Here is a 60,948-nt window from a genome sequence, read left to right as displayed (position 1 = left end):
CCCATCACTCAACTGTGGGGCCCTATGTGGGAAAAGCCACTAAGGAAGCCTTGTTCCCACAGTTCACCAACCCCGTCAACTTGGCCACATTCACCTCTGGGCAGGAACTATCAAACCTCATGTCATACAAAAGGCTGCTACAAATACAAAGTAGGCTGTGGCACTGGGGGAAGGCAGCGCAATTGTGGCAGCGTCCAGACCCGACACAGAGCTTTCTGTATCCAGGTCCCGGCACTCCTGCCCTCAATCGCTCGCTCACTCACTCACTCTGGCGTGGCTGCACAGAGCACAACACTAAGGGCTAGCATACAGCTGACCAAAGTAGAGTCTGCCTCAGGGCCCAAATCTACATGGAGCGGATGGAGGCTTGGAGAAGGATGGGGCCAGAGGGAAGACGAGTGTCCCTCTACCTGGGACATGAACGTGCCCATGCTTCCTCCTGGGGAGCTAAATCGCGCTCTGCATCCTGCCCTGTCTGACTGGAGTCCCGGACCTGGCCCACGCCAATCATACTGCATCTGTAACTGACACCCCACATCTCCGGCCTGCCCACTAACCTTGGCAAGGGCACACGGTCCCTGAGTGTGGGGACTTCAGCTCCTACGTTGTCGCCAAGACCAGTACTAACACATGGTTGTGACACAACCGCCACTGCTTCCCTTTAAAAGCTGTCCCAAGCTCTGTGAGCCCAGGAGAGGGAGCTGCTGGCCTGCTCCACTGCCCCGGGCAAAGTGCTAAGTAGGCATCAGAGGGCAGCAGCAAGAGCACGGGCTTGGAGTGCGGCCCAGCTCTGAACCCTGTGACCCCACTCACTGGCCTGTGATACTGGGGGACTTATGGCCACTTCAGAGTGCGCGAAGGGAACGCACAAGACGCACTCAGTAAAGGGCACCCCAACACCAGGTCTGCACGGTCCTTGCAGTCCAAGCTCCCGGGGCTGAGAAGGAAACAGGACATGATAGGGATTTCACTCAAGAATGTGTCTTTATTGAAGAATCTGTAAGAAAAAAGGATGGACCCTCTGTAAAAAGAGGAGATGTTGCCTCCAAAAAGCAGGGAGGAATGAGATCTGGGTGGCTTCCCAGAAGTCAGCGTTTCTGGCATGACCGGCTCTCGTTTCCTGGCGAGCGCTGCATCGTGTCACATACAGCTAGAAATTCCCACCCAGCCCCTCCCGGCACGTCAGCCCCAGGTTCCCAACAGCCATCTGCCAATGGCCTTCAGAAGGCCCAGGAATAGATGTGTCGGCCTGGCCTCTTTACGGGGTCAAAGAGGACTTGGCTTTGCTTGGGACACTTTCCACGGGAATGTTACATGGCTTGAGCTCTTTCCAGTCCAGCCAAGGATGACTACATCTGGCCCCTCTGAAGGAACGGGAGCAAAGGGTTTCCCTCCTGAACACGCACATCTGTGGGGTAAACGGACTCTACCGCCATCTGCTCTCTCGGCACGGAGAATGGAAACAAGGTGAGAAGACACAACATCCACGTGAAAGAGTCCCTAGCTCTGGAGGGCAGAGGGAGCGCGGAGGCGTTCTGACTCCAGCAAGTGCTCCTGCTGGCCACCCTCGAGTTCTGCGACGGTCACTCCTCGCCAGCTGGGAGATTGTCCTCAATCCGCCTGATGAACCTCATCCGGATTTCTGTCACACTGTCTCCTTTCAGGGTATCCTGGACAAACTTGGCCTCCACAGCCATCTGGACCTGCGGAAGAGTAGAAAAATGAAGGGGCAGCTGCCTAGCCACAGCCTGGGGATGGAGCGGAGACTTGCAGACCAAGAGCAGCCACAAAGGTGTCTGCCTTCCACAGGGCCCGGACTGCCAGTTGTGATACTCCCCTGCAGAAGACAGAGCCCTCGACCCATGGGGGAACTTCAGAATGAAGCTGTCACCCATGGGGGCCAGAATGAAGACCTGGAAATGGGTGTTCTAGGCTGCGGAGGCTGGCGGCGCCCTGCCCAGCCATCCACGTGGGGGTGAGGGGTCGTCACCCGGCATCAGCATCCAGTCTAACCTTGGATCCCATCTCAGGCGGCAAAGCACTGGGGGAGCCAAAGGTCTTTCTTTTTCAACAAAGACTGGTCTCCCACGAGGGTGGCATGGACCCGAGTACTGGAGCTCTCTTCTGCTGCCTTCTCAGATGATCAGCAGGAAGCTGGATCAGAAGCTGAGTAGCAGGTGTTCTGAGTGGTGCCTCAAACCACTGCACCACAATACCGGCCCCTCCCCCGAGGCCGTTCTTTTCTCTCATTCGTCCAAATGTTTATCAAGCCCCAACTACTACATTCCAGGTATCCCCGAGGATAGAGTTTCACTCACCATCTCTAAGGCTCCTCGCAACACCCCACACAAAAGGTTAGAATAAATAAGGGATGAGTGGTTATCAGGAAGTTCCACAAAGTCCACCAAGGGGTTATTTTCCAAAATGAGGGAGAATTCGTCACCAGCTGGGCTCCAATTAGTGATGCTTGGAGTGATGCCCAAGTACATCTTGAACGCCACCTGTCAGGGGACACAGAGCAGCACCATGGGGAAGAACAGCAGGGGCTGCTCCATGGGGCAGGGCACAGGACTGGCAGAGCAAATAAGTGGCTTAGGAACACAACCATACTCTCTGCAAGACAATGAAGCTTCAAGTATTCAGAGCAAAAAGGAGAAGCATTAGGCCGGCGCCGCGGCTCACTAGGCTAACCCTCCGCCTAGCGGCGCCGGCACTCCGGGTTCTAGTCCCGGTCGGGGCGCCGGATTCTGTCCCGGTTGCCCCTCTTCCAGGCCAGCCCTCTGCTGTGGCCCAGGAGTGCAGTGGAGGATGGCCCAGGTGCTTGGGTCCTGCACCCCATGGGAGACCAGGAAAAGCACCTGGCTCCTGGCTCCTGCCATCGGATCAGCGCGGTGCGCCGGCCGCAGCGCGCCGGCCGCGGCGGCCATTGGAGGGTGAACCAACGGCAAAGGAAGACCTTTCTCTCTGTCTCTCTCTCTCACTGTCCACTCTGCCTGTCAAAAAAAAAAAAAAAAAAAAAAAAAGGAGAAGCATTAGCGCCTAACTCCACATTCCTCTCCTTCAATGCATCCTATAAGCACCAGCTCCCATGTGCCGATGCTTCTCAGTGGAAAGGGGCGCTCACCTCTTGACAGCAGCTAAGTTAAAGTCCCTGCACTCAGCAGCCAGAACTTGTCAGTACTGGAGCCAGAATTTGAAGTCAAGTTTGGCTGAGGCCAGAGTCTTTATTTTTTTTTTTTTCTTTTCTTTTTATTTGACAGGTAGAGTTATAGACAGTGAGAGAAAAAGACAGAGACAAAGGTCCTCCCTACGTTGGTTTGCTCCCCAAATGGCCGTTATGACTGGCGCTGTGCCGATTCGAAGCCAGGAGCCAGGTGCTTCCTCCTGGTCTCCCATGCAGATGCAGGGGCCCAAACACCTGGGCCACCCTCCACTGCCCTCCCGGGCACAGAGAGCTGGACTGGAAGAGGAGCAATCGGGACTAGAACCCGGCGCCCATATGGGATGCCCACACCGCAGGTAGAGGATTAACCAAGTGAGCCACAGCACCAGCCCAAGAGACTGTATTCTTAACCCCAGGATCCTCTGCTACACCTTCAGGGAAGATCTGCCTTCGATTTCACTGGTACCTGAATCTACAGCCATTATCCCGACCCTCCTTTCCTTTTTCATTATCTGTGCTATTCCCAAACCACTTGGAAGGTTTCTTGTGGCCCAAACAACTGTCTAACCAGTCTTCTGGGAGATTATGGGCCTCTCGAAGGGAGCTGGGAAGTGGTAAGCAGTGCTTCCCAGTGAGAGTCCTTTAGCATGACCATGACCAGGTGGCCTAGGATAATGACCTTGGCAATGACATCCGCAGTTTCCCGAAAGTCATGGCACCTCCCGACATTTGACCGTGCCAAGAAATCTTCTATCAGTCGGACGCCAATGTTATAGCCCCTGGAAAACAGAGAACAGACTATCATGAGATCTGAAGGTCGAATGTCTGAACATAGGCTGTTCGGGTGGCTAAGGGAAAATGAGGATAATCTGACAACACCCCAGTGAGGGAACTCAGAGGAAACTGCACTGCAACACTGGCTTTGGGAGGCAGGACCCTGTTCCCGGCTCTAAAGGAAACGTAGACCAGTGTCATGCGGGGCCCCTTCCTGTCTCTGGTCAAGAAGCGCACTCACATTTTGTCCAGCTGTTTATTCACATCTTCATCGTTTTCATAGTCCTTGCACAGCTGGGTGACCAGAGCTCCATAGGTCAGGGTGAAGAGCTCCGAGCTCTAAAGGAGATACAACAGATGGTCAAGACAAGCCATGCAAAGGTGATGCAGCCTGGACCAGCTGTGATGCAACTTGCCAGGCTTCAAAGGAAGGGTACCTGGGTCTGCAGGGACCATCACCCACTGGAGCGGCCAGGGAATATGGCCCCAAGGGCCACGTGGCAGGGCGGTAGCCAGACCCACTACAAAAACACTGAACACAGAACCTCAAGCACCGAGCAGCCATTCTTCCAACACATCAGGGTGGGCTTCCGCCATCCCGAGTCTCCACCACAGCTGACAAGACCAAGCTTGAATCAGCAGGGTCTGGCAGGGAAGCCCAGTCGTTCACCAGCTTCTGTGGAAGACAGACCTGAGGCAGACATTAACAAACTAGCCTCGGGGCCGGTGCTGTAGTGCAGGGGATAAGCTCTCTCTGCAGTGCCAGCATCCCATATGGGCACCAGTTTGACTCTTCGGCTGCTCCACTCCAATCTAGCTCCCTGCTAATGTGCCTGGGAAAGCAGTGAAGATGGCCCAAGTGCTTGGGAGACCCAGAGGAAGCTCCTGACTCCTAGCTTCAGATCGGCCCACCTGCAGCTGTTACGGCCATTTGGGGAGTAAACCAGTGGATGGAAGATCTCTGTCTCTACTTCAGAGGTAAGGAAACTGAGACCCGGAATGGTTCAATAATTTGTCCAAGGACAAACAGCTAATTATTTTTTTTTTTAAGATTTATTTATTTATTCGAAAGGCAGAGTTTGAGAGACTGGGGGAGACACACACAGAGAAAGAGAACAGATCTTCCATCTACTAGTTCATTCCCCAAATGGCTGCAATGGCCAAGGTGGGGGCAGGCTGAAGCCAGGACCCAGGAGCTTCATCCAGGTCTCCCACATGGGTTTAGGGGCCTAAGCACTTGGGCCATCCTCTGCTGCTTTCCCAGTCACATTAGCAGGGATCTGGATTGGAAGTAGAGCAGCTGAGACTCAAACTGGTGCCTATATGGGATGCCAGTATTTCAGGTGGCAGTTTTACCCACTGCCACAATGCTGACCCCAAAGAAGCTAATTATTATCAACAGTGATTTGGGAGTAAAAAAAAAATTAAAGGTTTCTAAGCCACTGTTCATTTTATCCAGTGTTCCCCACAATTGCAATATTAATAAGCCCCCTCAATAAAAACAAAAACAGAAAAAAGCCAAAATCCTAAAAATTAAAAAAAAAAAGAGATAGAAAAAGAAAGAAAAACACACACCTTGCTTGCCCTAGAGTCTAAGAACATCTACTTTGGGATCGGGAAGCTCCATGCACTCAACTAAAATAGTCGGATCAGGGTGTCACCAAGAGACCATTTACCAAACCTGACCATTAAAGAGAAGCTATTAAGAAGAGGAATGATTTTTCAGTAGTCAAGGGCTTGGCACTAGAACGGCTTGGGCATGAATGGATGGAGACAATCCAGCAGTTACCAGGCCAGAGAGTTGACACCACTGCATTAACAGGAGTGCTTCCCTTCCATTATTAATGAGTCCTTGGCTGGAGACTCCAAGGGCCCCAGCCCACCATGATACCAAGTAACTTGCAAACCACGATGCCATCAAGCACCAAGCACGCTATGCATGAAGCTGCCCCCAGGCTACTCATAAGAAAAGTCCTGGGCCAATCTGTCAGGTCACAGAATCAGTGTGCCTGAGAATTGGCAATGAAATCCCTGCCCCAGGCTTTTCACACTCTCTCTTAATTTGTAAGTCTCTCCACCTTCAATTATGAATCAAGGGGCTGGCATTGTGGCATAGTAGGCTAAGCCTCCACCTGTAGCACCAGCATTCCATATGGGTGCTAGTTCGTGTCCCAGCTGCTCCTCTTCCAATCCAGCTTTCTGCTTATGGCCTGGGAAAGCAGTGAAAATGGCCCAAGTGCTTGGGCCCCTGTGCCCACGTGGGAGACCCAGATAAAGCTCCTGGCTCCTGGCTTCAGATTGGCCCAGCTCTGGTTATTGCAGCCATTTAGGAAATGAACCAGTGGATGGAAGATCTTTCTCTCTGTCTCTTCCTCTCTGTCTGTAACTCTACCTCTCAAATAAAAATACATTGTTTTTAAAAAGAATTTAAAAAGTTATGAACCAAGCCTATTTGGAACAATGAGTGTTATAAATATATAAATTAAAGGACTTCACACTCTGAAAATAGGAGTGGGGCTACAGTGCAGAAAAAAAAATCATTTATTCAACATTTACTATGTACCAGAATAATAGGAGGTAGACAATACAGTCAAGTAAGTAAAATAGCTCATTTGCTAGACGGTGGTTAAGTGCTATGGATAAAAAGCAAACATTGTAGAAAATTAAGGAGTATTTATGTGTGTGTGTATTAGGGGAGAGAGTTAACTTTAAATGGGGCAGGTCTCTTTAAGGTAATATTTGAGCTAAGAGTAAGCCATGAAGTATCTGGGCGAAAAAACTGTAGGCAGGGCCCGGCGCTGAGGCATAGTGGGTAAAGCCCCAACCTGTGGTTTCAGCACCCCATATGGGCACCAGTTCAAGTCCCGGCTGCTCCACATCTGATCCAGTTCCCCGCTATGAAGCCTGGGAAAGCAGTGGAGGATGGTCCAAGTCCTTGGGCCCCTGCATCCATGTGGAAGACCCAGAGGAAGCTCCTGGCTCCTAGCTTCAGCCTGGACCAGCCCCGGCCATTGCAGCCATCTGGGACACTCCCTCCACCCCCGCCTCTGCTTCTCTGTAACTCTGCCTTTCAAATAACAAATAACTTTTTTTAAGATTTATTTATTTATTTGAAAGTCAGAGTTACACAGAGAGAGGAGAGGCAGAGAGAGAAAGAAGTCTTCCATCCAATGGATCACTCCCCAATTGGCCACAACGGCCAGAGCTGCGCCAATCCGAAGCCGGGAGCCAGGAGCTTCTTCTGGGTCTCTCGTGTGGGTGCAGGGGCTCAAGGGCTTGGGCCATCTTCTTCTGCTTTCCCAGGCCATAGCAGAGAGCTGGATCAGAAGTGGAGCAGCCAGGTTTTGAACCAATGCCCATATGGGATGTCAGTGCTTCAGGCCAGGGCGTTAACCCATTGCACTGGCCCCACAAATAAATCTTTTAAAAAAAATTCCAGGCAGGTGATTGTAAAGATCTTGAGGTGGGCAAACCCCCAGCATGTCTGAGAAACAGCTGGGAGACCAGGATCCTTAGAGATGAACAGCAGAGAATCGGAAGAGGAAGTCAGAAGTAGGTGGAAGTTCCCCAAGACTGAAGATCTGGGGTTTGGGCCCTTCTCATCCTTATAACAAAAATTCCCTTGGGCCCACAAAGGTCAGCTACTTTCACAAGTCCAATTTCTTCCCTGAACATAAACACAACAATCCCTCTACCCACAGCGACACAAATGTCTTCCGCGACAGTTCTATTTTCAGACTGCTCTAATTAGATTTAATATTAACAATGGTCGCTAGTAGTTATGAAACTTTCAGAATGCCTGCACAAACCCTCACAACCACCATGAGAGGCTAGCAGAACAAACATCATCTACCCGCATTTTACGGATGACAGGCTAAGGAACTGAGACACAACAGGCTTCTTAAGGCTGGACGCTGCCCTATAAAAAAGCTTTGTCATCCTGAACACTGCTTAATCTCCCTGAATGTCAGTTTTTCCAACTGCAAAATGTTGACAATATTTTCTACTCTCCAGAGTTACTATGCAATGCCAATGAGGTGATGTTACATCACAGAACACCTGCTGCACCGTAAGAACTCAAGAAGAATTATGGCTATTGTTTGTTTGTTTGTTTGTTAAGATTTATTTATTTGGAAGGCAGAGTGACAGAGGCGGAGATCTTCATCTACTGTTTCACTCCTCAAATGCTGTCAAAAGCCAGAGCTGTGCCAGACCAAAACCAGGAGCCTAGAATCCACTCTCGGTCTGCCATACGGGTGGCAGGGACCCAAGGCCATCACCTGCTGCCTCCCAGGCCTAGAAGCAAGAAGCTGGATCAGAAGTGTGGAACAGCTGGGACACCAGGCACTCGATATGGGATGAGGGCATCTTGAGGGGCAGCTTAACTTGCTGCACAAAGGCACGCTGAACTAGGATTGAAGAGGGCGAGCAACAAGGAGGGAAATTTGGAATCTATATTAAGAGTTTTGTAACAATTAACAAGGCATTCAGAAAGAAAACTGGGTTTATGGTAAGACCTGATTCTGAGTCTCATTATGCCACTCCACAGCTGTGAGAACCCAGGCAAATCATTTCACTTTGCTAATCCTCAATCTCACACCAAACAGTAACAGGAGAATCTGTCCTGGAGCTCACAGGCTTGCTGGGAGGAGCTACTGAGATAACAGACTTGAAGATGCTATACAGATAAGAAACCACCAAAACTCAGGCAGTTTTGGCAACATGATCTTCCACTAGTACTTCAGACACAACCTGAGCAGAGCAGCTCAAGCCAAGCCCACTCTCAGGTGAGCCACCCCTTGATGGTTTCCAGGCCTTCCGGTTAGTGCACCAGACAAAACGGCGACAGCCCCTTTGAGGGTGACCTCAGAGCCCAAGCTCTCAAGTGGGAATCCAGCACTGGACAGGAGGCTCAGTGACAAGACTGGACCTAGCGCTCCCACCTCACCTCTCCTGCACAGACACTACACAGCTGCTGCTGCAGTAGTGGCTCTAGACACTGGGACTGGGTCGCCAGTAACAGACCACACAGGAATGGCAAGTCTCCTCATCCATGGATTCCAGAACCAACCATCACACAGAGGACGGTAACAAGTATGCTAGCTGGCACTGCCAGCCGTGCTCCCGGTGCAGTCATGCTGCTAGCTTTCCAGGCATTCTCTACAGGAATCCTCAGAACAGCCCTATGATATGGTACTATTATTATCCATTTTATTAATTAAAGAACCACAATGCTGATTGATGCTTAGAACAATGCACAAACTTGTGTCCAAGGCCACGCAGTGAATAAGCAGTGACACCAGCACTCAGTCCCAGAAAATATTCATACCACTACAATGTATACATGTTTTAAAAAAGATTTATTTATTTATTTATTTGAAAGGCAGAGTTACAAAGAGGCAGAGTCAGAGAAAGAGAGGTCTTCCATCTGCTGGTTCACTCCCCAAATGGCCGAAACGGCCGGAGCTGAGCCGATCCAAAGCCAGGAACCAGGAGCTTCTTCCTGGTCTCCCACACGGACTCCCAAGGACTTGAGCCATCTGACACTGCTTTCCCAGGCCATAGCGGAGAACTCGTTTGCAAGTAGAGCAGCCAGGACTTGGGACTCGAACTGGTGCCCATATGGGATGCCAGCAATGCAGGCGGTGGCCTTACCCACTAAGCCACAGTGCAGGTCTCCTATGTATACATTTTTCAAAATATGTATTTACTTGAAAGCAGAGTGACAGAGATACACACATATGGTGTGGGGGAAGGGGAGGCGGAGCATGGGAGGAATAGAAAGAGATCTTCCATCTACTGGTTTACTTCCCAAATGGCCTCAACAGCCAGGTCTGGGCTGGGGCCAAACCAGGAGCCAGAAACTTCATCCCCAGCCCACCAAAGGGGGAAAAAAAACCCAAAAAACTCCATCCCCATGTCCCACATGGGTAGTAGGGGCCCAAGTACTTGAGTCATCCTCCGCTGCCTTCCTAGGCTCATTAGCAGGAAGCTGGATTGGAAGCAGAGAGGTGGGACTCCAACTGACATAGGATGCCTGTGTCACAAACCGCGGCTTAACCACTGTGCTACACCACAGGCCCCTGGGATGTGCACATTTCTGCTCCCTCAGTATGTGCTGCTCAAGGTCAGGGACTAGGACTTCATCTCTGCATCTCCCACAGTACCTCTCAGAGCTCTGCACAGATCTGGGGCTCAGGGAAAGTTTGCTAGACAAATAGACTATTTCTGTTTGCACAGACTAAGAGCAGAGATCTAGTTGGCATGGAATATTAACGATTTAGGCATATTAACCACTTAGGTATGGGAAAGCTTAAGCCGATTGGGCTTATTGGGAAGAGGACTGTTAGAGGGGTAGACTTTGCAAAGAGATGATGAACATGTCAAAAAAACAAGTGGTGGCCAGCGCTGCAGCTCAATAGGCTAATCCTCCACCTGCAGTGCCGACACACTGGGTTCTAGTCCTGGTTGCCCCTCTTCCTGTCCAGCTCTCTGCTGTGGTCCGGGAGTGCAGTGGAGGATGGCCCAAGTCCTTGGGCCCTGCACCTGCATGGGAGACTGGGAGAAGCACCTGGCTCCTGGCTTTGGATCAGCGTGGTGTGCCGGCCACAGTGGCCACTGGGGGATGAACCAATGGAAAAGGAAGACCTTTCTCTCTTTCTCTCTGTCTCTCTCACTGTCCACTCTGCCTGTCAAAAAAAAAAAAAAAAAAAAAACCAAACAGGTGGCCTCAAAGAGGATCCTGTCACAAGCCCTGTGTAGCACCAGTAGGAACTGAATGAGGGATACACCTAAACCTTCATCTCACTCACTCAACAAATACAAGAGTTCTTCACAGTAAATAATCAATTCACAAAGAAATATTTGAAATGAAATGGTACAGGGGCTGGTGCCATGGGTTAAGTTGCTGCAAGCACTCCATATTGGAGTGCTGGTTTGAGTCCTGGCTGATCTGCTTCTAATCCAGCTCCCTGCTAATGTGCCTGGGAAAGCAGCAGTAGATGGTCCAAGTACTAGGACCACTGTCATCCACATGGGAGATCAGGATAGAGTTCCAGGCTCCTGGTTTTGACCTGGTTCAGCCCTGGCTGCTGTGGCCATTGCACTGGTTCATGTCCCATTCATTGCTAATGGCCTGGGAAAAGCAGTGGAAGATGGCTTAAGTGTTTGGGCCCCTGCAACCCACATGGGAGACTGGGAAGAAGCTCCTGGCTCCTGGCTTTAGCCAGGCTATGCCCTGACCATTGAAGCCACTTGGGAAATGAACCAGCAGATGGAAGATCACTCTCTCAGTTTCTTCCTCTCTCTGTAACTCTGACTTTTAAATAAACAAATTAAAAAATTTTTTTCAATATTGATTTCAGGTTTAAAAAGGTACAGGGGCCAGTGCTGTGGCACAGCGGGTAAAGCCGCCACCTGCAGTGCCGGAATCCTATATATGGGCACCGGTTCAAGTCCCAGCTGCTCCACTTCATCCAGCTCTCTGCTATGGCCTGGGTAAGCAGTAGAGGATGGCCCAAGGTCTTGGGCCCCTGCACCTGCGTGGGAGATTGGGAAGAAGCTCATGGCTCCTGGCTTTGGATCGGCGCAGCTCCGGCCGTTGCGGCCAATTGGGGAGTGAACCAGTGGATGGAAGACCCCTCTCTCTGCCTCTCCTTCTCCCTCTGTGTAACTCTTTCAAATAAATAAATAAATCTTTAAAAAAATTAAAATAAAAAGGTACAAAATGAGAGTAAGATAGGAAAACTAAACAGGAAGTTCTCTCTGTTTATTTGTAGGCAAATGAGGAGGAAACAATGTGCCAAGCCCTTCACACTTTACACTATCTCCCTTACTCCAAGGCAGGGACACTGTGCTCGTCCACAGATACAGAAATCAGTGACGAATGGAATAAGCCCCAACTCCAACCAATGTCCTCGCATCTTCCCTCACATGACACTGCTTTCTAGCCAAATACTCCACTTTCAAATCCTTAGTACTTCCTCCCAAAAGGAATTCTCAACCTGCGATCCTACAGTATCTTCAGGGAGCCCACAACTCCCCCCAGATAGGAGCGAATGTTTGTAGGAGTCTACTTAATATCTCCAGGGAAAAGATTCACAGCTGCCACCGGCTTCTCCAGAGGGCTCCCCACCCTAGGCCCCTCTGGAGTAGCGGGTGTCCCGCCGCCCCCTTCTGACCCTCGTCCCGGCCAGGGGCAGAGTCCTCCAGGGACCTGCCCAGCCTGCGACTGCGGCTACTCGGACTTCAAATCCGAAAACAAAGAGATGGCATGGGCAAGGTGGCATAGGCCAAAGACAAAGGAGCACCCAGAAGCAGGGCCCCTGAGCTCGGGAGCAAACGTCATCTCGTTCACTCTCCCTCCCGCACGGGTGCCCGCGACAGGAAGAGAGCGCTGTCGCCCCTCCCCCCCACCCCGTAGGGGGGTACTCTGCACCCCTCACCCTGGTCCACCTCTCAGTGCTCTGAACACAAAGTTCCGTGCAAGGCAAGGGCTCTATCTGAGCATTTCTCACAATGCCAGTGTGAGAGCCAGGGCGGCTTAGGAGTCTGAAGCCTCGGCTCTGAAGTCGGACAGACATGGGTTCACATGATTAACTCTCCCTAAGGAGGAAATCCGGCCAAGTTACAGAAGTCACCGAGCCCTAAAATGGTGGTAACGGTCTCCACCTCGGAGGGCTGCTTGGTGGATTAAAGGAGCTAAAATCCAGAGGGTTGCTTGGTGGATTAAAGGAGCTAAAATCTACGTGCAGCGCATGGCCCCGCGTCTCAGCCACGGCAGCAGAGCAGGAAGCGTGTGCCGCTGCTAACTTTTCGGGGTCGTAGTTGTCGGTCCGGCACAGAGCGGCACTCGGGGCGGGGGTCTCAGCGACCGAGCTCCCCGGGAGAGCCCCTCCAGCAGTCCTCCGGGCGGCCCAGCAGGCGGCCCCCGCTCCCGAAGCTCCCTTTCCAGCCGCTCCTCCCGCGACGCCCCAATCCAGCCCCACCCGCCGGGGTCACGCGCCCCAAGTTACCATTTTCTTGCTCTCGGTGCCACGGTTCGCCTGCCTCGACATGGTGCCGGCCGCCCCGCCTCACCACGCCAAGCAACACCACAAGCGACCTGACCAAACACAGCCGGACCCAGCCGCGGGCCCTAAACCTTCGGGATTAACCGGCACTGACCCACTGCGCCTGCGCAGCCTGCCGCGGGGCACCTCGGGATTCGTGGTCCGGCCCTCAAAAGTAGCTCCCGCCCAACAAGCGTCGGACTACAACTCCCAGCAGCCTCGTACGGCCTATTAGCGCCGTCCAACTACAATTCCCGGAGCGCTTCGCGCGCGACTGATTCCAAGAGCTCGAGCCGCGCTGGATTGAATTCTAGCCGCTAGGTGGCGTCCGCAGCTTGCGGTAGCCCCCTACGGTTCACACACTGCCCACACCCACTCCTTTGCCCTCGCACCCCAGGCTCTGAGATGCTCCGCAAATTCCGGTCTCGCCCGTTGTTGGCCTCGGAAAGTCCCTTTCTAGCTAGCTTCTTCCTCTACTGCTGCAACTCGGCGCCAGAAGCTCCCAGGATGTCCCAGCAAACTAGCAAAATCTCACACACTGATCCATCTTCCTTTTATTTAAAAGTATTTAATGCCCACCTACTATGTGCCAAGCGCTTCGCTAGTGACTTTCTCTTCAAAGTTCCACCTGTTCCCAAACACCAAACGCAGCCAGCGCCTGCATCCTACCAGCTGTGTGCGGCCTCGTGACGGAATACCCGGTTTTTGGGATAAAGCTCAAGTCACTTTCTCCCCCTCCCTCTGCTAGAACAGGGACAGTGGCTGGTTCCCAGAAAAGACAGCTCAGCAGGCAGCGCCTTAGTCAGTGCTGAGTTCTAATCCCAGCATCGCCTTCTTAGGCAAGCTAGAGCTCTGCCAGTTGTGAGGATTGATGAGAGATGCAGAGCCCTGGGTGCATAAAAGGCACAAAGCCAACGTGTGTTCCTTTCCTTCCAGCCACCCTCTAAAAACAGCCCAGCCAACAGGCCCCAGAAATGCCTGGGGAACATGCTGGCTGAAGAGGAAGTCCCAGAGTCCCTGACCACAGCCCTCTGGTGTCAGTGCCAGCCATCTATCCTTAGCCAGTCAACTCTGAGGGGGCTGGGCGGGGTCAGGGGGTGGTCTCCCTAGCACCCTCTCCTCACTTCCAGGTAGCCTGACTCTGTCACACGCTGCCTGCATGACAACAGGCCGGTCCCCACACAAGCCCATCAGGCTGAGGCAGGCTGGGGTTGGAGGACAGTGCCTCCTTGGAGTGCAGGACCAGTCATCCGCATGCCCTGTCCCCCTGGCACAGACATTCCCAGGCATCCTTGGAGGCGGTGACCCCATGCTCTCTCCTGCCATAACACCCTGGAGGAGGGGCTGAGGGCCGAGGGCCTGGCCCGGGAAGGCAGTGGGGGGCTGTGGGAGCCAGAGGAGAGCAGGGGTCAGCTTGCCCCCCGGAGGCCAGCACAGCGTGACCGGCGCCTCCTCCCTTCCCAGGAGAGAGGACAGCTGAGGTGAACACCGCGGCCGGCCGGCCTGTCTGTCGGTCTGGCCTCCTCCCTGCAGGCTGCCCTTGGCTGCCCACAGAAACCTGAGTCACAGTCACGGCCAGCCGCCCGACCCCACCCAGCTGCTGTCGGGCAGGGCGGCTCTGGAGAGGCGGGAGGTGGAGCCTCTCCCTGCCCGTCTCTCGGCCTGAGATTTCCTCAGCCTGGGTGTCCTCCTCTGGGCGTCGCTTTCTCTCCGGACTTGCAGCGTCATCGGTCCCGAATTAAGTAAGGGTGGGGTGGGGTCGGGCTGCCCTGCGGGGTCTCCTCCTCGCTCAGAGGGGAACTTCAAAGCTCCCCAGGCAGCCGCTCCATGGGGTCTTAGTACGGTTTCCCATCATCCCCAAATCCAAATCCCGTCCCCCCCCCCCCACCTTGGGGACCAGCGGGCATCTCCTCCCTGCGCTCGTTCGTCACCTTCTCCCTAGAAAAGAACGTAGGGACAACTTCCCATCCGGCGGGGCTCGAGACAGAAATCCCCGCCCCCAGTCTCGCAGGAACCCAGAGGGTTGACCCTATTTAGTCCTGAAGCTGAGTTCCTCCTGGGTCCTCCAACCCCTCTCTGCTCCTCCTACTCCCGAGAGCTGGAGGCAGGGAAGCAATTGATGACCCCATAGCCCCTGAGCACATTCCCTTGAGGGGGTGGGCCCTGGAGGCGGAGGCTCCATGGGAGAGCCAGTCCGGCTTAGAGACCTCCTTTTGCCTTGCAGGTGGGGTGGAAGTGAGAGCCTGGTGTCCCTTCCCCTGCCCCCACCGTGGGGCCCTTCCCACTTCCGACTACGTGGGTGTGGAGGCGGCATGCAGGGCCTCTGCTGTGCTGAGATTCCTATCTCTGAGCCAAATGTCCCGTGATGTCCCTCCCCTCCATCAGGCCAGTCCCGGACCCAAACCTGGGAGGGTGCAAGCGCTCCTGCTCCTGCCCGGCAGGAGCCATGCTTCTGATCCCCATCTGTGACCAACCTCCCCCCAGCCCAGCCTTGTGGTGAGACCAACAGCTCACTCATGCCTGTTTCTGTGGGGGAGGAGGGGCATGCGGGGGGAGGGGATTGCCCTGGGCCACAGCTGAGGCCACAGAGTTCCGTGCTCCTCACTGACAAGTGCAGGAGAAACTGTTGGGGCCTCAGCCCGATTTTGCAAGTGCTCCACTTGTTCCTTCTTATGGGGCCACGTGGTGCCCCAGACACTGTCACCCAGCTCCAGGCTCAGAGAGACACCCACCCACCGTCAACCCTCTCAGTTGCCAGGGCCAGGGGTCATCCAGGGATGCCAGTCGGCTGGGGGGGGGGGAGTGGAGAAAGAGGAGCCCACTCCATCTGTCTCCCTGACTGTATCCAGCACAGGACACTTGCTGTCTCCCAGGATCCTTTGCAGCCGCCTTCCCAGAACTGGCTGCGGATCCAACAGCTGTGTGGGAAGCCAGGAAAATTGCCCTACCAGTCACACAACTCCCAGGTGCCCTGCTGGTCCCCCTCATCCAGCACCCAGCAGGAAGTGGAATGAGAAGGAGACGGGGCTGACATTTCGGTGCAGTTAGTTGTCCGGGCCGCCACTTGCCAGTTCGAGTCCTGGTCACTCCACTTCTGAGCCAGCTTCCTGCTAATGCACCTGGGGAAGCAGCTGAGGGTGCCCCAAGTCCTTGGGCCTTGGCACCCATGTAGGAGACCCAGAAGAAGCTCCTGGCCCCTGGCTTTAGCCTGGCCCAGCCTCCGTCGATTCAGCCATTTCGGGAGTGAACCAGCAGATGGAAGATCTGTCTCTGCCTCTGTCCCTGGAATTCTGCCTTTCAAATAAACAAATTGAAGAAGGAAGAGGAGGAGAAGGAAGAGGAAGAGGAGGAAGGAGGAGGAGGGGGGAGAAGGAGGGGAGGGGTTAGAGGAGGAGAAAGGAAGAAGGAAGAAGAGGAGGAGAAGGAGGTGGGACACAAACCAGGCACTCTGAGATGGGTGGTGGAGTCTGTCCCAGGTGGCACTGCTGTGCCATCCTCTCTCCTCCTTGGCTATTCCTGAGCTCTCGCCAATGTGGGTGCCTCACAATTGCCACCTATGTGTCCCCGCAGGAACCTAAAGGCCAGGGGTGGCATGGGAAAAGCAGCACCCTGGAGGACCCTCCCCTGCCGGGTTCTGCTCCTAACTCTGGAGTGCAGCTGTTGCTGGTTCTCGGCCGGCCTGTCCAGCTCTGAAGCTGCAGGCCCTGAGGCCTCTGACCTCACAAAGGACAGTCATGAGTCCAGCACCCTCATGGCGCCCTCCCCCGGCAGATGGGTGGCTAACAGCAAAGGCAGAGACCTGCTCTTCAGCCTGATTCCTTGTGTGTGTGTTTTTTTTCCCCTAAACCTTTGAAGGTCCTTCATCAACAAAGCCATCATCACCATCACCATCATCATCACCATCATCATGCTTATTTATTGCTGTTTGCCGAGCTCTGTGCTAAGCACTTCATCCACATGGCCTTATTCCATCTCTAACCTCATGGCACTGTTATTTTCCTGAATTTATAGATGACCAAGCCGGGTCACTAGCTTCAGCCTCCCAGCTGCAGTCACAGTCAACCCCCTTTTCTAGGGGTTTGGGGCAGAAGGGGCACCGTTCCCTCCCCAAACTCTCTCAAGAGGCTCCAGCCCCCAGCTGCGCACGTCCCCTCACCCTCCAAAGCAAGAACTGCTCCTGGCTTGCCCCCGACTCCCACCCTCTGGTTCCCCACTCTCCCCCTTCTGAGCTCGCTCTCCGGAGCTGCTCAAAGAAAGGGGGCTCTGGAGGGAAGGGGAGGGGGCAGAGGGGCAGCATCTCAGCGAGCCTGGACAATGGAGACCCAGAGAACTGACCTCTGGGGGGTCAGGACAAAGGGCAGGGCCGGGGTGAGCTGGGCCCAGCTGTCTCCTCCCTCCTCCCTGGGTCAGTCTCTGCGGCTGCAGCAGCCTCATCGATCCACCTTCCCAGAAAGCTGCCTCTTCGGCCCCACGCTGGGCCGGACTTGGCTCGAGGCCCTCACTTCAGCGGGCACCAAGGGGGCTGGGGTCCACCCCAGAGGCCTGAGGAGCAGGGCTGTGTCTGGGAGTGGAGCCGTGTCCCTCCCCCCCCTTCCCGAAAGGTTCCAGAGGAGAAATCCCTTCTGGGGAGATTGCAGGGGTCGTTCTGTGGAGGTAGGGGAGGTTCAGGGCCAGGACCACCCAGTTTGGAGTCGGGAGGGACCCAGCAGATTAGAGACCTGGGTAAGGCAGCCGTGCAGAGCTGTAATTACCGCCTCTAGAGCAGGGAAGGCAGCAGCCCCGGGATGCTGGAGGAAGGGCGGCGGCGGCGAGGCTCCCAGACCGCTCTGCCCATCCCAGCCACCGCCAGGACAGAGCAAGCGCAGCCCCGGAAGGGGTCTCCCCGGGACCCTCCCGCGTGCCTCTCGAGCTCCCCCCGCCCCCCTAAGTCGAGTCTTGGGAGAAAATTTAGGCTTGAGGCTGCCGCTCAGCCCCGGAGCCTAAGCCCCGGCCAGGCCCCAGGGTGGGCCTGGGGGCTACCAGCCGCTCCCCCACCGGCCGGTCCGCGCGGCGGGTGAGTCACCCGAGCGCTCCCTACATAGCCTGCTCGCGCGGTGGCGCGAACCAACGCGGCCGCAGGGGGAGGCAGCCGCCCGCGCCCGCCCGCAGCCCCGCGCCCCCTCCGCTGTGGCCGCACCGCAGGCGTCGCGGGGTTCTGCGCGCCGCGCCCGGGGGCGGGGCGGGGCGGGGCGAGGCGCGCGGGGCCGGGACTGGGGCCGCTGCGGGGCGGCCCTCCCCGCGTCGCACTTGGTACGCGCCAGCCGAGAGGCCAGGCCCAGCCCGGGCGGTACAATAGGGTTGGGCTGCGGCCGGGACTGGGCCGGCGCCGGGCAGGCAGCAGGATCGCGGCCGGAGCCCACGAACACTGGGCGGCCGGCGACTCCGAGCCTTGCCGGCCGGCAGCCCTACTCTTCTCCAGAGCGCCGCCGCCTCCGAGTCGTTGCCCGCCGGGTCGGGCCGGGCGTGATGCGCCGCGGGAGCCCTGTCCTGGCCGCCGGCCGCCGCCGCCGCCGCCGCTGAGACCCCCGAAAGCCCCGGTGACGCCGCAGCCATGGAGAGCGGCCCACACGCGGAGCCGGGCCCCGGCGCCCCCTCAGGTATGGCGGGAGCCACGCAGAGGCCCGAGGCGGGAGGTCGAGGACGGCGCGGAGGCCGCCGCCGAGCGGGGACCCCTCCCCCGCCGCCCTCCGGCCGCTAGGAAGTTTAAAAATAAAGGCGGCGGCGACGGCCCGGGGCCACCGACGCATCTTCTGACAGCTGCCCCCTCCCCCACCGCGGGCGCCCGGCGGCGGGCTCCGCGGGGACCCTTTCGGGAGTCGTTGGGACGACCCTTCCGCCCCAGCCCGATGCCGTCTCCGGTTTCTCGGCCCACTCCGGGCCCCGAAGAGCCTCGAGTACTGATGAGCTGGGGGCTGCGTCCGCTTCCCCATCCCTGTGGGCACGTGTGACCCTAGCCCGGGTGTGCGTGTGCGTGTTGGGGTGCAGATTCTCAGGCCTGGCGCCCTGCATTCCGGAGCTTGGGCCCGAATGCCCCCACGCCCAAGGCCCTGGCCCAGACCTCGCCCCCACCCCATCCGTCCAGCTGCCGCGCAAAGGGCCTGTTGCCGCTGCGGGCTGGCGGGGAGGGGAGGGGAGGAGGAGGTCCCTCGCGGCGGCTGCCAAGTAACCGGCCGGATAAAGGCGAGGGGGAGGGGGAGGCGGCATTGTTTGGGGCGAGGGCGGGAGCTGGGGAGTGGGCCGCCTCCCCTGCAGCCAGGCCCGCTGCGGAGCCCACCCAGCCCGATTTGGGGAGAAGGGGGCCAGAAGCGAATCTGCCTCCGCCACCCGCCCTCCTTTCCAGCCTCTCTGGGCCTGAGTCTCTCACTGCAGCAAGAGGTGACGACTCAAGGCCAGCACCCTGGGGACCTGCCACATCAGCCCCTGACCCTCACACACACTCTGCCAGCCTGCCTCTCTCTCTCTCTCTCTCTCTCTGCAGGCCCCAGACCACCGAAGCTCCCCCTCCCTACCCCTCACCACATCAACCCCCATTGCCCGGGACTTCTGCAAATCCCATTCGGATGTGGGAGCAGCTGATGGGGGGTTGGGGGTGGGGACAGCTTTCTGGTTGGGCCTGGTGGCAGAGGGAGGCTCTTTCTCTTTCTTCCGGGAAGGGCAGGAAGAGCATGATTACGGAGGACCTGAGTTCTAGTCCCACTGGCTCAAGGCGGGGAAGGGGCCCCCTTCCCACACCCCCACGGAGTCCAGGAGCCTAATGCTGTCACCTCCCTACCTGCTGGGGTGTGGGCCCAGGTTGGAGCAGTGTCTGTGCGTGCGGGGAGCCCACGACGAGGTGGGGCCGCTTGTCCGTGGGTGTTGGAGGGAAATGGTGTGGGTGTGGGAGCTGGGAGGACACCAAGTAGGGGCTGCCATCAGACTGCTGGGTGTCAGGGGCACAGGAAACAAGGTACCTGGGCCCGCCTGGGCTCTGCTGAGCTTGAGGGGACATCCAGGGAGGCCCCACCCGCCCCCTGCACCTGAGGGTCCCCAGCATTGGTGTGCACATGGCAGCCTGCATGGGGTGGTGACCTGGCAGTAGAGGGTCTGACCCAGTGGGTAGTTTATAATGAGGGCACTGGGCAGGGTGCGTGGACTGAACATAAAGACTCTGGTGGGCTGCTTGGTTCTCCTGGGAGGCCTGAGTGGGGGTGAGGGCATACAGGGTCTTGGATGGGGGAGGGTCTTCTGTGCACTGTGCACAGGGGTCTAGATGGAATTGTATGGGACCCATGGAATTCCCTACACAGTTGAAGGTGACGGGAATCCCCTGTGCGGCAAGGGCTTCCCAGGAATAAATGTCACACTTCCAGCACGAGTCCTGGGAGCTGCCGAGGCATCAGTCCGAGACTGAGTGCCTGTGACATGGCTTCTGCCCCCTTTGAGTTCCCCTTGTGCAGGTGCACAATGAGCGTTAACGGGAGGCTGTGCAGCACAGGGGACAAGCGTGGTGCCTGCCGTGGGGTCTGGAGACCAATTAGTCATCTACTGGCCACAGGACTGGGGCCAGTGACTTACCTCCTGGAGCCATCACTTCTGTCCCCTCTCCCTCAGAAAATGGGGGTAGTGTCATCAAGCTGGTGGGGTTAACGTGAGGGTTAGATGTGAGGTGTGTAAGGGAACCTGACACAGACACCAGACACCCACAATGAAGTGTTATTACCGTTAGTGTGGTTATCTCCTGGAGCCGTGCCAGCGTGGAGGTGTGGAGGATGGAGGGAGGGCTCCAGGGTCGGGTCGGGTTGTTGGAGGGGGTGGGCTCCAAATTCAAACAGTGTAAGTCCCCACTTTCCGCTTCCTGCCTTGGGGCCTCAGGCAAGTCTCTTGACCCAAGTGTGCAGTATTCCCCTCTCTGAGATGAGAGTAATGCTAGACGTGAGCTGTAGAGACCTTGGACTCCTTGAGTGAGGCAGACTCATAAAACACCAGCTCGTCCGCAGGAGCTAGCTCTTTGTGCTGTCATTGCTCACTTCTTCGGGGCCTGAGGAGAGATGTGATGAATCAGAACTTCAGGAGGTAAATACAGGACAGAGGGCGAGCGGGAGGGGAGGCACGAGCCGGGGTGGATCTGGGGACGAGAGGGGCTCAGTTCCTGAAGGGGGGTGGTGAGGAGGAGGAGAGAAGACCCAAGACATGGGTGCCACCAGCCACCTGGCACAGCTACACTGGTGCCCTTCCGCGGGCCAGCACGGCAGCAAAGTGCCTCAGACCCAGTCCTTGCCCAGGGGAGCGCCCAGTGTGCCCTACGGGGCCCAGGCACGAAGGTGCTGCAGTGGGCAGTGGCTGTGCTCCTGGAAGACTTCACAGAGGAGGAGGCGTTTGAGGTGGACCTGAAGCATGAGTAGAAGCTGGTGAGGCTGGCACAATGGGCTGCGACTCCATGCAGCAGCCAGCCTGGCTGGCACCTCCCACTTGCCCCTCTTCCTTGGGCTGGTGGGCCCGGTAATGAGGCCTCTAATGAGCCCCTAATGGGCTTTGCCCATGCAAATGAGGAGGATGCCAACCCAGCCTCCCCCACCCCTCCCCCAGGATAGGCACCTGCTGCTGGAGAGGGAGGGATGAGGGAAGGGGGAAGGGGCTGAAATCGCGGCTCAGGGTGGTGGCACTTGAGGGCAGTGAGGGCAGGTCTCAGGGCCCAGCAAGGCAGCAAGTAAGACAGCAGGCATGTCCTTGGGTCCCCGCTGGGCTTTGGGGCCAGGGAGGAAGCCAAGGGGCCAGGCCCAGATAATGCAGCTTTGTTGGCTGGTGGTGGCTCTGCCTGGCACCCTGAGGCACTGCCTTCAGTGTTGCCTGCATTACCTCTCAGCTGCAGCTCTGCCCTGAGGGGAGCAGGGAGCAGGGCAGGGGGTAGAGAACGAGGTACTGCCACCCTCCCTCACTATCCTCACCTGTCAGAGGGGGCGCTGTGGGCCGGGCACAGCCTCCCTGGTGAACCAAACTGGCGCCCATTTGTTACCTCCCAGTCTTGTTTACCCTGTGTCTGGCACAGGGGTGGGCACATCGAGTGCTCTGACTCCTTGGCTCCCCACTTGTCCCCCAGGATGCTCTCAGGAGGAGGGACCAGGATTATCCCCATCTTAACAGAGAAGCCCAGGGAAGTGAAGTCATTTGCTTGAAGACACACAGCAAGGCACTGGCAAAGGTGGGGTTTGACTTCAGAACTCTGTCAGGCCTGTGCTGGCGATGGGTTTGTGGCCCACCCACACCCTGTTTTTGGAGTGCTTGGGTTCATTGACTGTGCTCCTGATCCCATCCCTGAGAGGCAGCAGGTGACCATGCGTCCATCCAATAGTTGTGTCCCTGCTACCCTCGTGGGAGACCTCGATTGAGGTCTGACCCTTGGCTTCAGTTTAGCCCAGCCCGAAGGCATTTAGGGAGTGAACTAGCAGAAGGAAGATCTCTATCTGCCTCTCAAATAAATAATGTCTAACGCCAGATAATACTAAAGAAGTCTGCTGAATTGTCACAACCAAGCCAGCCAGTGACAAGGTCTGACCTTTCCATGAGTGGTCTTCCTTGGGCATCTTGGTTTTGGGGACCCCAGGATCTTTTCTCTGACCCAGCACAACCCTGGGTCCCCTGTCAACTCTGCCGGGTTGGACCAGAAGGAGGTCCTGGGCAGGCAGTGGTGACCTGTCTAGCCAGTGGGCCATCCCCAGGCCCTAGCCTGAGGCCAGGCCTCTGCCCCCAGCATCTAAACCCCAGCCTAGGCAGCCCTGTTGGGCCCAGGGAGGGACTGGTGGGGCCTGGGCTGTGGGATAGGGTCATTTCCTGCCGCCTAAAATAACAGGAAGTGGGTGCTCCTGATTGGAGGCTGGGAACAATGGACGCCAGCAGGCCAGGGAGCTCCTTCAGATCTGCAGTCTTAGTCGGGTTCCCGGCTTTCTCTAGTCCACTGATGCGTGTGGCCTGGCCCCAGGGCCCTGTGGTGCACCCATTGCAGCAGGCTACCCCTGTCCGGGTGTACTCTTGGGGCCACAGAATCCTTCCTGGCCAGGGGCAGAGTGCGGACACCTCCATCCAAGCCTCACAATCAGGTGTCCCCAGCAACTGTTCTTCCCACCTTCCACCCGTTCTCTACCCCGGGAGGCTGCCCCCAGGGAGCTTTTGAGGCCAGAGACTGTCCAAGCCCACCTGCACTCCTCACCAGCTGTGTGGCTTCAGCAAGTGTTGTGACCTCTCTGAATCCATTCCCTCATCTGTAGGAGGGGGTAAGAATACCCACCTCATAGGACTGTGGCCGAGAGTAAGGGAACCAGTGACTTCAGAGTGTTCAGCGGGGCCCACATGCAGCAAAGCCTTCGCTCTCATTAGTTGGACTTTCCCTGGGCTGGAGTTAAGAAGGACCTGGAAAGGGTAGGGCAGAAGTGATCGGGATGCGGCTGTATAGATATGCCAGGGACATTGTGTCTGTGTGCTCACGTGCGTCTCCAAGGCTCGTCCGGGCCTCAGAGGAGGTGCCTGGCTCAGTGGGGTGTATGCCTGGGCACACGTGCCCATGTACAGTTCTGTTTTCTGTGTGTGTGAGAGAGAGAGGGAGACAGAAAATAATGTATCACATCTCTCGCCATTGTGCAGCTCCGTCTGCGTGGTCTGGTGTCTCCCACTGCTACGTGTCCTTCTGTCTCCCTGCCTGCCTGGCTGACTGCTGGCTGCCTGGTCTGGTGCTGCCACCTCATGCTCCTGTGAGAGCCAGCGGGGCTCTTGCTAGGGGTGTAGGCTCGGTGCCGGCTGCCTCCGCATCGTGCCTCTGCCTCCCCTTGCCCCTACTTGGGGTGCCATCTGTGCGCCCGTCTCCTGCCCAGCTCTCACCTGGTCATTCCCTAGCACTGCCCCCAGCCCCTGCCCGGGCACCTAGCTTCCTGCCGCCTGGTGGCCAGCCTGGGCAGGAGCCTGCCTTCCCTGCATTCCTGTGCTCTGAGCTCAGTGCCTGCCTGCCCCACCTGTACCCTTTGCATTAGTGGGGGAAGCCTCCCTGGGGAGGCACCGGATCACTTCCTGCTTTAGGGAGCAGGCAGGAGCCTCAGGGAGGGGTGGTGTGACTGCCTGCCAGAAATGGCATGACAGGAGGGTTTTGTCATCAGACAACCCTGGGTTCAAATCCTACCTCTGACACTAACGTGAACAAGCCACTTGCCTGAGTAAGAGTGTTTTCACCTGTGAAACGGGGCCATCCTACCCTCTCCCTCTGCGTGTCCTAAGAATTAGCTAAGACAGAGCGCCTGGGACGTGGCAGGGCTTCAGCAAAATAGCTCGCTTCACTTGCCCGGCTTAGAAGCTGACGGGACACACAGGGCTGGGACGGGACCCCTGTATTTGGAGTTCACAGACGAGGCTTTGGAGAAGTTGGGGCTCTGTGTGCTGGCTTGGTAGCTTTCCTCAGTACCCCCGGCCATCCAGCCAGCCATCTGTCCATCCAGACGGCAGGTCCTGTATAAGGCCACAGGGCTGCAGAAATCACAAAGGTGCCTCCTCTTCTCGATGACCCCTCACACTCAGAGGGGCAGGCTGGGTTTCTCCGTGCTGTTGGGAATATTGGGCCTGGCAGGAGCTGCTGGGGCTGGAGGAGGGAGGGGCGAGAGGAAAGGACAGTGCCAGCTCCCAGAGGGTGGGCATGGGAAGTCAGCACCCTGAGCCCTGTGACTGGCCACCCCCTAGGGAGGAGGCCCCGATCTGCCTGCGGACCCTGGGGTAGCCTCTCTTGGGGACCCGGGACCCTGACCATGCTGTGTAACCAGCTCCTGCACCTTTGCTCTGCTAGTGCTCTGTGTGCCAAGAAAGAAATACAAACTGTCTGCCTCTTATCCAGTTCTCAGCAAACACTTCTGGTCGATAGCAGCATAGCAATACAAAGCTGGCAACAGCAAAAACCTCGCAATCTGCCGCCAACCAAAATAAGATTAGATGAAGTAGCTAAAGGATCACATTTGGCGATTGAAAGTGGGGATAATCAGAAAGAGGTTAGCCATACTGTTCAGATAATTAACTACGGAATGAATTGGATTTAATGTAGTTTGTTCCCAATAACGCTGTCCTGGTGCCATTGCATCAGGGCTGGCATAATTCTGAGAAAATATTTGTACTCAGGGCCAACAGCCTGCCAGGTCACAAGAGGAGCTGCAGGCACCCTGTTTGCCTCCTGAGAAGTTTCTCTTGTTGAGCTGCTGGGGTCAGCACTCATAACTGTTTTTATTAACGTCTACCTGAGTGGCTTAGTCCAGGCAGCTGCCCAGACTGTGTTGAGAGGGAGCTGTTTTGCTCCCTTCAAGTGTTTGTGCCTTCACAGCCATTCACCACGTGGGTCCTCCTTTATCAGGGTGCATACACCCTCCCAGTGCCCGCCGGCCTGCCCAGTGCTTGGTTCTCATTCCACTGCATTCTGTGGTTGCCTCCGTGTCCTCGGGCTGGGGCTGCGGTAGCCACTGGTGATGCAGGGGTGAACAGAGCAGACGTGGGCCAGCCTCACAGTCTAGGAAGGAGGCTGACAATCACGGAGGAGTCACACAAGGAAGTCGAAATCGCAACAGTGACCATGCTAAGGCACCCGAAGCCACAACTGCGTAGATGAAGGAATTTATCCCGATCCCAGAGGCCAGGGAAGGCCTCCCTGAGGGAATGGTGGCCAAGGACCCGAAGGGTGAAACAGGAGTTCATTAAGTGAGGAGGAGAAAGAGCATGTGCAAAGGCCCTGTGGCAGGAGGGAGCATGGGTGGTTATTGGAACTAAAAAAGGTCAGTGTGAGCGGAGTTGGGCAAGAAGTGCGGAGCAGGGGAGGGGAGGAGACTCAAGAAGTATGTTGGGGGAGGCCAGGGACTTCAGACTACGCCGGACTGGTGTGTTGGGCTCAAGCATTTTCTTCATCTTCGGAGGAACGGGAAGAGGGTTCGAGTGGGGAAGAGTGCCACGGGCAGACTTGCATTTAGAAAGGATGGGAGAGCAGAGAGGGAATAGCGCAGTCACCCAGGGGAGAGACATGCTGCTGCTGTCCACGAGGGCGCAGCCAGCTCCAGGATGCCTGTGTGCCGGGCTGTTCCGGCCCCGGAGCTGGAGCCGATCTAACAAAGTAGAGAGCGGCACGGCCGTCATGGAGATTGCATTCTAGCCGTGGGAGACGTGTTAAGATAGTGTTGATGCCTGCGGAGAAACATAGAGTTGGAAAGGAGAGGGGGACTTTCGGTGCAGTTTGCAGTCTTCAGCAGAGGCCAGGGAAGGCTTCACTGAGAGGTGACATTTGAGTAAAGACCTGAAGGAGGGGCCGGCGCTGTGGCGTACTGGGTAAAGCTGCTGCCTGCAGTGCTGGCATCCCCTATGGACGCTGGTTCAAATCCCGGCTGCTCCACTTCCGATTCGGCTCTCTGCTATGGCCTGGAAAAGCAGTAGAAGATGGCCCAAGTCCTTGGGCCCCTGCACTCGCATGGGAGACCCGGAGGAAGCTCCTGGCTTCAGATCGGCATAGCTCTGGCCGTTGCGGCCATCTGGGGAGTGAACCAGTGGATGGAAGACCTCTCTCTACCTCTGCCTCTCTGTAAATCTGACTTTCAAGTAAACAAATAAAATCTTAAAAAAAAAAAAAAAAAAAAAAAAAAAAGACCTGAAGGAGGTGAGGGAGTGAGGCCTACAGAACCTGGGGACAGGATTCCTGGTAGAGGGGCCAGCAGGTGCTAAACCCTGAGGCAGGAGCCTGCCTAGCCAGGCTGAGGGACAGCGGCTGGAAGAGAAAGAGCAGGGGCAGAGAGAGGGACCTGGAGGCAGCGGGCTGCAGAGGGAGGAAGGGCCCTGTTGAGCCTCATGGATACTGTGATGACATTGGTTTGTCCTCCCCGTGAGAGGGGCAGTCCTTGGAGGATGTCATCAGACAAATGACACAATTTGACTTGTTTCGATGTATTTATTTGAGAGACAGACAGAGTGCTCCCATCTGCTGGTTCACTCCCAAATGCCTGCAACAGCCTGAACAGGGCCAGGCCAAAACTGGCCTCAAGCTGGGTCTCCCGCCTGGGAGGGACCTGGTTACCTGCGCCATCACTGCTGTCACCAGGGCCAGCATGAGCAGGAAGCTGCAGTCGGGAGGTGGCGCAGGGCATCAGGGTCATGCATTCCGACGTGGGACACAGGGCTCTTAACCGCCAGACCGCACGCCTAACCCAGATCCGACGTGTTTTAACAATCACTCTGGCCGTCTTTGAGAAAAGACCAAGGGAGAACAAAGAATGGATGGGAGCAAGGAGTCTTTTATAATGGGTGAAAGTGGCGCGGCCCAGGGGGCTAGAAGAGATGGTGGGACGTGACTAGGCCGGGGATATACTTGAATTTTGAAGATGAAGCCAAAAGGATCTGCTGAGAGCTCAGACATGGGGTGCAAGGGGAGAAGAGGGTCTCGAGTGACCCCCAGGCCTAAGACGCTGGAAGGATGGGAGAGCAGCAGGCTTGGGGGAGGAGCTCAGGAGCTCAGTTTGGGACGTGGTGTCAGGTAGGGAGTTGCATGAGCGAAACTGGCCCTCCAGGGAGAGGTCTGGGCTGGGGAAACAGATTTGGTTGTCGTCAGCAGAGTGGTGGTGTTTAAAGGCGCGAGTCTGGGTGAGGTCACCCAGGGCGTGCAGACAGAAAAGACGGGAGCAGGAGCGCCTCCTGAGCCCTGGGGCCCTGCCGTGCGTCTCATTAGGTTGGGAAGTTAAGGAGGGGTCAGTGGAGAAGGCAGAAGTAACAGCCAACAAGGCAGGAGGAAAACCAAGCCAAGTGCAGAAATGGGCTTCAGGGATGGCACAGGGACTGGCTGAGTTGGACGCTGTAGCTGGCCGCCGGGTTTAGCAGCAGGGGGTCGGGGGCCTGGAAAGGCCTGGCAGAGTGGGCTTTTAGGAGAGAGGGCAGAAGTGGTTCTTTCGGGTGGGTGCTGCTCACCGAGTGCCTTCCGGGAGCTCAGAGCTGATGGACCTGCTGCACCAGCTACTTGTAGGGAAACTGAGGCTCAGTCAGGTTCAGGGTTTGCTCAGGTCCCCACTCGCGCCTGCTCACCTCTGCTGTTTCTGATGCCCATTCCGTCCCCCATGCCCTGCTCCCAGCCTCCCTTCACGTGGCCAGTCAGGACCTCGTTGGGGATTCATTGTCTCGCCTGTGGGTGTGATTTGCCTAGGCGAGGCCAAACACCTGCCTACTGGTTTTCCTTGCAACACTCGCAGCACGCACAGGTGCTTGGAGAGTGGCAGTAATCAGGCCTCGCCCTCAGCCTGCAAGCTTGGTACTTACACACCCAGGCTGGGCCCCACACAGTTCTGGGTGCAAATCCTGACTGCCATGGACTAGTGCGGTGACTTGCACCAGCTTTATCACTCACTGGAGTTGGCACAGGGGCTTCCAGCTGACTGGGAAATAGGATGGCAAGGGACTGGCCCACTGTGTCCAGCTGGTAGACAGAGAGCTAGACAGGTCGCTGGGAGGCAGACCCCCAGCCAGGCCTTTGGAGGGAAGGGACAAAGGGGGACTGTGTGAGCCTCAGATGATGTAATCTCCCAGCGCCTCTTACAGGTAAGGGCGTGGGCTCTGGGTACTGTCACTGGGGTCAAGTCCAGGCCTCTTCGCTTAGCAGCTGAATGACTTCAAATTACTTACCCTCTTTATGCTTTATTTTCCTCACCTGTTTGAAAGAGATGCTTCCAGCACCTCCTTCATCACTGTTATCAGTGAGGGCTTAAATATGTGGGGGCAGGCATTGTGGCCACCGCATGTGACACCTGCATCCCATGTTGGAGTGCTGGTTTGAGTCCCGGCTGCTCTGCTTTGGTCCAGCTCCCTGCTAATGTGCCCGGGAAGGCAGCAGATGATGGCCCAAGTGCTTGAGCCCCTGCCACCCATGTGGGAGACCAGGATGGAGTTCCTGGCTCCTGTCTTTGGCCTGGCCTCACCCTGGCTGTTGTAAGCATTTGGGGAGTGAACCAGTGGGTGTAAGATCTGTCTCTTCCTCTCTCATTGTTACACTGTTTTTCAAACAAATCTAAAAAAAAAAAAAACTAAAATGTAAAATGCTTTACATAGCTAAGCTCTCAATAATATCTATTTTTTTTTTTTTTTTAATTTGAGAGGCTGAGACACACACACACACAAAGAGAGCTCCCATCCTCTGGCTCACTCCCCAGATGCCTGCAACGGCCAGGGCTGGGCCAGGCTGAAGTCAGGAGCCAGGAATTCAATCCTGGTCTCCCATGTGGGTGGCAAGAGCCCAAGAACTTGAGCCATCTCAGCTGCCTTACAGTGTCTGCATTGGCAGGAAGCTGGAGACAGGTGCAGGAGCTGGGAGTCAAACCCAGGGACACTGATGTGGGATGTGGGCGTCAACTCCTAGGCCACACGCCCACTCTTCAATATATCAATGTTAGTGATAACTGTTATAGCTAACAACCATTGCAGTACTATGAGGTGGGTAATATCTGCCCTGTATATAAGAGGAACTATGGCACAGAGAGGGTCTGTCATTGGCCCAAGGACACACAGCGTGAAAGCCAGAATTCATCACGTTCAGATAGCCTGGCTTCACAGCCCAAACCAACCAGTAGACTCCCAACTCCCTGAAGAAGGCACCAGAAGTCCCATAGGCAACTCCTGGGGGCACTCCTCCCTACACACACACTGTCACCCACAGGGAGGGGCAGTGTGCCAGCGCCTGAGAGCCAGAGTTCCCAGAGCAAAAGAGTGGTTGGGTGGAGCCTCCAGTAAGAGGGAATGTTTCCCCCATGTGTGCCACCCCATGGACCTTGGCCTTGCTCCCCAAGCCCAGGTTGGTTGGTGTGTCCCTGTGGCTTTCACGGTGCCTAGAAGGTAACAGCAGATGGCACCAGCAGAAGCCTGGCACCAGTGTGCAGAGGCTTCTCTTGGGAAGACCTGGAGGCGTCCTAAGACCCGCAGGAATGGAGTGTTTGCTGGCACATGAACTATGCCAGGTGCTTTACTGCCACCCCTACTAGCTTGTGCCCATTACCTCCATTTTACAGGTACGCAAACTGAGACTTACAGAGGTTGAATGGCTTGCCTAAGGTTACTTGTCTGGAAAGCAAGCCTTCCCTTCCTGTCTTGGGGCAGTGAACTCGGAAATCCTCATTGTGGCATAGCAGGTTAAGCCGCTGGTGGCATCCCATATGGCCGGTTTGAGTCCTGGCTGCTCCATTTCCCAACCAGCTCCCTGCTAATGGCCTGGGAAAAGCAGAGGAAGATTGTCCCAAGTGTCTGGGCCCTTGCCACCCGCGTGGGAGTCCGGGATGAAGCTCCTGGCTCCTGGCTTTGGTCTGGTCCAGCCCTGACACCTGAGGCTGAGGAGGAAACCAGCAGATGGAAGATCTCTGTCTTTCTTTTTTTTTTTTTTTTTTTTTTTTTTTTTTTTTTTTGACAGTCAGAGTGGACAGTGAGAGAGAGAGACAGAGAGAAAGGTCTTCCTTTGCCGTTGGTTCACCCTCCAATGGCCGCCGCGGCCGGCGCGCTGCGGCCGGCGTACCGCGCTGATCCGATGGCAGGAGCCAGGAGCCAGGTGCTTTTCCTGGTCTCCCATGAGGTGCAGGGCCCAAGCACCTGGGCCTTCCTCCACTGCACTCCCTGGCCACAGCAGAGGGCTGGCCTGGAAGAGGGGCAACCGGGACAGAATCCGGCGCCCCGACCGGGACTAGAACCCGGTGTGCCGGCGCCGCTAGGCGGAGGATTAGCCTAGTGAGCCGCGGCGCCGGCCTCTGTCTTTCTTTCTGTGTCTCTTGCTCTCTCCTTGTAACTCTGACTTTCAAATAAATAATTAAATCTTTAAAAAAAAAAAAAAAAGAAAAGAAAAGAAATCCTCACCTGCCTGATGCTGAAGCCCATCTTTCAGCTGGCCTATGACGTGCGCATGCATGACTCTGTGCTCATTTGCCAGACCTCGTGGCTTCTTTACTTGGCACCTGGTTAGCTTTCATAGGGTTCCTGGAATAGTCATGTCTTAGAAGAAACCCGAGAGTGGCTAGGGAAGAAAACCAAGACATTACAAAGTAGAGGTCGTTGGTTGCCCCCCACCCCTACCCCGTGCGGGATTTTAGCAGCACGGGTGTCCCACCTGTGCCACATTCAGTGCTTCCTGTTGTTAGTCCCCTGTGCCCAGCTCTGAGTTGGGCACTGGGACCCAGGGCTGGAGTAGAAAGGTGAGGGAGGCAGATGTGGGACCTCAGCATCACCATTTGGTGCAAGAGTAAGGGACACAAAGTTTTCTCCACGTTTTTCCAGTGCGCCCTGTACCTTCCCACTCCTCTGCACATGACCGCTCCTGGCCAGCCCCTTCCCTCTTGCTTTGCCCAGTGTAGCTCGTCCTGCAACTCTCAGCTTGGTCGTTGCTTCCCCAGAGAGCCCCCAGCTGTAGGTCAGCCATCCCTGCCACGCTGCCCCCAGACGTAGTCCTTGCTCCACAGCGACTGCCGGGCACTCAGGGCGCGCGCTACACAGGCAGGGATCGGGGCTGCTTTCTCACCCTTGTGTCGTTAGTATCGGGACGGGGCCTGTCCCATACCAAGAACGCACACGCCTGGACGGATGCGTCACTTGGGCACGAGAGATAGCCCTGTGGGTGTACAGGCTGACTCTCCTCTCCTGTGTTGGTCTTTCAGCTGTGGGAGCCAGGATCCCCCCAGAGCCAAGGCCTTCTCCAGAGGGTGACCCTTCCCCACCACCGCCACCACCACCGATGTCAGCCCTGGTCCCTGACACTCCTCCAGACACCCCTCCTGCCATGAAGAACGCCCCTAGCCCTAAGCGGCTCTCACTGGAAGCAGAGAGCCCCCCAGGGCAGGGTGAGCCTCAGCCAGCTCCCCCACAGGAAGAGTCCCCTTCTTTGGAAGCAAAGAGCAGGGGACCCACCCCACCAGCCACAGGCCCGCGTGATGCCAGACCTCGAAGGAGCAGTCAGCCATCCCCAGCGGCTGTGCCAGCTTCTGACAGCCCTCCCGCCAAGCCAGGTGTGTGTGATGTCCCCAGTGTGGGGCTCAAACCCTTGGGCTCAGGGTCCTAGCCCTGGATGCCACTCGGGGGTTCTCTTTGGCCCCAGTGGAGAGGGGAAAGGGATGGGTTGAGGCTAGAGGGAGGACCCGCTCCTCTGGGGAAGATGTTTGACGGGTTTGTGCTCGTTCTCTCTGCTAAGATGTAAAGAAGGCAGGAGAGAGACACAAGCTGGCAAAGGAGCGGCGAGAAGAGCGGGCCAAGTACCTGGGTGAGTGTTGCGGTAGCGTCGTGATCGCCGTCGGCGTCCTATTAATAACACTGATGCTTCTGGAACGTTTCATTACATGCGCCACACTAAGAGCAGCACACACAGCATCTCATTCAGTCCTCCCAGCCCATTAGAGGAGGAAGCGGAGGCCCAGAGAGATGAAATCCTTTGTCTAAGTGGCAGGGCTAGCAAAGTGGCTGAGGTTCACACCCAGAAGCCCCGTCTCACCCCACATCGCCACTTCCCACCATGTTCTGTGGGCAGCTCTCCAGTCGCACCCCAAGTCAGATGGACATCTTGCCCTGAAGAACTCATTTCTCCTCCAGCCCTAAGACTAAGGGGCCAACAGGGAAGAAGCAGGCCTCCTGCAAGGCCTGTGTGTTCAGGATGCTTTCCGCGGGAGCTGGTGTCTGAGCATGGGGGGGCTCCACCCAGGGCTGGGACGGCCACTTGGAGGAGATGCGCTTGGCTGTGAGCAGCCTGCAGAAGCCCTCACACAGCCCTGGGCTCCTTATCCCACAGCGGCCAAGAAGGCGGTGTGGCTGGAGAAGGAGGAGAAGGCCAAGGCGCTGCGGGAGAAGCAGCTGCAGGAGCGCCGGCGGCGGCTGGAGGAGCAGCGGCTCAGAGCCGAGCAGCGCCGAGCCGCCCTGGAGGAGCGGCAGCGGCAGAAGCTCGAGAAGAACAAGGTGTGTGTCTTTGCCACGTCTCCTGGCTGGGTCCGTGTGGACCTCGGTGTACTGTGCCCACACCTGTGTACCGGTTTCGTGTGTTGCACGTCATGCATCCATGACATCTGTGTCTACGTGGTCCTCTCCAGGCGCACACCCACAACGGTGTCCCTGTGTCACAATGACTGGGCATCCTTACAACTATGAACACGTTTGTGCCCATGTAAGCTGCCATAGGCCCCCATAGCTGTGCACTGTCACTACCCAAGTTTGTGAGTAGGCCACGTGTCTGTTTGTAGTGTGGTTGTCCCTTAGTACCTATAGGGAATTGGCTCCAGGATCTCCCCATACCAAGATGTGGATGCTCAAGTCCCTTATATAAAACAGTGTAATATTTGCACATAACCAATGCACATCCATTCCCATATATTTCAATTTTTATTTATTTTCACTTTATTTGAAAGGCAGAGATACAGATAGATAGAGATCTTCCATCTGTTGGTTCACTCCCCAAATGCCCACAATAGCCAGGGCTGGGCCAGGTCACAGCCAGGTGCCCAAAACTCAGTTTGGGTCCTCCACGTGGCAGGCAGGGATCCAAGCACTTGAGCCATCGTTTGCTGCCTCCTAGGAAGCTTGAGCTGAAGTGGAGTAGCTGGGACTTGACCCAGACACTCCAGTATGAGATGTAGGCACCCCCAAGCAGTGACTTATCCCCGGTGCCAAACACCTGCTCCTCGTACACTTTAAATATCTCTAAATCACTTGGATACCTAATTAATGCCATGTAAACAATCATTATACTGTATTGTTTAGGAAGTAATGACAAGGGAAGAACGTCTGTGTGTGTGCAGTGTAGAGGCAGTTCCTTCTTTTCCCAATACTTGCTGCCTGCAGTTGGTTGACTGCAGGCACGAAGGGTCCGCTGTGTACAGACAAGTGTCTGCATGTGCCTAGCTCTGTCACACAAGTAGAGGAAATGATGGGAAGGGGGCCTGGCCCTGCCCAGGGGCCACAGGCTAAAGGGAAAACACAGTCCCAGGATCAGGACCCCTCAGTGCCAAGGGAGGTGAGCTTGCCCAGCAGCCCCAGGCAGGGGAGGAACCCAGGTCCTCAAAAGAGCAACTCAGACACCCAGGAAATGACTCAAGAACAATGAAAACACCTCAAGAACAACTCAAAAGGGATCTAGTGCACGTGGTCCTTAATCATAGCAAGGATTCGGTAACCTTGGTTACCTGTGATGAGTCAGGAAAAGCTTCCTGGGGAAGCTGGGAGGCGTTGTCTTGGGAAGAAGGAAGGCGTCTCTCCCTTCTATGACGAGTGATTCCGAACCCAGAGCCCTGTCCTCTGCCCATGCCCCTCCAGGAACGCTACGAAGCAGCCATCCAGCGGTCAGTGAAGAAGACATGGGCCGAAATCCGACAGCAGCGCTGGTCCTGGGCGGGGGCCCTGCACCATGGCTCTCCCGGACATAAGACCAGTGAGTGGGCTGGAGGGGCTGCTGAGCGGGTGGGGGAGGCTGGGGCCTGGCTGGCGCGGGAAGGGATCAACCCTCGTATGAGGAGCTGGCGGCTCCCTGCGGCAGGTGCCTCTTGCACCACGTGACTGTGTCCTCTGATATGGTCTGTAAGCAAATGATCCGGCAGAGCAGAGGCGGGCCCTCTCCATTTGGTCTGCTCTTCAAACCTGTCATCTTAGGAGTAGCCTTCCTCACTCTTGTCGGTTGTTATTGGTCAGTAATACATAAAAGGGACATTAGTGCCCTGCAGACCCTGGACATTTAAAGAAAACTGTCCCCCTCTGACCTGGAAGGTAGATGTTTGTGTCTCAGTCTTCATGGAGAGCCATGATGGATTTTGGTCTGATTCCTTGCTGGCCTGGATGGTCACTGTGTTTGGCTCTGTGTTTCTAGCTGCATACCTCTTGGGGTCTGTTGCTCATGGATCTGCATTGTATGGCTTAATGTCTGCCTCGGTGTGTTTGTGACCTTGTAGACCTCAGTGAGGGCTTCTGAGTCACGGACTTGGGGTCCAGCTCTGGCACTTGCGGTGTGACCATTAACTTCTCGATATCTCATTTTCTTCATCTGTAAAATGGGGATATGATACTGCGTGCCTCCAAGCTTGTAGGTAGATGTTTGGAGGATCGAGTGAGGTAACGTGTGTGGTGCCCAGCACAGTGCCTGGCCCATGGTAAGCATCCACCACTGTCGGCTCCGAGAGACGTCACCACCGGGCTGCCTCCATGTGCTTGTGCCTTGTGTGCATCTGGGTCTGACACATCGTCCCTTGGTGTTTGTGTCTGTCTCTGTGCATGTCTGTGCATGCGTGCGCAGCCTCCTCTCTCTCTGCCTGTCTGCATGTCCTTGTCTTTGTGTGTCCAGATGACTCTGTGGATTTGTGCAAGTGACTGTGACCGTGTGGGTTGTTCTGTTTAGGGACTTCTTTGCATTTGTCCCAGTACGTGGGTGTTGTATCCATAGCGCCTTGGCTGGGCAGTGTCAGCAAGCACCAACGCCGGCTGGTTATGGGGAGGGGTTGCAGCACCCAGCCCTAGGGAATGGCTTCCTTTGGTCTGGCCAGGAAGGTTGTAGTTTCTCTGGTTTTATACCATCTCCTCCCTCTATTCCTTCTCCATCGGCTCCCCCAACCCAGGTTGACTCTGGTCACCTCCGCGTCCCTCCCTTTCCCAGGCCAAGTCTGCCTCCTCTCCCCTCTCCCACCCTGCCCTCGGAGCATCCTGCATGGAAGGCCTCAGTGCCCCCCTGGCTCCCGTCTGGCCCGGCCCTAATGCCGTGTCTTTTCCCCTCCAGGTGGGAGCAGGTGCTCCGTGTCGGCAGTAAACCTGCCCAAACACGTGGACTCTATAATCAACAAGCGGCTCTCAAAGTCCTCTGCCACTCTCTGGAACTCCCCCAGTAGAAGTAAGAGAAGGCCCAGCTTCCCCCTCTAGAGCCCCCTGTAGCCCCCACCAAGCGTCCTCCAGAGCTCTGCAAGAACACCAGGCCCCTGGAGCCTTCACATACTCCAGGTCCCCATCCCCAGTCTACATACCCCCCCCTTCAGGAGAGCCGCCATTGCCCTGCAGGAAAGGCGAACAGAGACAAAAGAATGCCCTAGAGGGCAGAGAGCCTGGCTGAGGCCTCCAGAGCAAGTTCCGAGTAGTGGCTGGGGGTGGGGATGGGCAGGCAGCCTTATCTCCAGCCAGGCCAGTGAGCCTGCACTGGGCCAACCGTGGGCAGGTGGCCTGGCAGGTGGCCTTGCTCCCCACGGGTCCGACTGGCCGGGTTCCTGAGGGTGGAGGCAGAGTGTCCGTATTCTGACTTCATCCTGGAGGGTCCGTGCAACCCTGCCCCCTCTGCCTTCAGAGCCATAGCCACTATGGCCCTGGCTGGTTCCAGAGTTGTGGCCAACCAGGGTGGCGCAGCCCTGCCTTCCCACCATGCCCTGGTGCTCACTGTGAAGGAGCCATGGTAGGAGTTATTTATAAGTTTCTCTAGCTTTTATTTGGTTGCTCTGTTGCCTAGCAACCGAATCAGCTGCTGTACCAACCCCACCTGACTGAGGCTTAAAAATAACCCAGCAGCTGAGGGGAGAGAGCAGGATGGCCTAGGGCAACCAGGCAGGCTCCAGCCTCTCCTTGGCACAGGATTCCTACACACCGGGCCAGGGGAGCACAAGGACCCTCACTGTCCCAAATGCAGGGGATCGGACATCTGAGTCTTCCCCCAGCCCTGGCTGGCTCCTGCCTATACTCACAGTTCAGAGCCCTTTCCCCTGGAGAGAGCCATAGCGGGGACCCTCGGGTGATGGAGGATGCAGTGCCTTGTGGAGGCCAGATCTTGGGGAACTCAAGTGTGGCCCCAGCGTGATGGGGTGGGTGGATCTTCCCGAGTGAGAGTCCTTGGGCGAGGCATGGGGATGGCCCCGGTCCCCGCTGTGCCTCTGCCGGCGGTGACCGGTATCCCCTGGCATTCTCCCTAGATCGCAGCCTGCAGCTGAGTGCCTGGGAGAGCAGCATCGTGGATCGTCTCATGACGCCCACCCTCTCCTTCCTGGCTCGAAGTCGCAGCGCCGTCACACTGCCCCGCAACGGCCGGGACCAGGGTAGGGGCAGCGGCCCTGGGAGACCTCTCACGAGGGGCCGGGCAGGGGCCAGCCTTGCGCCCCGGCCGCGCCCCGACCGCACTCATCCCTCTGCAGCCGTGCCCCTGTGCCCGCGCTCGGCCTCCGCCAGCCCCCTTACGCCGTGCAGCGCCCCCCGAAGCGCGCACCGCTGCGCCCCTGCCGGGGAGCGCGGCGACAGGCGCAAGCCCAGCGCCGGGGGCAGCCCCGCCGCGGTTCGCCGCCGGCCCGAGGCCTCGCCGGTGAGTGGCTGCGCAGGCGGGGACAAGCGGCCCGGTCTCGGGCAGCGCGGAGGCCGCTCACCGGCGTTCCCACTGCCCCCCTTCCCCCACCCCCTCGCCAGGTGCAGAAAAAGGAGAAGAAGGACAAGGAACGGGAAAACGAGAAGGAGAAAAGCGCCCTGGCCCGGGAGCGCAGCCTCAAGAAGCGCCAGTCGCTCCCGGCCTCCCCGCGCCCGCGCCTCTCTGCCGGCGCCGCCGCGGAGCTCAGGTAGCTGGGGCGCGATCGCTCCGTGCGTTCTCGTTCTCTCGGTTCACCTGCGCCTGCTGGGCGCCCCGCCCCAGCGCTGTCAGTTCTTTCGTTTCTCTCTCTCCCTCTGTCTCTCTCTCCCCCCCACTCCCCCCTGCCTACTTTCCTCACCCCTCTTTTTTTTCTTTTCTTAAAAAAGATCTATTTGCTTATTTGAAAGCAGTGGGACTGGCTCTGTGGTGCAGTGGGCTAAGCCTCCACTTGGGCCCCGGCATCCCATATGGACACCGGTTCGAGTCCCGGCTGCTCCACTTCCCATCCAGCTCTTTGCCGGGAAAGCAGTGAAGATGGCCCAAGTGCTTGGGTCTCTGCACCCACGTGGGAGGCCTACAAAAAGCTCCTGGCTTTGAATTGGCTCAGCTCTGGCTATAGTGGCCATTTGGGGAGTGAACCAGCAGATGGAAGATCTCTCTGTCTCTCCCTTTCTCTTTCTGTAACTCAACAACAACAACAACAACAAAAATGCAGAGTGACAGAGAGGGGAGAAATCTTTATCCACTGGTTCACTCTGTAAATGGCTGCACCCCAGGGGAAGCCAGGAGCCTGGAACTCCATTCAGGTCTCCCACGTAGATGCAGAGGCCCAAGTACTTGGGTCCTTCTCCACTGCGTTCCCAGGTGCATTAGCAGGGAGCTGGATCAGAAATGGAGCAGCAGGAACTGAGACTGGCACCCATATGAGATACCACTGGCTGTTGCTGGATTACCCCATCTATAGCTAATGAATGAATGAATGAATGACCTGTTGGGTAGTGTTGGGGTAACAAGGCAATCTCTGCCCTCATTAAGCTTACAGGCTAAGAGGGAGACAGGCATCAGGGGTCTTACAAACAACTACACAGGAGAGAAAAAGACTGGGTTCAGGGCCGGGTAGAAGGTAGGGATGCTAACCTCCTTGAGGGACTCCTGCTGCGTTGAGGATGTGCTCAGAGGGTGTGCCACTCACTGCCCTCCATGCCTTTTCTTTCAGCCCCAAATGCAGGGCCCGGCCAGCCTCTCCTTCCACGTCCTGGCACAGGCCTGCCTCCCCCTGCCCCAGCCCAGGGCCAGGTCACGCGCTGCCTCCAAAACCACCGTCTCCCAGGGGCACCACAGCCTCACCCAAGGGGCGGGTGCGGAGGAAGGAGGAGGGGAAGGAGAGTGCCATTGCAGCGGGGCCTGAGGACAAGAACCAGAGCAAGGGCAGGGCCAGCGATGAGAAGGAGCCAGCAGCCCCAGCCTCCCCTGTGCCCTCGCCCTCACCCTCGCCCACCCCAGCCCTGCCCCCCAAGGAGCAGCCAGCTGCTGAGACCCCTGCAGGTGAGTGAAGAGAAGTACGGAGGGGCAGGGCCGCCAGCTCTGCCGGTGTGGGGGAGGTGGGTGGGGCGGGGCGGGAGCCTGGGTGCTCGCTGTTGTTGGACTGGAAGAGCAGAGGCGGCCCCTGCCTGCGGTGGGTCCAGACCAGGCGTGCAGGCCACTCTGAGCGGCTGGGTCCCACTGCGGTCCTGGGGGCCTGCGGGTATCTGCGGGTGTGTGATGACTCCTGGTCCTGGATCCCCTCCAGACTCTGCCGCCCAGACCTCAACTCCAGCCCCCGCGCCCCCGGGGACGCCGGGGACCCCGAGCAAACCCATGGCCGGCACCACAGACCGAGAAGAGGCCACTCGGCTCCTGGCCGAGAAGCGGCGCCAGGCCCGGGAGCAGCGTGAGCGTGAGGAGCAGGCGCGGCGGCTGCAGGCCGAAAGGGACAAGTGAGTGCGCCCCCGGGCAGGGGCTGGGGGTGGCGGGGGAAGAGGTGCAGACCCAGCGAGTTTCCCTGGCTCCTAGGCGAATGCGAGAGGAGCAGCTGGCGCGGGAGGCTGAGGCCCGGGCCGAGCGGGAAGCGGAGGCCCGCCGGCGGGAAGAGCAGGAGGCCCGCGAGAAGGCGCAGGCCGAGCAGGAGGAGCAGGAGCGGCTGCAGAAGCAGGTGCCGGCGGGCGGGGCCTCGGCCTGAGGGGGGGCTGAGGCCGGCGCCCCGGGCTCACGGGCGTCTTTGGCAGAAAGAGGAGGCCGAAGCTCGGTTGCGGGAAGAAGCGGAGCGGCAGCGTCTAGAGCGGGAAAAGCACTTCCAGCGGGAGGAGCAGGAGCGGCAGGAGCGCAAGAAGGTGCGTGGGGCGGAGGGGGTGGGGCCTGCGGGCGGGGCCTGCGGGCGGGGGCGGGGCCTGCGGGCGGGGCACGGTGGGGGTGTAGGGGGCAGTGCTGGATTTGGAAGGACTCCAGCGGCCTATCCACGGCCCTGGCCTTGGTCTTGCAGAGGGTAGGACAAGGAGGAGCTACCCTACTTCCAGGGCAAGTTCTGGTTCTTGGCTTAGAAAGGGTTGCTTTGAGCTGGGAAGGCCCAAGAGCCCCAAGACCCGGGCTGGCTGCGGGGAGATTCAGGACTCAGGCGGGGCTTGGACCTTACTACGGGCTCTCCACACAGCGCCTGGAAGAGATAATGAAGAGGACCCGGAAGTCAGACGTTGCTGAAACCAAGGTCAGGGGTCCCCCAGAGGGGGCAGTGTTGGGAGCAGGGGCCCGGGTGCAGGAAGGAGGCTGCGCAGAGCACCTGGAGTGGCAGAAGGCGGCGCCAGGGAGGCCGCCCCTCGCCCAGGTCACGGGAGAGGAGCGCTGCACGCAGGCAGCCAGGTGAGTCCACTCAGGCCTTGAGCCTGACTGCTCCTCCTCTTCACAGCAGAAGCAGGACGGGAAGGAGGAGAAGGTCCACAATTCCGGCCCAGGTAAGGTCCCTGTGCCCTCTTCCCCATCCCCCTCGCCACCTCCACCTCCCTGCGTGGCCAGCCCCTGACCGGCGGCCACTCCTCCCCCGCACAGAGCCCATGAAAGCCGTGGAGTCGCGGCCATCGGGGCTGCAGAAGGAGACCCGGCAGACAGAGGAGCCGCCCCCCCAGGAGCCTCCGTGGAGGTACCAGCCCGCACTGCTAGGGACCCTGAGCGGGGTGGCCTGGGCTTTCCTGGGAGGCAAGGTGCTGAGCGTTGGCCCCTGCACCCACAGCCTTCCAAGCAAGGAGCTGCCAGGGTCTCTGGTGAACGGCCTCCAGTCTCTGCCAGCACACCAGGAGAACGGCTTCTCCCCCAAGGGACCCTCTGGGGACAAGGGTCTGGGACGGACCCCAGAGGCGCTGCTGCCCTTCGCGGAGGCAGAGGCCTTCCTCAAGAAAGCCGTGGTGCAGCCGCCGCAGGTCACAGGTGGGGGCGCCCGCGCCCTGCTCCCTCCCAGCGGCCTCCCCTGGGCTCCCCTGGCCCGGCCTCTCTTCCCTGACCCTGTGCTCCACCCTACAGCCCCGCAGCCCTCTGGGCCTGGGGGCCAGGTCTCCTCTGAGTGCATCCCCTCTCCTTTTCCCTCAGAAGTCCTCTAAGGCACAGCTAAGACGCCCCTCTACACCACGTGCCAAGACGTCTGGAGGAGAAAGAGACAGAACAAAGATGGCAGCGGCCTGGGCCTCGGGGTGGTCCTCTCTTGTTTGTAACCTGCACCTTATAGACGGATGTCTCTTTGGCTGGAGCAGGCCCTGCCCCTAGTGCATTCGTGTGCTCCCACGCGCGACACTCCCCTCGCCCGTACACACACACACTCACAGCCTCTCTGGCCGCGTCCCCTGGGGAAGGGCCGCCTGTAGTATTTGCCTGGGTTCGGTGGGGTACAGTGGATGTGAATACTGTAAATACTCGTGCTCAAACTCCTCTGCATGGAGGGGGCGGGCGCAGGAGGCACACCCTCCCCCCAAGGCTCCCTGGGGAGGTCTTCCTCTCTCTATTTAACTGTAACTGAGGGGGAACCCAGGCTGGGGTTGGGGGGGCACCTCGGGCCACAGGATACTGGTTGCTTCAGGGGTACCCATGCCCTCTGCCCTCGCGGAATCAGTGTTACTGCATCTGATCAAACGTCTCCTGAAATAAAGTGAGAATAAGTCTGCCAATCCCATCTGTCCTTGGAGCTGGCCATGAGAGGGAGCAGGGAGCCCCCTGAGCTCCAAGAGGAGCTGAAGGGGACTAAAGCCTAGGGCTGTCTGCCCCTACTGGTGCTACCAGTTCTGGACACCCCTGCCTCGTCTCAACTCCCTCATTGTTTGTTTGATAAGCACTGTTGCGTCTGCCTGGTGCCAAGTAGTGAGCTGTGCACTGGGGGTACAGTCGGAGGAAAAGGAGTTGCCTGTGTCCTGTGGAGTTCATGGAGGAGCAGGTGAGGGCTGTAAGCACAGTGGGCTGCCTGCCCACAGCTGTGCCCACCACCCCTTCCTCATTCCAGGTGGAACCGCAGTTTGTTCCAGTAGCCGTTTGTCTCCTGGGAGCCACCCTGTGCTTCCGTGGAGGTGGATCCTAGCCCTGGACGTGCATCCTGATTTTAATGGCCTAGAAGTGATGGCCCCAAGCCCCTCATGAGTGAGTGGCTTAGGTGTAGATATGTGACACAGTTCTGGGGACAGAGGTGAAGCCCCCCTTCTGGGAGCTCCTAGGGAGGAAACACGATGTGCCAGCCAGACTGTAAGGGGACCTCGCAGCGTTCACACCTTCCCACAGCCTGTCAGGGTGGGCTGAGGGACCAGTAGAACATGGCAGGTGTTTGGGTGTGTGATAATGCATCATGTCTAAGGCTAGGATACAGAAGACCCCTAGTGCCTGTCTTGGTCGCTTTCTTGCTCGCGGGTCACTCCCTACAGGAAGATGGCTGCTGTGTCATGAGACAGAGCCGTACAGAGAGGCCCAGGGATCGGCACGCGGAAGTTCCGTGCCAACGGCCACATCAACATGCTTGAAAGTGCAAACCTCCAGCCCCGAGCCAGCCTTCACACGACTTCAGTCCTGGTCAACAGCTTGACCACTCCTGGATTCCTTATATTTTTTCTTATTAAGATTTATTTATTTGAAAGGCAGAGAGAAGGAGAGAGAGCGAAGGCCAGATTTTCCATCCACTGGTTCACGCCCCAAGTGGCTGCAATGGCCTGGATCGGAAGTGGAGCAGCTAGGACCCAAACCAGTGCCACAAGGGATGCTGACACTGCTGGCTGAGGCTTAACCCTCTACACCACAGCGCCAGCCCCCAGTCCTGGGTTTCTAATGCTTGGAAACAGAATGGATGCTTTAAACCAGGTGTTGTGATCACCTGTCATTCATCACTGGTTAGCTAATTCACATAACAAGAAGAAAACCCGCCTGTTCCACTGTGATGCCTAGAAATTGCTGCATTTATTCTGCTAACCAACCTGAGGACAAAGCCAATGCCATGGTTGGCCGAGCAGCGAATTGGGAGTCCTTGAGAACATCACTGAGTCCACCAGCTCTAAACGCAGCCCCATCTCCAAGCACGTAGCTTGAGTTGGATTTTCTGTGATGCGTGGCCGAAAGCTTGTAACTTGTGTAGGAACACAGACTGAAAAAAAAAAAAAAAAAGGAAATGCATTTCTACTGTGAGGTACAACCAAGGAGGTAAACGGGAGAAAGTCGGGCACCCAGGGAGAGATGCAGTCAGGAAAGGTGTCCTCCAGAGGCACCTTGAAGTGTGACCTGGAGGATGAGGCAGAGCTGGCCAAGTGAAGAGAGACAAGGCGGGGTTCCGGTGCAGGTGCAGGAGCAGGGTCGCTGAGCCTGAACAAGGGGGAGAAGCCCCATGGGGCTGGAGAGGCGTGGAGGGCCCTGTCCCTCCCCTTGCTGGGATCTTTGCACAGCCCCAGCCCCGACTTCCCCAGCTCACCCACTAGCTCACACTCACACTGAGGCTGAGGCGCCAACATTTCCCTGCAGGGCACTGCCCTCTGAACACTCCTGGGAGACATTCATTTATCCAATCAGTAAATTGCCACGGAGCACCAGTAAAGCACCAGACACGGTTCGGTGGTTAAATGAAAACCAGACCCAGAAGTTCCTGGAGCTTCCTGTGGGGAGGACAGATATTAATATTAATCACACAGCCAAGCACACAGATGTAAGAACAGAACACGTGGACCTCCGAAGGCAGAGTCTGGGGAGCAATAAGAGCTGCAGGATCGGGAGAGTTCACGGTGAGGCAGTGTTGCGTGTGCAGAAGGAAGAGGGAGAAGTTCCGCCCAGACCAGGGGAAAGCAGTGTGCTGATCTCTGCGTGGGGAGGGGCTGTTTGAGCGTCTGGAGGACGCCAAGCGGTTTTGCTCACCTCTGAAGCCACTGTGCCAGGCACTCAATATTTGTGGAATCAAGAGAAGTCTGCTGAGTGGCTGGCGCTGCCACTTGCGACGTCAGCATTCCATGTCAGATTGCCAGCACGAGTCCTGTCTGCTCTGATGCCACTCCAGCTCCCTGCTGTGGCCTGGGAGGGCAGCAGAAGGTGGTCCAAGTCCTTGGGCCCCTGCACCCGTGCGGGAAATCCAGGTGGAGTTCTAGGCCCCTGATTTCAGCTCGGCCCAGCCCCGGCTGTTGTGGCCATTTGGGGAGTGAACCAGAGGATGGAGGATCTCTCTTTCGCTTCACTTTGTGTGTGTGTCTCTGTAACTCTACCTTTCAAATAAATAAATCTTAAAAAAAGAGAAAAGCCTGTTGAGGAGGTGGAACTTGGGAACAGACCAGAGCCTCATAAGGCTGAGCCCAGCAGCTTGCATTTTATTCCTGGAGCCCAGGAAAACCACCAAAGGCTCTCAGCAGTGCACAGGGTGACAATCAGATGGTCACTTTCCTTACACCAGTCTGGCTTTGGAGGGGACTTGGTTCCAAACCGGGAGACACAACAAGTGATTGCTGGGGTAGGTATTTGCCCAGTCAAGTCCCCACCTGGGATGCCTGCAGCCCATATCGGAGTGCCAGGGTTCCAGCTTCCTGCTAATGTGCACAGTGAGGGGTGGCAGGTGATGGCTCAAGGACTTGGGTTCCTGCCAGCCCTGTGGGACACTTGCATTGAGTTCCCAGTTCCTGGCTTGGACCCATTTCTGGCTCAACCATTGTGAGCATTTAAGGAGTGAATCAGCAGATAAGAGCTGGCTCTGTCTTTGTCTCTCTCTCTCCCTCCTCTCAAATAAGTAAAAATATAAATAAATAAAACGAAGTGACTGCTAGGGTCCAAGTGAGAGATGGCGAGAGAGTGACACACAAACGTATTGTTCACGTGAGAAAATGTTGAGCACCTGCTCAGTGCTGGATTTTCACGTGAGCAGAAGCATGGAGCTTTGTTAATAATACCACAAATGTACAGTTACTCTATGACAAGCCCACAAAGAAGTAGGTGGCATTGGCAAGTGAATAATAGGGGATCCAGCCTGGCCAGGAAGATCAAGAATGTCTGAGACAGCAGTGGGGCAGAGGGGTCTGAAGGAGGTGGAGGAGACCGCACTGCCGAGGCCCTGCGATGAACGCTGCCGGCTGGAGCTGGAAACTAGAGTAAGAGCGAGCATGGTGGCAGGCAAGGAGGCCAGGGCCAGGGTTTGACCTTTGAGGCAAGAACACTGGGAAGCCACCGCAGGCCTCAGCGGTGGGCGACACGATCAGATGATCAGAACTGGGGCTGGTGCTGTGGCGTAGCAGGTAAAGCCACCGCCTGCAGTCCAGCATCCTACATGGGCACTGCTGGTTCGAATCCTGGCTGCTCCACTTCCCATCCAGCTTCTTGCTATTGTGACTAGTGCGCTTGAGAAAGCAGCAGTGGCCCAAGTGCTTGGGCCCCTGCACCCACGTTGGAGACTGAGAGGAGGCTCCTGGCTTCTGCCTGGCCCACTCCAGCCGATGCTGCCATTTGGGGAGTGATCCAATGAATGAAAGATCTCTGTCTTCCTCTGTCTCTGTCTCTCTATAGTTCTGCCTTTCAAGTAAGGGGAAGAGGGGGAATGGGGAGTCCAGGCCGGAGCGACAGCCTTGGAGGCGGGTGATGGGCACTTGCTCAGTGAGCAGTGAAAACCGAGAGGTGGATGGAGGAGGTGGGAAAATGCGTTGACCGCAGGAAGTGCAAAAGGAATAGGCGGCGGGGTCATTCCAGCTCCCCGGGTCGAACAAGAGACAGATTCTAGTATCACCCTGCAGAGGAGAGGCAGGTGGCGGCGGCCAGGCCGTGCACTTGCCCGGCACCCGTGACGGCCACTCCTTGTTCAGGTTGGGTGCTTCGGGGCTGCGTGTGGCTCTGCAGCTGCGAGGCCGCCGCGGGGAGCGGCGCCCGGCTTCCCCGGCGGCGGGGCTCTTCCGGGAAGTCCAGGGGCTGCGCGGCTCCGGGCTGGTTTCCCGGTTGCCCTGCGGAGACAGGAATGTCCGCTCTGTTCAGGCCCGGGGCGCGTCCAGTGTGAGAATGGAGATGGAGGCAGGGGCCCTGCCCTCGGCGGAGCTCAGCGCTTTCGTCAGCGGCGACAGCAAGGCAGGGCCAGGAGGCGACGCCGGGCCCTTCCTCCCCGCCGCATCCCAGCCCCCGGCGCCCCGCTACTGCACACACCCTTTCTTTGCCAGGGCTCCCCAGCTCCGCGGTTAGTGTCGCCTCTAATGGAACGAGCGGGCATCTGGCTCCCCCTGGTGGTTAAGTGCGCACACTGGCAGGCGAAGCGAGGCGAGGCCAAGGGCTGCGGCCCGAGTCCCTCGCATAGGCCGGGCCGCTGAGTCACAGCCACGACCAATTCCCCCGGCCCCTGCGAGCTTCAGTGTCTTCGCCTGCAGACGAGCGCTCATGATGTGGGAGAGGCATCGCTCGTTGCAAGGCCTTCCCCCACTTTGAGGGACGGCTGCGTCCTAGGCAGCTCCCCGGCAGGTACCGCTGCGGCCACCAGCCCCTTCCCAAGCCCGTCAGACCGGTGCAGATGAGGCTAGGACACAGAGCGAAACCGACCACCCGGAGCCAGGAGGGTGCTCCATGTAGATGTGGAAGGAGACATACAAAGGGACTTCAAACGTTTGTGGAAAATGAAATTAAAAGATTAATTTCATTAATCTTTTAAACCAAAAACAGAAAACGAAACCCATGCACGCAGGGATCTTCAAAAAGTGACAGAAAACGCATGCTATGGAAAAATCGTGCGTGGATTTCAAAATTTTTAATTCCATTTTCTATCAATTTTTTAAGTACCTTCATATATGGAAGCTTCAAATTACCATTAATTTATTACTTATCTTTTTAAAAATACTTTTTTTTATTATTATTTTTTTGACAGGCAGAGTGGACAGTGAGAGAGAGAGACAGAGAGAAAGGTCTGTTGGTTCACCCTCCAATGGCCGCCGCGGCCGGCGCACCGCGCTGATCCGATGGCAGGAGCCAGGAGCCAGGTGCTTTTCCTGGTCTCCCATGGGGTGCAGGGCCCAAGCACCTGGGCCATCCTCCACTGCACTCCCTGGCCACAGCAGAGGGCTGGCCTGGAAGAGGGGCAACCGGGACAGAATCCGGCGCCCCGACCGGGACTAGAACCCGGTGTGCCGGCGCCACTAGGCGGAGGATTAGCCTAGTGAGCCGCGGCGCTGGCCCTAAAAATACTTTTATTTATTTGTGAGACAGAGTGCATGCTCCCTTCCCCTGATTCACTCCCCCAAATGGCCACACAGCCTGGGAGGAGGGCGGGCCTGAAGCCAGGAGCGGAGAACCAACCAGCAACTTAAAGGTTGGGTTAAATGTCTGCCCCTATTGCTTTTTTAAAATTGATTAATTAACTTATTGATTGATTTTTAAAATATTTATTTATTTATTTGAAAGGAGTTAGAGAGAGAGAGAGAGAGGAAGAGGCAGAGAATTTCCAACTGCTGGTTCACTCCCCAAATGGCTGCAATGGCTGGGGCTGCGCCAGGCCAAAGCCAGGAGTCAGGAGCTTCTTCTGGGTCTTCCATGAGGGCCAGGGGCCCAAGCACTTGGGCTACCTCTGCTGCTTTCCCAGGCATACTAGGCAGGGAGTAGGACTAGGAAGTGGAGCAGCCAGGACTTGAACTGGTACCTATATAGGTTGCTAGCTATCTGCCTGCACCACTGTTCCAATCCCATATTTATTTATTTTTTAAAATTTATTCATTTATTTAAAAGAGTTACAGAGAGAAAGGAAGAGGTAGAGGTAGAGGTAGAGGTAGAGGTAGAGAGAGAGAGAGAGAGAGAGAGATCTTCTATCTCTGGTTTACTCCCCAAATGGCTGCAACAGCCAGAGCAGGGCCAGGCTGAAGACAGGAGCTTCATCCATATCTCCACGTGGGTGCAGGGGCACAAGCACTTGGGCCATCATCCCCTGCTTTCACAGGCACATTTGCGGGGAGCTGGATCATAAGTAGAACAGCCAGGACTTAAACTGGTGCCCATATGGGATGCTGGCATTGCAGGCGGCAGCTTTACCCACAGCAGTGGCCCTATTAATTAATTAATGTATTTATTTATTTTTGAGAGGCAAAGAAACAGAGACTGATAGTCCAAGAGAGAGTGAACTCCCATCTGCTGGTTCATTCCCCAAATGCCCACAGGCTGGGGGGCGGGGGGACAAAGTCAGGAGCAAGAAGCTCAATACCCATCTGCCATATAGATGGCAGGAACCAAATTACTTGAACCATCACCACTGGCTTTTTTTTTTTTTTTTTAGATTTATTTATTTATTTTGAAAGTCAGAGTTACACTGAGAGAAGGAGAGGCAGAAACAGAGAGAGAGAGAGAGAGAGAGGTCTTCCATCTGATGGTTCCCTCCCTAGTTGGCAGCAACGGCCGGAGCTGCACCAATCCGAAACCAGGAGCCAGGAGCTTCTTCCAGGTCTCCCACATGGGTGCAGGGCCCAAGGACTTGGTCCATCTTCTACTGCTTTCCCAGGCCATAGCAGAGAGCTGGATCAGAAAAGGAGCAGCCGGGACTCAAACCGGTGCCCATATGGGATGCAAGTAGCAGCTTTACCCACTACGCCACAGTGCCGGCCCACCACTGGCTCTTAATGAGCAGGAAGCTGGAGGCAGGAGCCAGAGAACTTGGGTACTCCAATGTGGCACATATGTATCTTAACCACCAGGCCCAATGCTTGCCTCCTGCTATGCATCGTGTTCTACAAGGAGATTACCTGGGAGACATTCCACTGGTGTAGTTGGCCTCTCAACACACAGGCTCAGCTATACACGCTCATTTTGAACCTAATTTCCTAGTAGTTTAGACTCACTCAAGCTTGCTTTGAACACAGCTGCTGTCTGCAGCTCCATGACACAACACATTCCTGGGATTAAACAGGTGTTTCTAAATAAACAGTAATGACACAGTGATTATAAAAGTGAAGACGGAAAACTCAGGTTACTTCAAGTCTCCCATTCTATGTGACTGCTTGTGCTCATTGAAAACTTATGCATACAAGGTGATTAATAAAAGTTACAGGGAGCCAGAAATCTGTGTTTACAATTTGTGTTTAAAAATGTTAAATGGTGGGAAATGCAAGGTATAATACTTTTTGTTTGGTGAAAATGTTGATCCAAACATGAGATTTTTACCAAATTTGAGTAATCATCTTTTTAAAAGATTTTTTTTTTTTTTTGACAGGCAGAGCAAGACAGTGAGAGAGAGAGACAGAAAGGTCTTCCTTCCGTTGGTTCACCCCCAAATGGCCGCTAGGGCTGGTGCACTGCGCCAATCCGAAGCCAGGAGCCAGGTGCTTTCTCCTGGTCTCCCATGCTGGTGCAGGGCCCAAACACTTGGGCCATCCTCCACTGCACTCCTGGGCCACAGCAGAGAGCTGGACAGGAAGAGGAGCAACTGGGACAGAATCCAGCGCCCCAACTGGGACTAGAACCCAGGGTGCCGGCGCCGCAGGCAGAGGATTAGCCTAGTGAGCCGCAGCACCGGCCTAAAAGATTTTTCAAGATGCTTTCTTTATTCGAAAGATAGAATTACAGAGAGAGGGAGGGACACACAGAGAGAGGGATCTTCAACCCCTGGTTCACTACCCAACTGGCCACAACTGCAAGGAAGGAGCCACACTCAAGCCAAAAGCCGGGGGCTTCATCTGGTTCTCCCATGTGGCTGCAGGGGCCCAAGCACTTGGGTCATCTTCCGCTGCTTTCCCAGACATATTAGCAGAGAGCTGGATCAGAAGTGGTATAGCGCAGATACAAATGGGCTTCCATATAGCATGCTGATGCCAGCATCGCAGCTGGTGGCTTTACCTGCTTTGCCACAATGCCAGCCCCAAAAGTGTTTAATTTTGATAAAGTCCAACTTATCTACTTTTTTATTATCTATGCTTCTGGTGTCACTTCCAAGAAAAGTTATGTCATAAAGCCTTTCCCCTGTGTTTTTAAGAGTTATGGTTTTCACTCTTATGTTTAGGTTTTTGACCCATTTCAAGTTAATATTTATATGGCAAATAATTGTTAAAAAATGAAAACTAGGGGCCAGTGCTGTGACATAGTGGGTAAAACTGCCATATGTGATGCCAATATCCCATATGGGTGCTGGTTCAAGTCCTGGCAGTTTCACTTCTGATCCAACTCCCTGCTAAAGGCCTGGGAAAAGCAGCAGAAGATGGCACAAGTGTTTGGGCCCCTGCCACCCACATGGGAAACCTGGAGGAAGCCCCTGGCTCCTGGTTTTGGATTGGCCCAGGTCTGGCTGTTGTGGCCATCTGGGAGAGTGAACCAGCATATGGAAGATCTCTCTTGAGGTTGGTGCTGTGGCATAGTGAGTAAAGCCACCACCTGCAGTACCGGCATCCCATATGGACACCAGTTCATGTCCAGGCTGCTCCATTTCTGATCCAGCTCTCTGCTATGGCCTGGAAAAGCAGTAGAAGATGGCCCAAGTCCTTGGGCCCCTGTACCTGCATGGGAGGCCTGGAAGAAGCTCCTTGCTCCTGGCTTCAGATCCACACAGTCTGGCCATTGTGGCCTTCTGGGAGTGAACCAGCAGATAGAAGACCTCTCTCTCTCTCTGCCTCTGCCTCTCTGTAACTCTGACTTTCCAATAAATAAACCTTATTTAAATAAATGGAAAACTGGGCCATTGCTGTGGCATAGCGGGTAAAGCTGCAGCCTGCAGTGCTGGTATCCCATATGGGCGCCAGTTCGAGTCCTGGCTGCTCCACTTCCAATCCAGCTCTCTGCTATGGCCTGGGAAAAAAGTAGAAGATGGACCAAGTCCTTGGGCCCCTGCACCCGCATGGGAGACCTGGCTCCTGGCTTCAGATCAATGCAGCTCCTGCTAATGTGGCCAATTGGGAAGTGAACCAGCAGACAGAAGATCTCTCTCTCTCTCTGCCTCTACTCTCTCTGTGTAACTCTTTCAAATAAATAAATAAATCTTAAGGAAAAAAAATGGAAAGTGAGCATTTTGGGAGAGACCTGCCCACGAGCAGGATTCAGCCCCTGGATCACCTGGCTGTAGGTGCTGGTGTTGTTCCTCGAGGATGACTGTGTTAGGGACAACAACTATTAAGGATACTTGTGAAGATACAGCAAGGAGGACTTTACCCAGGGCCATGTCACAGCACAGACACCACCGCAATGGGATCTTGCAGTGGAGGAGAGAACAGGCTCAACTCCAAATGCAGCCTGAGCAAGTGGGAATTTACAACCAAGAAGCAAGGTGGGGGCCCAGTCACTTGAGGAAGCCCAGAAGCTGGGGAGATTCTGGTTAAACCAAGCTGGGTTCTTGCTGAAGACAGGCCAGGCTTACGTGACATCGCTTGGGGAGTGAGTGAGGATGGAAAGATAGAGGATGGAGGGAGGGGTCCTGGCTGTACTGACTTAGCAGGCTTTTTTTTGATAAAACTTTTGTTTTTGTTTTTTAAATATTTTATTTATTTATTTGAGGTAGAGTTACAAAAAGAGGGAGAGACATAGAGAAAGGTCTTCTATCTGATGATTTACTCCTCAAATAGGTGCTGTGGCCGGAGCTAGGCTGTTCAAAAGCCAAGAGCCATGAGGTTTTTCCAGATCTTCCATGCAGGTGCAGGAGCCCAAGCATTTGGGGGAATATTCACTGCTTTTCTAAGCCATATGCAGAGATCTGGATGGGAGAAGGAGCAGCCAGGACTTGAACCAGTGCCCATATGAGATGGAGGCTTAGCCTACTGTGCCAGCCACAGCACTGGCCCCTGAAACTGGGTTCTGCATGGAAGCCCACAGATGGGCTTGGGAGAAGGTCCAGAAGCCTGACCAAAGTCTGGCCAAACAAAGAGCGTCTGTCTATCATGTGGCCTTCTTGTTCATAACTGGAATTTATTATCTGCATTTCTGGGGCTTAACCTACTGCTGTCCGGGTGGCATGGTTAACAGCATGGATCCTGGTGCTAGCATTGTGGCATAGCAGATTAAGCCCTAACCTATGGGATGCCGGCATCCCCATGATTGCCAGTTCGAGTCCCAACTGCTCCACTTTTTTTTTTTTTTTAAGATTTATTTATTTATTTATTTGAAAGGCAGAGTTACAGAGAAGCAGAGGTGGAGACCGAGAGAGAGAGAAAGAGAGAGAGAGGTCTTCCATTCACTGGTTCACTCCCCAGATGGCCGCAACAGCCAGAACTGGGCAGATCTGAAGCCAAAAGCCAGGAGCTTCTTCTGGTTCTCCCACAGGGGGCTCAAGGACCTGGGCCATCTTCTACTGCTTTCCCAGGCCATATCAGAGAGCTGGGTCAAAAGTAGAGCAGCCAGGACTCGAACCGGCGCCCATATTGGATGCTGGCACTGCAGGCAGTGGCTTTACCTGCTATGCCACAGCGCCAGCCCCATGACTGTTCCACTTCTGATCCAGCTCCCCGTTAATGTACCTGGGAAAGCAGTGGAAGATGGCCCAAGTACTTGGACCCCCACCACCCTCATGGGAGACCTGTATGGATTTCCAGGCTCCTGGGTGCAACCTGACCCAGCCTCAGCCATTGTGGCCATTTTGGGGAGTGAACCAGCAGATGGAAGATATCTCTCTCTCCCCCACTCCTTCTCTCTCTTTCCTTCTGTCTCTGTAACTCTGCCTTTCAAATAAATAAATAAATCTATCTTTGGGGCCAGTGTTGTAGTTCAGTGGGCTAAGCTGCCACCTGCAGTATTGGCATCCCATATGGACACTGGTCTGTGTTCCGGTTGCTCCACTTCCAGTCCAGCTCTCTGCTAATGCGCCTGGGAAAGCAGCAGAATATAGCCCAAGTGCTTGGGCCCCTACACCTACTTGAGAGACCTGGATGAAGCTCCTGGCTCCCAGCCTTGGCTGTTGTGGCCATTTGGGGAGTGAAGCAGTGGATGGGAGATTGCTGTCTCTCTGTAACTGCCTGGTGGTATTGGAGCCCTGGCTCTGGCACTTAGCTGTGTAGCTTTGGTTACAGGACACAGCTGTTTGTTTTTGCACCTGTTGAATGGCATGTGCTGCACAGGAACCCTACAGTGGGATACGTGGGGAACTCAGGAAAGTAAGCACTCACAAGGACAGACAGCATTTTTAGGGTCATCCTTCTGCTGATGGATCCCAAATAAGAATCCTGAGTCCAGGCCCCTTTCCTGAGGCTTACAACCTGCAAATCTTGGCCTGCATGTCTCGCCAGCTGCATCAATTCAACAAGTCTAAAACTGAGCCAGAAACTCCCTTTGGAGAACACCACCGGAAGCTTCCACTCCCCCAAGCCAGGGAAGTCAGCCTTTGTCAACTCTGAAATATCTCTGACCCTGGTCCCCAGCACCCTCAGCCTGACCCAGGCTGCCATCATCTCTGCCATCCCAGAAAGGTTGACAAGGCCTTCCCCTACTATGTAGTCTGCACAACGGCCACAAGTCTGTTCCGGATGCCCCTTAGCCCCTTCCTCAGCCTTCTCTCTGCTCTCCACACAGAAGGCACATTCGGCAGAGCGGCTTCCTGAGCCTCCTCATCTTGTCGTTCTCACACTCTGCCCTCTTCCCACCACGGGGGACTTGCACTTCCTCTCCAGGTCTCAGGGCCTTTGCACAAGCAGTTCTTTCTGCCCGGGACACTCTCCTCTGCTTGCCTTCTGTAGCTGGCTGGTGGCTATTCAGATCTCAGCAATCCTCCTTCCAGGAGGCCTTCTTTGACCTCAGTGTTCTGAACCTATCCTACAGAATAAACAATACATTTTCACATTTTAATGTTGTCTTTTTTTCCTAATATAATGTCCTTCTGTGTCTCTTTTTAGAAAGATTTATTTATTTATTTGAAAGGCAATTTACAGAGAGGCAGAGGGAGAGAGAGAGAGAGAGAGAGAGAGAGAGAGATCGATCGATCTTCCATCTGCTGTTTTACTCCCTAAATGGCTGCAACGGCTGGAGCTTTGCTGATCCAAAGCCAGGAGCCAGGAACTTCTTACAGGTCTCCCATGTGGGTGCAGGGGCCCAAGCACTTGGTCCATCTTCCACTGCTTTCCCAGGCCACGGCAGAGAGCTGGACCAGAAGAGGAGTATTTGGGACTTGAACCAGTGCCCATATGGGGTGCCGGCACTGTAGGTGGAGGCTTAACCCACTATGCTACAGCGCCAGCCCCCTTCATGCTGTCTTTTTTTTTTTTTTTTGGTAGGCAGAGTGGACAGTGAGAGAGAGAGACAGAGAGAAAGGTCTTCCTTTTGCCGTTGGTTCACCCTCCAATGGCCACCGCGGCCAGCGCGCTGCGGCCGGCGCACCGCGGCCGGCACACCGCACTGATCCGATGGCAGGAGCCAGGAGCCAGGTGCTTTTCCTGGTCTCCCATGGGGTGCAGGGCCCAAGCACCTGGGCCATCCTCCACTGCACTCCCTGGCCACAGCAGAGAGCTGGCCTGGAAGAGGGGCAACCGGGACAGAATCCGGCGCCCCAACCGGGACTAGAACAAGGTATGCCGGCGCCGCTAGGCGGAGGATTAGCCTAGTGAGCCGCGGCGCCGGCCCCATGCTGTCTTTTAAAATTTCCTCCAGTACCCAAGTCACACCAGCAGCGATGGTTTAATCTTCGGCTCTGTGTCCTCACTAGCCAGGTAGGCGCGGGCAGTCTGTGTGCCATGAATGACTGGCAAGAGAAACATGAGCCAGATCACAGAAGCCAGACCAGCCGGGTGAGTGGAGGAGACTAACAGGCGGGTGATGTTTCTACCGCACAGTGTGATACGGGTAGGGCCAACGCCACGCATCATGGAAGCTGGGCAGGGGTCAGGCACCACACACACACCTTGCATCCGAGAAGCCGGGAAACCTGCTCTTTCTCCTGTTGCATGAACAGCCCCAAGAGTTTTAGGTCAGGGGTAGGACGACTAGAGGTGAGCTGGGCAGAGTGTGGAAGTAAGCAGGCAAGACCAAAGGTCAGAGACAGTCAGGAGGCTGTGACAGGTAAAACATGTATGCCAGAAAACACTGACAGCCAGGGAAGGGCCCTGGGGAGAGAGAGAGGTTTCACTGCATGCTCTCTTGGACCTAAGGAATTCTGACTCCTGTGTCAATTGCTCAAAATGTCATTTCCGAGTGGACAAGGGGCAGGTGTTTAGCGCAGTGGTTGGTTTGTTGCATGGGACATCCACATCCTGCAGCAGGGTGCTTGGCTGGAGTCCTGGCTGCTCTGCTTCTGATCTGTCTTCCCCAGGGTGTGTGTCCTCGGGGCCAGCAGGTGACGGCTCAGGTACTTGGGTCCCTGCCATTCCTGCGGAAGGCCTGTATGGAGTTCCTGGTTCCTGACTTCCACTTCCCTGGCCCTGGATGGTGCAGGCATTTGGGGAGTGAACCAGCTGATGGAGGATCTCTGTCTGCCTGCCTTTCAAATGAAAATATGAGGGGAAATGGAGTTGAAAAAAAGAATTGGGGTGGGCATTACAGCAAGCCAGTCAAACTACCACTTGGGACGCCCACAGTTAGCCTGGTTTGAATCCCAGCTACTCCATGCTTCTGATTCAGCTTCCTGCTAGTCTGCCTGGGAGGCAGCAAATGATGGCCCAAGTCCTGCCACCAGGAGAACTGGATGGAGTTCCAGGCTTCTGGTCCTGCCTTGGCTATTGTGGGTATTTGTGGGTGAACCAGCAGATGGAATTTATCTCTTTCTCTCTGTCTCTCTGTTTCTGTCACCCTGGCTTTCAAGTAAATAAATACATCTTAAAGAAGTAAAAGAGGGGCCGGCGTTCTGGCACAAGTTAAGGCACCATCTGCATCCCATCTGAGCACAGTTTTGAGTCCCAGTTGCTCCACTTCTGATCCAATTCCCTGCTAATGGCCTGGGGAAAGCAGCAGAAGATGGCCTAAGTGCTTGGGTCCCTGTCATCCACATGGAAGACCCAGATGAAACTCCTGGCTTCTGGTTTGGCCTGGCCCAGCCCTGGCCATTGTGGGTGGCCACTTGGGAAGTAAACCAGCAGATGGAAAACTCTCTCTCTTTTCTTCTCTTTCTGAAACTCTGCCTTTAAAATAAATAAATAAATCTTAAAGAAGAAGAAAAAGAGAAGCAGGAGGAAGAAGAAACTCTCTATAGCTCGCCTAAAATTCAAATAAAGTCCAGGAGCCTAACCATCCCCTCTCCTGATCCCACCCCAGCCTTCTCCTCCCTCCACCTGTGCCACCAGTCCGTAGTTCCTCATTTGCGTGAATCATTATTGTAAAAGTCCCTCAAGTTCATTTTAAAAATCATCACCAGGTAGAGCCGGTGATTGGCACAGCAGCTGACACCACTCAGGACACCTGTGTCACGGATCAGAGTGTCCCATCTCTGCTTCTGATTCCAGCTCCCTACAGGAGCAGACCCCGGAGGCTGCGGGCCCCTGCCACCCGCATAGGAGATCCGGACTGAGTTGTGGGCGCTTGGTTTTGGTTCGGCCCAACCTTGGCTGTTGTAGGAAATGAACCAGTGGATGGAAGATCTTTCTCTGTTTCTTTGCCTTTCAAATAAAAATAAGGAAAGAAAAATTAAAGAAAAAAATTGCTATCCAACTTCTCTGTAGTGCTGATGGCAGGGTCCCTGGTCTCGCTTGGATGCCCAGCCCTGGGCCCTACTGACCCAGCACACAGCAGCCCAGGCCATCAGGAACTGCCAGGTGAGGTGTGTGGGAGGGACAGGTCAGGCAGTTCTGGCCCTATGTCCTGGTGACAGGCACTGGTAATTGAATCTGTACTCTGAGCCTTGAGTTCCAACACAAGAAACTATGTCCTGACTTCATAAATATATTCAATTATTATTTGTCAATTAAACGTCTAGTGAAAGAGAAATTATTTTCCCTGACTGTGGGCTCTGGGTCTTGACACCAGTACCAGGGCAGAAGAAAGAGATTCCTGGTCTCTGGGCAGAGGGCCCTGGGCAGGAGTCTGGTGTCACTGGCTGCCCAGGGCAGGCCTGTGGGTGAGGAGCCGCCCAGCCCCCAGTTGTTTTGTAACAGCTGCTGGACTGGGCCAGAGGAGAAATTTCAGGAGCTGGGGTGGGGTGGGGAGGAAGAGGTCAGCGGGAAGAGCAAGGCCACTGGGGAGGCTGATTTGGTCCCAGGCCCTGGGGGCAAGAGGCAGACAGTGGTTGGAGCTCCAGGCCTCTCAGAGGCAGACAATAGGGCCTTTGGAGCAAAGGCAAGATGGATGGAGGGGAGAGCAGGGATCTGCCAGGCCCCCTGCCTTCGCAGCCTCCCCCTTGGCCAGCCGCCTGGCCTGGCTCCCAGGCAGAGGCAGCTGGAGTGATTGGTGTGGGTGAGGGAGTAACAAGTGCCAGGGGCTTGTCTCATGTCTCAGAGCTCAGGGAGCCTGCCAGAGTGGAGGGCACGACTAAGAGCGAGAAATAGAGACAGAGATAAACAGTGATAAACACGGACAGCACCAGAGAGACAGGCAAGAGGAGCAGGAAAGGAGACGGAACCCGAGACTGAGGGGCCACACCAAAAGGGTCGTGGGGGGCAGGGGAGGTCAGCAGCCACAGGGCAAGCTGACCTCTCTTTACCCCTTCCTGGACCCCTGCTGTCTGCCCATCTTCCCTCTGTGTGGCTGTCCCAGGGCTTCTCAAGCTCAGCACCATTGACATGGAGGGCAGGATGACCCGTGGATGGGTGGGGGGGGGGGGGAGGCTGTCCTGTGCCCTGTGCGGTGCTCAGTAGCCTCTTTGACCTCTACCCATCTGCCTGTAGTGCACTCCCCCACCCCCCATTGTGGAGACCTAGTGTCTCTAGACATCACCGGGAGTTCTCTGCGACAGGACTGCTCTAAACTGAGCAGCTTACCTGCCCTCCAGGTGTGGTCTTGAGAAGAGCTAACTCCTAGGTGTCTAATTCTCCCATCAGCCCCTCTGCAAGGCCCCTGCCCCAGCACGGCTTCAACCTCCCTAACTGGAAAGCCAGAGAGACTGGGAGAGCGACTGAGCTCAGAGAGAGGGTCTGAAGGACTGCTGAAGCCCTCACAGAACTTCTGCTACCCTCACAGAGCTTCTGCTTTTGCTCCATGCAGAAGACCCTGCAGGTATGTTCTGGAGTATTCTAGGGAGTACTTTGTGAGTGTGTACGCTTGTCTCTAAAGGGGGGGAGGGAGAGCTGCACCTCCGACCATGTCTGGACAAGGCTCTTGCAGCAAGTCTGTGTTTTATTCTGTAACAGAGGTAAGAAATACCTGAATTATTTATTTCTCCAAATTGAATTATCTGCCCCCCAACCCTGTGCTAGGTGACTGGTGGGAAACTCAGTCACAGTTCTATTTTGGGCATCTCTACCCACTGGTAAATGTTCACAAATGATTTGGGTCGAGGGATTTGATTTGTAGCATTTGCCAGTTTCCATGGTGAAAATACTCCCGTTATGGCCCATTTCAAGCTACCAGCACTGCGCACCTGAAGAGGGAACTGGGAGAGGTGTGCACCAGCACAACTTTGGGTGGGGTTCCCACTATCCAGCTGTGAACAATAGCAAGGGCAAAGATGACACTAAAATAATTAGGAAGTGATGCCCTTCAATGATTGTTATCACTTTTGAATGTACTTGAATTAGAAGCTTACAACTTAGGGTTTTGTGATGTGTCCACCCAGCTGAGGCACCGTGTATAACTCCTGGGGGTGGGGTATGCAGTCCAGAACATTGGGGGAGGGATGTTCTCTGATCTTCCATGGACGCTGTCCCCGTGACTCAGCTTGGCTTGGCCACAGAGGTCTTTGTGTCTCCGCAGGCAGCTCTGCAGGCTCAGCCAAGGTCCCAGGAGATGTAAGCGGCAGTGATGCCAAGTTGCTTCTACTTCAGAAAAGACAAAGCAGCAGCGAAGACACCCAGCCCCCTGCTCACTTTCTCAGGCTTGAGAGAGCTCATCAGACATTCTCTGGTGGGCCCACTTCCACCCCTCCTGAGTTGGGAGCCCTGTGCAGGCACTGGAGCAACCTAGCCCCATGTCTCCAGGAGCTGAGCCTTAGTAAACAAAAGGCCTGGCTGGGGGTTTCTCATGGTGCCTGGCAACTCCAAGGCCTTAGCAACCTCAGTCGCCACTCCTAGGCAGGAAGGAGGAAATGTCCCTCAGCAAGGCGACCACAAAGCAAATAGCAATCCGCTGAGGCTCTGAACTAAATAAAGGAAGCATTCAGGCTAGAAAAGGAGAGATTCTGGTGAGACTTCAAGAAAGACTTCCTGGCCTACCTGGAGGGAGACTAACACAGGCACTGTGAGCCAGGTAAGAAGCTCCCCTCCAGGCTGCTGACTGACCACTCAGCCGACCTATGGCCCCATGCTCAGGTAACTTCCTCTGATGGTTCCCTACTCCTAAAGTCTCTCTCTCTCTCTCTCTCTCTCTCTCTCTCACACACACACACACATACATACATGCATATTTATATATATACATACATACATATATATACACACACACACTCCCTACTCCTCAGGGTAAAGTCATATATGTGTGTGTATACACACACAATACATAAATATACATATACACACATACACACAATATAGATACACAAATGTATACATGTATACACACTCATATATATGTATATGCATACATATATATATTAATTTATTTGAAAGGCAGGATGACAGAGGGAGAGAGAGACAGACAGAGATCTTCCATTCACTGACTCACTCCCCAAATGGCCCCAGTGGCCAGAGCTGGGCCAGTCTGAAGACAGGAGCTTCTTCTGGGCATCCCCTATGGGTGGCAGGGGCCCAAATATTTGGGCCATCTTCTGCTGCCCCCCAGGTGCACTAGCAGAAAGCTGGACCTGAAGCAGAGTAGCCGGGACTCCAACTACGCACTCCCATGTGTTGCTGTGGATTCATTCTGAGAGGAGGAGTGCAGTGGGGGCAAGAGGCACGGAATCACCACCACACAGACCCTGGGAGTCGGTGAAAGCAGGCCAGAGGTGAGCAGCCTGCAGATACATTTATTTCTGTTGGTACAGCAGCTTATATAGCCGAGGCAGCCAATCCGGTCAAGCGGCGGTTTATGCCCTAACCAATCACAGCCTGTTGCCAGGCAGTTTCCGAAGCCATCCAATCACAGCCTGTTGCCAGGCAGGCTCCTTTGCCAGTGGCCATCTTGGCATGGCCTTCTCATTCCACCACACCCATGTGGGATGCAGGCATGCCAAATGGCAGCTTAATCTGCTGCACCACAATGCCCACTCCCCTAAAGTCATATTAATATCTGAGTGCCTGAACCTTATGAGGTAGGAGTTGTCCAGTTTTACAGATGAGAAAACTGAGGTTCAGAGAGGGTGAATCACTTGTTTGAAGGCACAGAGCTAGGGAAGTCATGAAGACTGAAATAAGAACTCACATCTGACATCAAAGCCTGTGCTCTTGGTGCCACGTGACTCCCTCTCTCATTTCCACCTGTCCCATCCTCCTCTACAGCCTCCCCTACTACAACCTGCACCCCCTCTCCATAAATAAGCTGGTAGGAGTGGGGGGGGCAGCGGTGCAGTGGAGTAGCTGGTAAAGCCTCCCCCTGCCGTGCTGGCATCCCATATGGGCACCAGTCTGAGTCCTGGCTACTTCACTTTTTTTTTTTAAAGTTCACAGAGGACCAGACTTCTTTTTTTAAGTCTTTTTTTTTTGTTAAGATTTATTTATTTATTTGAAAGTCAAAGTTATGCAGAGAGACAAGGAGAGGCAGAGAGAGAGAGAGATGCACAGAACTTCCATCTGCTGGTTCACTTCCCAAGTGGCCGCAATGGCCGGAACTGTGTGAATCCTAAGCCAGGAGCCAGGAGCTTCTTCCGGGTCTCCCACGCAGGTGCAGGTCCTTGGGCCATCCTCCACTGCTTTCCCAGGCCATAGCAGATAGCTGGGTAGGAAGTGGAGCAGCTGGGACTTGAACTGGTGCCCACATGGGACACCAGCACTGCAAGCGGTGGCTCCACCCGCTACGCCATAGCACCAGCCCCTGCTTCACTTCTGATCCAGCTCTCTGCTATGGCCTGGGAAAGCAGTGAAAGATGCACCCGTTGTGGGAGACCTGGATGAAGTTCCTGGCTCCTGGCTTCAGCCTGGCCTAGTCCTGACCATTGTGGTCATTTGGGCAGTGAACCAGCAGACAGAGGTCCTCTCTCTCTTTCTCTGCCTCTGCCTCTC

At 55.8% G+C, this 60,948-nt stretch overlaps 2 protein-coding genes and 2 long non-coding RNA genes across 17 annotated transcripts in view; 2 read left to right on the top strand and 2 right to left on the bottom strand.

Annotated features, from left to right (window-relative positions):
• Window positions 1-965: 965 nt before the first annotated feature.
• On the bottom strand, window positions 966-18,095 carry TRAPPC3 (trafficking protein particle complex subunit 3). Of its 3 annotated transcripts, none has more exons than XM_051832193.2 (5): window positions 17,706-18,095; window positions 4,179-4,276; window positions 3,843-3,942; window positions 2,319-2,501; window positions 966-1,703 (listed from the first exon to the last, which is right to left on the bottom strand). In XM_051832193.2, coding segments are annotated over exons 2-5 (405 nt in total). In that variant the 5' UTR covers window positions 4,181-4,276; window positions 17,706-18,095; the 3' UTR covers window positions 966-1,583. The 3 variants fall into 3 exon arrangements, with proteins under 3 accessions (XP_051688153.1, XP_051688152.2, XP_002720731.1); XM_051832192.2 differs by lacking the exon at window positions 17,706-18,095 and adding an exon at window positions 16,428-16,496; XM_002720685.5 differs by lacking the exon at window positions 17,706-18,095 and adding an exon at window positions 12,952-13,203.
• A 226-nt stretch (window positions 18,096-18,321) lies between these two features.
• MAP7D1 (MAP7 domain containing 1) lies at window positions 18,322-41,529 on the top strand. Of its 10 annotated transcripts, none has more exons than XM_008273676.4 (18): window positions 18,322-18,623; window positions 31,671-32,018; window positions 32,201-32,269; window positions 32,792-32,955; window positions 34,306-34,420; window positions 35,753-35,863; window positions 36,924-37,046; window positions 37,143-37,306; window positions 37,408-37,553; window positions 38,562-38,890; window positions 39,135-39,321; window positions 39,398-39,536; window positions 39,610-39,714; window positions 40,032-40,085; window positions 40,287-40,329; window positions 40,424-40,514; window positions 40,605-40,798; window positions 40,958-41,529. In XM_008273676.4, the coding sequence occupies exons 1-18, from the start codon at window positions 18,578-18,580 to the stop codon at window positions 40,966-40,968; spliced, it is 2,439 nt and encodes an 812-aa protein (XP_008271898.2). In that variant the 5' UTR covers window positions 18,322-18,577; the 3' UTR covers window positions 40,969-41,529. The 10 variants fall into 10 exon arrangements, with proteins under 10 accessions (XP_008271898.2, XP_069934862.1, XP_069934858.1 ...); XM_070078757.1 differs by having other exon boundaries at window positions 18,324-18,623; window positions 40,284-40,329; XM_070078761.1 differs by lacking the exon at window positions 35,753-35,863 and having other exon boundaries at window positions 40,284-40,329.
• A 914-nt stretch (window positions 41,530-42,443) lies between these two features.
• On the bottom strand, window positions 42,444-43,840 carry LOC138850683 (uncharacterized). Its single transcript, XR_011390784.1, has 3 exons — window positions 43,739-43,840; window positions 43,320-43,482; window positions 42,444-42,980 (listed from the first exon to the last, which is right to left on the bottom strand). It is a non-coding gene; the product is annotated as an uncharacterized lncRNA (long non-coding RNA).
• Window positions 43,841-57,075: 13,235 nt separating this feature from the next.
• Window positions 57,076-60,948, top strand: part of LOC103352111 (uncharacterized) — a 13,016-nt gene continuing 9,143 nt past the window's right edge. Inside the window, exons 1-4 of one of the 3 annotated variants that reach the window (XR_011390781.1) lie at window positions 57,076-57,232; window positions 57,679-57,853; window positions 58,550-59,041; window positions 59,573-59,735. This is a non-coding gene — a long non-coding RNA (uncharacterized lncRNA). Of the gene's footprint in view, window positions 57,307-57,678; window positions 57,854-58,549; window positions 59,042-59,572; window positions 59,736-60,948 lie in introns of all 3 variants that reach the window. The other 2 variants (XR_007913880.2, XR_011390782.1) reach the window with 2 other exon arrangements.

Source organism: Oryctolagus cuniculus, chromosome 7 (assembly GCF_964237555.1).
Source record: "Oryctolagus cuniculus chromosome 7, mOryCun1.1, whole genome shotgun sequence".
Lineage (NCBI taxonomy): Eukaryota > Metazoa > Chordata > Mammalia > Lagomorpha > Leporidae > Oryctolagus > Oryctolagus cuniculus.
Note: the sequence above shows the minus strand (reverse complement) of the source record. Positions and strands in the feature narration are given on the sequence as shown.

Excerpts from the sequence above, each read along its gene's own strand:
- TRAPPC3 (XM_051832192.2), bottom strand. The coding sequence starts at position 16,481 with ATGGCACAGCAGTGCCACCTGGGACAGACTCCACCACCCATCTCAGAG. Across the intron at positions 2,502-3,842 it reads CTGCGGATGTCATTGCCAAG|GTGGCGTTCAAGATGTACTT; the intron begins GTCATTATCCTA and ends GTCCCCTGACAG. Across the intron at positions 1,704-2,318 it reads TGCGAGGAGCCTTAGAGATG|GTCCAGATGGCTGTGGAGGC; the intron begins GTGAGTGAAACT and ends ACTCTTCCGCAG.
- MAP7D1 (XM_008273673.4), top strand. The coding sequence starts at position 18,578 with ATGGAGAGCGGCCCACACGCGGAGCCGGGCCCCGGCGCCCCCTCAG. Across the intron at positions 32,019-32,200 it reads CAGCCCTCCCGCCAAGCCAG|ATGTAAAGAAGGCAGGAGAG; the intron begins GTGTGTGTGATG and ends CTCTCTGCTAAG. Across the intron at positions 35,864-36,923 it reads CTGGAACTCCCCCAGTAGAA|ATCGCAGCCTGCAGCTGAGT; the intron begins GTAAGAGAAGGC and ends CATTCTCCCTAG.